Source organism: Hibiscus syriacus, unplaced genomic scaffold, assembly GCF_006381635.1.
Source record: "Hibiscus syriacus cultivar Baekdansim isolate YM2019G1 unplaced genomic scaffold, ASM638163v2 tig00012084_pilon, whole genome shotgun sequence".
Taxonomy (NCBI): Eukaryota; Viridiplantae; Streptophyta; class Magnoliopsida; order Malvales; family Malvaceae; genus Hibiscus; species Hibiscus syriacus.
In genome coordinates, this window is record NW_024062264.1 from 17,493 (window position 1) to 89,581 (window position 72,089).

General features: G+C 33.0%; 3 protein-coding genes and 1 long non-coding RNA gene across 4 annotated transcripts in view; all 4 read right to left on the reverse strand.

Annotated features, from left to right (window-relative positions):
• Positions 1 to 1,591: 1,591 nt before the first annotated feature.
• On the reverse strand, positions 1,592 to 3,938 carry LOC120205033 (uncharacterized protein At4g08330, chloroplastic-like). Its single transcript, XM_039204983.1, has 2 exons — positions 3,622 to 3,938; positions 1,592 to 2,108 (listed from the first exon to the last, which is right to left on the reverse strand). The coding sequence occupies exons 1-2, from the start codon at positions 3,714 to 3,716 to the stop codon at positions 1,712 to 1,714; spliced, it is 492 nt and encodes a 163-aa protein (XP_039060914.1). The 5' UTR covers positions 3,717 to 3,938; the 3' UTR covers positions 1,592 to 1,711.
• A 26,824-nt stretch (positions 3,939 to 30,762) lies between these two features.
• On the reverse strand, positions 30,763 to 33,387 carry LOC120205035 (TLC domain-containing protein 2-like). Its single transcript, XM_039204984.1, has 3 exons — positions 33,033 to 33,387; positions 31,748 to 32,025; positions 30,763 to 31,100 (listed from the first exon to the last, which is right to left on the reverse strand). The coding sequence occupies exons 1-3, from the start codon at positions 33,280 to 33,282 to the stop codon at positions 30,909 to 30,911; spliced, it is 720 nt and encodes a 239-aa protein (XP_039060915.1). The 5' UTR covers positions 33,283 to 33,387; the 3' UTR covers positions 30,763 to 30,908.
• Positions 33,388 to 49,665: 16,278 nt separating this feature from the next.
• Positions 49,666 to 53,614, reverse strand: LOC120205036 (protein disulfide-isomerase-like). Its single transcript, XM_039204985.1, has 11 exons — positions 53,378 to 53,614; positions 52,385 to 52,415; positions 52,001 to 52,288; positions 51,727 to 51,915; positions 51,466 to 51,591; positions 51,190 to 51,327; positions 50,979 to 51,098; positions 50,667 to 50,784; positions 50,402 to 50,514; positions 50,070 to 50,264; positions 49,666 to 49,897 (listed from the first exon to the last, which is right to left on the reverse strand). Exons 1-10 carry the CDS (start codon positions 53,551 to 53,553, stop codon positions 50,076 to 50,078), a joined length of 1,488 nt encoding a protein of 495 aa, XP_039060916.1. The 5' UTR covers positions 53,554 to 53,614; the 3' UTR covers positions 49,666 to 49,897; positions 50,070 to 50,075.
• Positions 53,615 to 71,218: 17,604 nt separating this feature from the next.
• LOC120205032 overlaps positions 71,219 to 72,089 on the reverse strand; it is a 1,232-nt gene continuing 361 nt past the window's right edge. The window contains exons 2-3 of the long non-coding RNA XR_005523996.1: positions 71,992 to 72,086; positions 71,219 to 71,500 (exon numbers count right to left, since the gene is read on the reverse strand). This is a non-coding gene — a long non-coding RNA (uncharacterized LOC120205032). The remainder of the gene's footprint in view (positions 71,501 to 71,991; positions 72,087 to 72,089) is intronic.

Genomic DNA, 72,089 nt, shown 5'->3' on the forward strand with positions numbered 1-72,089 from the left:
TCTCTGCGTGTGTTTTATGGTGTCAGGGATTTAGAACAGCAGCCACAGTGTGAAACTGACAATCACTACACTACGTTGACTGTCGTCCACATCAGGAAAAAAAAATATCATCGACACTGACACGATTTTTTTCCTCATAATTTCTTCATGCCCACAAAAAATCCTAAACATTGTTTCAGTGTTGGCTTGCACCTTGTCTCATTACAATATTAAAGACAACCTTTGCTTCCCACACAGAAATTACAACAAATTACTAACCACAAGTTAATTTAGTAAAGAATTATTAATTTTCTTAAAGGATCAATTATAAAACAAGTATTCGAACTATATTATTTTTTAAGAATAGGTGACTACAATATTTTTTGAATGATCTCGATGTTTAACGTTACAAACGTTACTACTTTAGGTGTCCAAGCCGTAACGCCATTAGTTTTATCCGTTAAGTGACATGTGTCACATTCAGATAATTTTAAATTTTTTTAATTACAAATATTACTATATTTATAAGAAACCCCCTATTTTTCTTAAATTACAAGAAAAAACCAAATTCATAAAAATCCTAACCCTAACTCACCGTCTCCACTCTTTCCACCCACGACCACCGTTGTTGACCTAGTCCCTGCCATCCTCCTAGTCACATGTCGCCGTAGTTACCGTTGATTGGCCGTCGAAATCATGTGGGATTGCGATTTTCTTCCTAGGGTTTGCGGGATACAAAACGTCGATCGATCGCGATTTCAATAGGGGTATCGATTGTTGGGGGTAGGTGAGGTCGGGTGGAGCTTCGTCGACGGAAAAGGACGACGATCGACGTGGGTTTAGAGGTTGAAATGAATGTTTTTTAAAGTTTTGGCTATTTCAATTTTTTGTGTATTTTTTTAAAAAAATATATAATTTTAATTTTAAATAAATTTTTAAAATTATCTAAATGTTGCACGTGTCACTCAGAAGAGAAAATTAACGACGCTTACGGCCCAAGCAACTAAAGTAATAACATTTATAACATTAGGCACTGGAATTATTCAAAAAGTATTATAAGCACCTATTAGTGAAAAACGCTATAATTTAAGCATTTATTTTATAATTAAGACCTTCTTAAATAAGGTAAATAATTTGAATAATAATATTATAAGTGAAAAGTTAAATTATAAGAATCATTCCGCAATAATTTTTTACAATATCCGATCTGAATTAGTTGATTAATAAATAAAAATCCCATGGTTAAAAAGAAGTTGCAACAAATTGATAGTTACAATAGCATAAACTAACTGGGCTGCAGCCCATCTGATATCTTGCCACCGAATCATTTTAAATCCTCAACAAAATAACATAAGAGTGATGTCAAGGTTATATAGAAAAAAATCAAACAAAAAATGAAATAGAAGCCTATCCCTTGCCCATTAATCTGAAAAGTTGAACCAATCATCATCCATATCAACTCAATTTTAAAATGCTAAAATTATTAAAGCTTTGATATTGATAATTGTATATCATATAATAAAATACATGAAAATCTTGGAAAATTTGAACATACTTGTACTGGACAAATACTCTTATTTGATTCTTACCCGAGTCCGAGTAACATGGACAAATGAAAACATAGAATCGAAGGACTCGAAATAACTTTAGACAATAACAATCCGACAAAAAAAAAGCTTCGAATAAGCCTAGTTGATAATGCAATTACAATAACGATGAAGACAGCACTAGATCACATAAAAAATGGAGTACCGAGTTTTTCAGCAGATGAAGGTTGTAGGGCACTGATCCGGATATCGTATTTTCTACAACTAGAACCTTCATTGCTGGTGGTTGAATCCAATCCATCTAATACAATAGGGTGGCCTGAAGTTCTATCTTCATAAGCATTTCCTATATGATTGCCACACTTGCGGCAAAGAAGTTTGGTTCTACGGTGGAACAAGCCCCATGAATGCTTTGAAAAGTAAGGACCCCATCGGAATTCATCAACTTGCGTAAATCTGCTCTCATCTATACTAAAGAATGATATAATCCCTCGCTTTATTGATTTTCCGTACTTTGAGCCTATTGTCGCGGTGTTTCGACTAGAGGAACTTAGGTTTAGCTCATACCCACAAGAACCACAACTGCAATAAAGAATTGTTTTCACCATTTTATCTTCGGTCCAGAAACACGAAAACATCCAAGTATAACACGATGCATATATTCCATGTTCGCAGCTGAGTTTCAATATTGCAACATCAAGAGGTTCACAAGGAAGGTATTGTAATTTGTAATATTCAAAGCATCGCAAAGTCATTGCAATCAAATTACACTCAGCAACCGATAACATCGAATTCTTCAGATGTTTCATTACTGCTTATCTACCAAGTATCAAGCAAGGTAGAGTATCTGAAGAATTCAAAGTTAACATAAATGCAAAATAACAACTCTGCAATCGATAAATCGAATCTTTCAATGTTTCACAGCTACATATCTAACAACTATCAAGCAAGCTAGAGTATCTGAAGAATTTGAAGCTACCATAGATGCAAAATAACAACTCTGCAAACAGTAAAATCGAATCTTTTGATGTTTCATTACTATATATAGCAACTATCAAGAAAGATCGAGTATCAGAAGAATTCGAAGATACCATGAGTGCAACTATACATTCAGTTCTTGAACTTCTTAATATACCTGTAAGATAAACAAATTCTATGGCGTCCTTAGCCATCAACAACCAGAATATTATCCCCCAAAAGGAGAAACACAAAGAAGTTAGCTAATTCTGAACCCCAACATCCCCAATCCGTAAATTTTAACAGTGAGCTAGTGTTCTACTACTGCTGGTACATTCACATTGCCCAACGTTATTCCGACTCTCCATATATGTGTACCTATCTCCAACACATTCAGACTTAGGCATGGGATAATCCTCTAAATACATCAAAATGCCTAGAAAAAAATTGAAGATACCTGAGCCGGACACGAACTTATATTCGATACTCACCAAAATAACATAGGCATTGACCATGGTGAAAGTTAAGCAACCGGTTTTTGCACAGAAATCACATCCACTAAAGCCAATTTCACAATTTATATGCAATATAATGGTGAAAGAAGAATTGCCCATCCAGCTCAGTTGGTAGAGCACGGATCGAGTCACATGAGCAATTCATAATTCTGACTGCCGGAGGTCTTCCAAGCAACCTACTCTCAACCTGACGTTGGGGCAGCTACTTCCTTACATCCTCTCACCCCATTACATATATATACATCATTGTCATACCAAGTGGTCCCACTCCCCTTAACAATCCTTAATTTTCATGAAGATTTCATCTGAATAAAAGGTATTTTAGAAATCAACCTTAGATCTCCAATTAAAACAGTTCACAATTAACTCTTTATTAATCTAAGTCAATCCCTTACTTCGCAATCAGTGGAGACGAAGTTAAAAACATTAACTTTACACGATTTAACACAATGAAATATGGTTAATACATTCAAGTTCCTTCAACAATCAACAAAAAGCAACAAACCCAGAATCAATTCTGTCAAAACAAACAAAACCCAGAAATAAAAAATTCAAAACATCAAATTTAAACAAGAGAACCAATCAAAACTCACACCCAGAAAAAAAATAAAGAAATAACAAACCTGTACGTTACATGTCTTTGAGAGGCAGAAGAAAGAGAGTGACGGTAATTTCCATTGAATTGTTGAACATCCTTAACGAGAATCGATTTCTCCATTGATTTTTCTTCTTCTGGCTGAATTCAAAGCTCCGATTATGACTGTGATGGTGATGAAAAGAGTCTTAAGTTCTAATTGAGGGTTAACTGCTGAGATGACGGTTGAGAAACGAGTCCGCCTGATTCACGTTAAGGCATCGATTTTCAGGGCTTAGTTATAGAATAATTAAAGAAAAAGAAGTTCCAAAGACAGCATCAGTTTGTAGATAAAGAGGCGAAAACAAGGTGGTTTCCTTGTTTTTGATTTTTGGGTTTAGAGTTTAGATTGTCCTTTTTGACGTGGTTTATAGCGCGGAAAAAGAAAGGAAAAATAAAAGGCCTTGGTTGCGAATATTCTAATAAATGTATATATTTAAAGTTAACTTTAAGAGTTGATTTTTTTTAAAATATTTAACATTTTTAATATTATATTTTTAGATACTAATATTATAACGGCCATTAAATAATACATGTCATATTTAACAAAATTTTAAAAAAATTATTTTAAAATTTAAAACTTAAACTTAAATTTATTTTTTAAAAACCTATTTTTTTCTTAAATTAAAAAAATACTCTAAAAACCCTAATTCTAAATTCAATCATATTTCCAATCGTTGCTAGTTATTTTCGATCGCTAGCTTCATCTCTGAATGTTCACCCATCCATCGTCTACTCACTAACCAGCCACCACCATTTCTTTACTCCAAACCCTAAAATACCTAAAACTCTAAATTTCTAATCCTAAATTTATACTCAATTTCACATGACCCGGTGGGACATTAACACTTAGAATAAATTGGGAAGGGGTTTTTGCGTTCACATTGCTTAGTTTTTATGTGGGTGAATCTAACTTTTAACGTTGCTGGGATGGGAGATTTCAATTTTTTCTGTCGTGAATGAATCAGGGATTAGAGATAAGGATGTAAAATTGGGTAATCGTTCAGGTTTTAGTCGGATCCTGTCAGGTCGGGTAAAATCATATACATGTCAAGTCAGGTCAATTTGATGTATTGACTTAGATCAGGTCGGTCCAAGTCAAATCAGATCGGGTCATTTTCAGGTTGAATTGACACCAGGTTCAGTTCGAGTTAAGGTCAGGTTACTTTCAGTTCAGATCGATATCAGTTCAAGTCAAAATAGTTCAGGTCCGAAGCAGTTAAAGATCGGGTTAATTTAAGTTCGGATGGACTTCAGGCGGATCTCGTTCAGATCGGGTCACATCATTGACAAATAAAATTCAGGTCGAATCTTTATCATATACGAATTGAGTTCAAATCGTGTCAATTTTTTTCTTGGATTAATTATTTTCGTCTTTCGTGAACGTTGAATTGCAATTTGTAATTGTATATGATTTAGAGTAAATTACTAAGAATATAAAAACTATGGATCAATTTTATGAAAAATATAAAATTAAAGACTAAATTGAACAAATATGAAATTACAAATAAAAATTTAAATAAATTAAACAACACTCATTGATAAGGGATTAAATCGAAATAATTTTAAAATGTGAGGTTGAAATTAATATAAAAAGGACTAAATTATACCCATTTAAAAAGCTATGGACTAATTACAAAAATATAAATAAGAAAGGGCCAAATTCATATGCAACTATAAATTTAATGACTAAATTGAATAAATATGAAAATGAACTAATTAAAATTTAAATAAAGTAAATAAACTATATGGTATATATAAACTATATATTAATATATTATGTATAAACTATATAATTTATTATAGTTTATGTATTAAGTATGTATACTATATATATAAACTATATAGTTTATATATGTAGTTTATATATAGTATATATAGTTTATTAATATAAATTATACAATTTATATATAAATTATATATAAACTATACAATTATATTTACATATTATATATAATTATAAATTATATATACTATATAAATTATATATTTATTAATATAAACTATATATATATATATTATATGATTTAGGGTTAATTTATGTAATTATATGTACTTTATATACATATATAAACTATATAAACTATATAGTTTATATATAAAATATGTATACAATTATATATATATATATATATAAACTACATAATATAATTGATATTTATATACTATATAAACTATAGTTTATATTATATACTATACTATAGTTGATATTTATATACTATATATTATATATAAATTATATATACAATATATTTTACATATGAACTATATATAAAAACTATATATATAAACTATATAAACTATAGTGTATATATAAACTATATACTATAGTTGATATTTATATAATATATACTATAATTGATATTTATATACTATAATATATAATTTATACTATATAAATTCAAAGTATATATTATATGTAAATACTATATAATTAAATAAATAAATTAATAAATTATTTATATAATATATACTACATATATATACTATATATACTATATAGTTTACATATGAACTATATATAAAAACTATATACTACAGTTGAAATTTATATACTCTATAATATATATAATTTACATATAAACTATATAATTTACATATGAACTGTACATATAGTTTATTAATGAACTATATAAACTATTTATATAGTATATACTATATATATAAACTATATATACTATATAATTTACATATGAGCTATATAAAAACTATATATATATATATATATATATATATATATATATAAACTATATATTATAGTTGAGTTCTATTTTTTTGCATGCTCGAAACATAATCGGTGAAGGAGGCGGAACGACAGCGACGCGATGGCGACTCGACGAGGAAGATGATCGGATCGGCGCGTGTGACCCAAACACCGACGACATGCCGACGAGGTCTCCGGCCGGTTGGGATGCGCCAGTGGGGAGTGTGCAACACCCCAATTTAGGGGTCAAATTATAAGTTTTTGAAACTTATAACTAGTTTTAGAATGTGTAGGAAATTCAGGGACCCAATTTTGAATTTGCCCATTTTTTTTGGATGTTGAAAATTAAAACCCTTCCCCGAGCAATCTAGTTTTTCCCAAAAGTTTACCCCTAGTTTTTCTTCCCTTTGAACCCCCTTTACGACCACATTCTATCGATGTCCGGCTACCCCAGCTCGAGCCACTACCACCTATCGACTCATCATCGAACGATGATCATAACCCGACCTTCAGCCCGTCGAGTAATGCCGACGTTCACCGTGAAACTCACCAAAAAGTCCTGTCAAAAACCATTTGTCGCGAGTGTTTCTTCGCCGATTCCGGCCACGTCCGATATTTTTTCACCTCACCGTCACCTCCACTAGACTCATCGACACCGTGCGCTCAAAACCCAACCAAAATCGTCGCGTTGTTGTTGCTCCGTCATCGTCACTCGCCGGCCACCGTTGGAAAAGTTCGTACGTTTTAAATTCTGCAATCCGTTATGTTTCCTTGAAAAATAACACTTGCACGAGAATCCCGAGGTCCCGATCTAGTAATCTGGAAATTTTCGTCGTCCTCCGACGACCGGAGCCACCGCACGCGCCTCTCCCTACGTGGGCGTCGTTTGCCAGTCTGAGAGGGTGCTGACCGGCTGAACTGGTCTGGACCGACTGGACTGGTCTGGTCTGGTCTAGACCGAGCTGCTTGAGCCGAGCAGCCTGGGTGAGCCATTGACCTAGTCGTTGACCGTTGACCAGGCGTTGATCGATCGTTGACCGTTGACCAGGCGTTGATCGGCCGTTGACTTTTTTTGGGTACACTTAATTTGATGTTTTTCGACATCTTGAGTCCATTTTTGAGGTCCATTTCGCCAAATTCAAACATGGTAAAATGTTTTCATTGATGAACCACCTGATTTGATATATTTTTCATAATTAAGCTCCGCTTCTAATGAAATTTCTGTTGTTGTGTATCTGAGGAATTATTGGATGTTGAACTCAAGTTTGAGGGCGATCGAATGGAGTTTAAATGGTCGATCGATATGACACAAAAACCGAGGTAATACATTACTACCTATTTCATGATTTATGGAACATGTTGATATTGATTTCTGCATGGATGAGAATAATTGGTCACATGTATGTAGTGATCACTTCCTAAACTCGATCTGAATATTATAAAAGTTGGTAACCAGATATGACTTATATGGCTCGCTTAGAAAAGTGGAAGATCAATCGAAATTAATAATAATAATAATAATAAGTTTGGTGATTCAATAATAAATGAATTGACTTCAAGATCCGTAAATTATGATTAATTCGGTTAAAGATTAAATGGTGAAAATATTTGGATAAGAAATTACCAATAATAGTGTTATGGGGTAAAATTACGAAAATACCCTTGTACTGAAAAAGGACCCAAATATTCCCTATTGGTGAAAATAACCTCCAGTGATCAAATGAACAAAGTACTCTGAATACTAAAGGAACTAGAATACTTTCAAGCCTAAGTTATCCGAAGTAATTTCACATACATAGTTGGATGAAATGACTACAATACACTTAAAGTGTAATATGATTCGAAGCACATCCAAGCCCTGGAATAACAAATACCCTCAGCTCTGAAATGAACAAATCAACCTCGTATTCCAATATGATTATATTATATGACCAAGTTAAATGGAATGGAAATACAATATGTATTCGAATTCTGGAAACGACCGAGTTTCTCAGAAAACTCCTAAGAGAAAGAGTTAACTTGAAAACTAATTGAATTAAGTACCCCGATGACCCTGAATTAAGTGATTAACTTAAATAAGTCTGGAAACACTGATGATCTTATAAGTTGTACCCTTTATAAGGGTTTGGAACCACAAATCAAGCATGTTGACATTTCCTATTAGCGTTGTAATGTGGAAATGAAATGAAAACCATTGGAACATATGTATGTCTCCTTAAGATCTATTCAGCAATGATTCTGAAGATGGTCCATTGACAAGAGTTATCTGTATAGGAGAGTAAATATCCTTGAAGTGCAATGAATTGATCAGTTGACAAGCATCAGTGATGGGAGTTGTTCAGCTCGAGTTAACTCGATATTCCGATAAATCGACACAAATTGTAAATGTCCTGAATCTTCATTTCTCCCTTATCATCTCAAATCACTAAGAATTCTCCAAGAACCTAATGCCTAAAATGTCTTTAATTTCCTGAATAATAGAATCACCACTGTTATATCTGAAAACACGAGTAACTCATATGCAAAGGATTTTGAATACCTTTTTGATCTCCTAATGTCTCCGAAAAATGTCTGAATACTATGTTCATGATAAATCACGTTCTGAATAACTGATGATCCTGTCAGCTAATAAATTCTTTCAATGGTGATCCTAAATTTCGACAATCTATCAGTATACTGAAGATCTGTGTTTCTCTGATTATCCAGTATCTCCGAATAATATCTAGAACCTCTAGAGTGTTCCCTGATCACATGGATGTTTTCTCTAATTTCTATTCTGATTTTTGCTCTGATTCATGATATCTCAGTTTATTGATTAAAAATATTTTATTTGGGGTACTCTAGGATCTGGTATGAAGACTCTGGCAGGTTCATTCACTGTTGGTAATTCCTTTTATAGGTTCAACACCGACTGGTAATTCCTTATGTACCTAAGGCGACCCTTGGGTAGGCTCTGAGGCCCCGAGAATTTTTCTTGGGTAGGGTCTCAGCCCCAAGGTGATTCTTTAGGTTTTGAAAACATGTTTTAAATGGTTACTGTTTTAAAAAGATCTGTATATTTTCACTGGTTTTGTGGGAACATACTAGACAATCTATTTTGATCTCTTGAAACCAAACATCCGAAATATTTCCTTCTAAACTGAAAGTTTATTTTCTGTTACTACCTGATATATCACTGGGACCTCAGGTCAGCATAAAAATCTGTATATGTCTGAATCAATAAGGAAACATATGCTTATGTGTTATATGCATGTTCTGTAGCATCAATTGGTAGTACTGTATTACTAGCTTTCTAAAGCTCACTTTGTTACTCACTATTTCAGGTTAAAAGGATTGAACCAGTGCAACTATTGATATCAGTAAGGGAGTTTTGCTTGCGGAGTACGATGTATGTGTTTAAGGGGCATGTAGGTTGTATTTATTTTTATATATGAGTATGGAAATCTGTTTTATTTCTGAATATTGGTAAATTTTACTTTTGTATTTATAAATAATTTTATGTCTTTACGTGTTTTAATATAAATTTTAATTTTTCCGTGATTTTTACGGTGGGTTGCTTCGGTGGCCCTAATGTGACACCCTAGATCGAATCGGGTCACTTGTATCGGTCTGAGGGGGTTATATTTAGTGGTATCAAAGCCTAGGTTGAGTCAAAATTTTCTAGATAGACCGATCGATCAAATGTCAAAAGATGTCTGGTCAGTATATGCCCCTAGACTACAACCATAGTTCTCTAAGTCAGAACTCCAAAGTCGAGCTCTTCTCTGTAACGAGCTAACTTATGTTTCCTATCTGTTAGGGCTCGACCTATGCATAAAGAAATACAATAACATTTGGGCACGTCAAATATGATTGCCCACAATTGAAGATAAAAGGTCAATCAAAGAATAAGCACAAGGCTCATGTGGCTACATGGAGCGATGAAGAAGGTTTCGATGAAGAGGAATAAGAAGTAGCAAACTTGTGCTTGATGGCATTCGGGGAAGATTCTAAGGTAACCTCTAACTCATCTGATTTTGATGATTTATCCTATGATGAGTTATTAGAGGAATATAATGGGTTGGCTTCGGATTATGAGAAATTATTTTTAAAATATAAAAATGATGTTTCAAAATTGAAAAATGAAAATAAACTCATATCCAAAACCAACAACGATCTTGAAAGTAAAATCAAAGATTTGCAAATCAAACTAGAAGAGTTTGAAAAGAAAATTTTGGATTTGCAAAATTCACTTTCAAATGTCAATGATGATCATCAAAAGAAAATTGATGATCTTAAAGCTTCTTTTGATAAAGTTGGAACAAAACGTTTTGAAAATGGAGAAAATTCAAAATCCAACTTTGTTAGAAAAAGTTTTAAAAACTACAATCATAGAGGTCCCCAAAGAACCTCTAAAATTGTTAGAAGTATATGGGTTCCTAAAGAGCTCATTACTACTAAAGATAAGGATATCCTACACAAATGGATACCTAAGGGGACTAGGATTTTGGAAACTAATGAATATGGACCCAAAAGAATTTGGGTACCAAAAATTAGAAATTAATCTATGTTTGTAGGAAAAGGAGCATTGCTACAAGGCACGGGAAACAAATCCAAATTCATGGTACCTTGATAGTGGATGCTCAAGACACATGACCGGAGACAAAAGCCGGTTCATTGAGCTTAACGCCAAAAATGGAGGAGAAGTGACTTTTGGTGATGATTCAAAAGGTCACATTGAAGGTATTGGTACTATTGGTAATACCTCTTCCATACAAATTAAGAATGTTTTATATGTGAATGGATTAAAGCATAATCTATTGAGTATTAGTCAATTTTGTGATAAGGGATTCAATGTCATGTTTGATATTAATGGTTGTAAAGTCATTGACATTGCATCTAATCAGATTATGCTTGTTGGTCATAGAATAGGAAACATATACATGGTGCATTTAGATTCTATTGATATGATTAATTTGTGCCTAGTTGCTAAGGATGATCATGATAGTTGGTTATGGCATAGGAGACTAGGACATGCTAGTATGAGTGTTTTGCAACGGCTAATTCAAGGTGATTTAGTTCGTGGGTTGCCTAAGATTAAATTTGATAATGATAAAATCTGTGATGCTTGTGCTAAAGGAAAACAAAAGCAAATTTCTTTTAAATCCATTAATAATGTATCAACTAGTAGAGTATTACAATTGATCCATATAGATCTTGTTGGGCCAACTAGGACTACTAGCTTGGGTGGAAAACAATATGCATTTGTCTTGGTAGATGACTATTCTAGATATACTTGGGTTCTATTCTTAAGTACTAAAGATGAAGCATTAGAAAAATTCATCACGTTTTTCAAAAGTAATCCAAAACGAAAAAGGTTACTCTATGACTAGTGTTAGGAGTGATCATGGCATTGAATTTGAAAATATTGGATTTACTAGAGCTTTGGTATGAAAGATTGTCAAATTTTTTAATTGAAAAAGGTTTTTCAAAAGGGAAGGTTGACACTACATTGTTTGTAAAGCATAAAGGTAAAGATTTATTAGTAGTTCAAATTTATGTTGATGATATAATATTTGGTTCTACTAATGATGTTCTTTGCCAAGAATTTTCTAAGCTAATGCAAAGTGAGTTTGAGATGAGCATGATGGGGGAGCTCTCATTTTTCTCGGGACTCCAAATCAAGCAAAGAAAAGAAGACATCTTCATCAATCAAGCTAAGTACATTAAAGATATGCTCAAGAAGTTTGGACTGGAAAATGGCAAACCTCATGACACTCCAATGAGCTCTTCAACAAAACTTGACTTAGATGAATGAGGTAAATATGTAGATGTTAAATTATATAGGTCAATGATTGGATGTCTACTTTATCTAACTACAAGTAGACTGGACATTATGTTTAGTGTTTGCTTATGTTCTAGATTTCAATCATGCCCTAAGGAATCACATTTACTAGCTGTTAAGAGAATCTTTAGATACCTTAAGGACACTCCTAGTTTAGGACTTTGGTATCCTAGAGACTCTAGCTTTAGCTTGCATGCTTTTTCTGATGCGGATTATGGAGGATGCAAATTAGATAGGAAAAGCACCTCTGATACTTTCCAATTACTTGGAAATATGTTGATTTCTTGGTTTTCAAATAAACAAAATTGTGTTGCATTATCTACCACTGAAGCCGAATACATTTCAGCTAGTAGTTGTTGTGCACAAGTTTTATGGATGAAATAACAACTTTTTGATTATGGAATTAAAGTAGGTACCATTCCTATCAAGTGTGACAATACTAGTGCTATTTGTCTCACTAAAAATCCCATCCAAAACTCTAGAACTAAGCACATTGAAATAACACATCACTTCATTAGAGACCATGTCACTAAGGAAGATGTAGTTCTAGAATTTGTTGATACTTTGCACCAATTAGCGGATATTTTTACAAAACCTTTAGATAAGGAAATATTTTGGACACTTAGGAGAGAATTAGGTTTAACTGACCTATCTTCACTTAGTGTTTAAAATAATTTTAGCAATTTTAAGAATAAATGAAAAATGATTATAATGATAATTTTTGATTGCATTCATTGCTATTAGTTAGGGGGAGTTTATGTTATTTGGTGAAAATTAATTTTATGTTCAATTGTTGTTTAAAGATAAATTTGATTGATTGGACATGATTAATTTTCAATATTTGAGTTGCCAATACCACTAGAGCTAATTAATTTAGCATTTTGAGTGTTTTAAAACAGATTTTTGACATTTCTATGGTTAGTGCATCGATACACTTAACAGTGCATCGATGCATCCCTTTGAATGTGCATCGATTCATCATGTTGATGCACCGATACACACCTTGAATGTGCATCGATGCACATGGTCATGCTCGATGCATCCGTCGGGTTTTGGGTTAAAATGCTTCATTTTCTCAAACCCTAAAACTAAAACTCTCCAAGCCATTTGTCCATCTCTCTCTAAAAATCTCCATTCTTGCTCAAAATCAACGATTTTTCGTCAGAATCTTCAAGTTTTTCAACTTTCAAACCTACTTCAATCATTAAATCGTGCAAAACAACTCCTCATCCCTCTCAATCTAAATTTTCAAGGTATTTTTCTAAAAACCTCTATTTTACAAACTTTTGATTTTAGAACTAGTTTTGATTAGTTCTAGAATGTAAATTATATCGGGCATTGATTGTTTGTTGGTTCTAAACTAGATTTTACTATCAATTTCGTCAAAAACAAACAATTTTTCAAAAAAAAATTAATTTCGAAATTTTTTTAAAAAAATTATGATTTCGAAAATCAGTAAGATTTTTGATTTAATTGTTTTGTTTTCATGAAAACTATATTATGATTATCAAAATAGTTTTCAAAACATGCCCATTAGGATATGGTTTAGAGAACCTTGAATTATTAAGGACTCATTTGAGTTTTGGGATTGATTATGCATACATGTGTTTCAAATTGCAGGTGACATTCCTTATTCCAATTTCCTTTAATCATGTCAAATCATAAACGACCTAGGTCATCTTCGAGTCGATCAAACCAAAATCGTCCTCCCGTTCCTCAACCTCCTAATCCCATTCCTCCTCAACCTTCATCTCTATTAGGGTCTTGTTTTAACATGCCTGAGCGTTGTAGAGACGAATTATACTCTAGGTACAAAAACTCTTTCCAAACTTATAGAATCCGTGAAGAGCGTATTCTTTCGCTTCAAGTTATGGTTGACATCGATTTCGAATACCTTCCGATTCTTAAAGCTTGGAAGTTTGATAAATTGTTTAAACTTAAACCCATCGTCTATCAATAATTGGTCCGCATTTTCTATTCCAATGCGGTATGTATTCAAAATGAAACTCAATGTGGAACTATAGCCATTAGATTCTATCTTTTAGGCCAATATATTAATATTGACCCCGAGACTATAACTTTCCGTTTTGGGTTAGATGATAATGGCGTATATAATGAAAGTGAAAATATGGAATATCCCTATGTTCCAAACTCAAGTGTTAGTACTCTATGATCTCATCACGATCGTTTTCTCCATTTGATGATCTCTTGGTGGTTTAGGCCATCTGGAGGTAGGTACTCCACACTTCGTGCTAGGGATTTATGGTGGATGTATTGTCTTAAAAATAAAATCAAAATCAATCTACCCCACATTATCTTCAGTCAACTAGTTGATGTCATAAACATTGTTCCTTCAAAACATGTCGAAACATTAGTTTATGGATGTCTTCTTAGTAACCTCTTTATCAAACTTGGTCTAGACGTTTCTCTTGACAATCCTATCCCACTTCAAAATCAAAACAATCTCACATCCTTGAAGAAAGAGGATTGGAAGCAAGACGAGGTTACCGGTCAATGGGTTTTTAGACCCAAAAAGCAAACTCCGGGAGCTAGTTCCTCACGAGCTGCTCCTAGCTCCTCTCGTGCTCCTTCTCCTCCAGCTCCGGCTGATGACGATGATCCTGAATTTCAACAACTTATGAAAGACATCGATGATCACGTACCTGATGACGAGCCTGCACCGGAACCAGCTCCACAAGAAGAACAAATGCCTCCGTATTTTCGTTCGTTTTTGGAGACATTTGATTTACGGTATGCGTCCATGGATTCGCGCTTCACATTCATTGAGTCCCAACTCTCTACCTTGGGAGCTCTACAACAAGATATGAATGATCATTTGGTTGCACTCTCACTTGAGATGAGAGCACGTTACCCTCCTCCTCCTCCCGATCCTTCAATAGATGAATAGACTTATCTTTCTTTGATTGTTTTTGGGATAAACTTGAATTGTTAAAACATTTTGGATTATCTTTCTTTGATTTTTGGATGACTGTTTGATATTTTATATATATTTTGGTTTGTTACAACATATGCATCATTTATTTTTTAGTTGAAATATGACCAATTTACCATTTCACATTTTTATTATGAATATTGGTTATGAAACTAATGGCTAACTCTCTTTTGATTGTGATCTTAGCAGCTTAAGATATATATATATATATATTATTTAATCAATTGGCTATGTTTTTCACTAACATGTTTAAAACATTTTAAAGCTTTTTGATTTAACAAAAAGGGGGAGAGATGTTAAGTGTTGAAATGTTTTTAAAGGGGAGAAGTGTTTTTGTAAGGGGAAGTAATTTTTCAAATTTTTAGAAAATCTTAAAATAACACAAATGTTTTGTTATATCAAAAAGGGGGAGATTGTTGAAAACATTTTGTGTTTCGATATAACAAATTAAATTTAAATGAATTTTAAGATTTTACAAATGATTTTCTAAGTATATTCGATTTAATTAATTGAATATCAAATTATTACTCCAAGTCTTTTAAAGATCAATTTCAAACCTTACTAAATATTATTTTTGAAACAATTTTCACAAAGTATTTTGAACCAAAATCAAGCCTAAAATCAATTTGTCAGAGTGATGCACCGATGCACCAATCCATGCATCGATGCACCATGAATTAAATTGAACATCGAATGCATTTCATGCATCGATGCACATACCATGCACCGATGCACTGAGGATTTTATGAAAACATCAAATGCATTTGATGCATCGATGCACCAGCCATGCATCGATGCACTCTGGCTATTTTGAAACATCGAATGTACTTGATACATCGATGCACTCTTAGTGCACCGATGCACTAAGGGACCATCGGTCAAAATATTTGAATTTTACACTGATGCATCGATGCACCATGGGTATGCATCGATGCACTGACTCTTCCAACTATTTTAATTAATTGTTTTCACACTTAAATAGTTATATTGACTCCATTAAGCATCCCCAACATTCAGAATCATTTGAAGTTGTATTTAAACAAGCTTAGAAGGCATTGATCAATAACAAGAAACATCAAGCAACTAGAATCAAGAGAGAATCAAAGAGAAAGCATCAAACCTCAAGTTTGAGCATTTCAAGTCTATTTTTCATTCAATATTCATTTTGCTTTCAAGAACACTTATTGTGCTCAATTGTATTCATTCTTGAGTGTTCTTTTCTTTGTTATAGAATTGTGCAAACAATCTACCTTGTGAGGATTTCCTTGTAAGTTTGCAAATTTGTATTGTTCTCTTTGAGAGAGAGTGTTCTCAAGAATTTAGGGTATAATTCTTGAGGGTTTGTAAGGTTACTCTTTGTCCTCAAAAGAAAGACAAATTAGTGAATTTGTGGAAAATCCTTAGTGTGGATAGCTAAGGTAGTGGACGTAGACTTTGGTTAAGAAAGTCGAACCACTCTAAATCGGTGTGCAAATTTCTTTCAATTTTCTACAAAAGCTTCCACCAAACTTTTAATTGCCAATTCACCCCCCTCTTGGCCGTATTCGTCAATCGATTCAACACCCTTTTTGTTATATAAAAATAATTCAACTTTAAAGTTCTAAAATAACATTTGGAGAGTGAGTGATAAACTTGACATTAAAAACATTTGAAAAATCAAAGCTCCCCTTTAAAAAGTGCATTCCAAACAAAAATTTGACTTTAAAAAGCTTGACACTTAAAAAAAATTGAATTTCAACAAATAATAGAAAACATATTAGTAGCACATGAAATTCAATGTATCCAAGTCTAAAATATTTTATGCAATACCAAATGTTGAATTTAAGTGCATGTGCAAAAAGCAATCCAAAAATGTTATGCATTTGAAAACTAGATATCAATTGTTAGAGAGATATCATTTGCAATAAATCACTTGCATAAACATTTTAAATTAAGATCAAAAATTTAAAATTTGTAAAATCAAAGCATTTGAAAAGTTAATATCAATTGTTAGAGAGATATCATTTGCATTGAAAATCAATTTTTGACCAAAATTCATTATGATTAACTAAAAATTATGAAAAATCATTAAAACTTTAAAATGATCATCATAAAGCATTTTTCAACATGCATTAGATTAAAAACAATGCATAATCATTTAAAATCAAAACTCATGCATGCATAAACTGAATGAGCAACCAAATAACCAAAGTATAAGCATTAAGCTTTGACGTTACCCATTCTTTTTTTTGAGTGTGACTAGAGCATCTTGATTTCTTCATTTTCATCACCATTGCTCCCACACACCTACAAGAGACATTTAAGTATATTTTGGTATCCAAATTGCTTTGGATCCTTGAACGTTAGTTTCAATGCCCCTTGTTCCCTTAGGAACCCATACTTCTCTAATTTTAAAAGATTTTCTTTTCTTTATTGATGTAAGGTACTCCTACCTTTTAATTGATTGTGGATCTAGGAAGGAAGCAAAACAACCTGCATAAGTGAATGGCTCAAATAGATGGTTTGGTGGTAGATGTAAAGGTTAAAGGTGGGTTATTTATGTTATGAGAAATGGTAGCGGAAGTATGTTGTTATGGCTATGGGTTGGGTGATGAAAAAATAGAAAGTTGGTGAGGATAGTATCTTAGAAATGACCAAGGAAGAACCAGTGTTATAGAGAACAAAGACCCATCCTTACAAATCCTTTCTAATGGGCGGTAACAAGGACTTGGACCCACTATCTATAGAGATATAGGAACCACAAGTATTAAGGGAAGAAGAGGTTGACACCACAAGTAAATAAATTACTTGATAAGTCGATAAAAGTCACAAGGACTTAAGAAAATAGAATAATCTCACTTTAATTGATAAGAAAGGTGTTTGTACAAATGAAATAGGACTAGCCTATTTATAGTTTTTGAAGAGACTTGGCCAAATAGGTACATGGTGGTTCGGCCAGCCCTTGTGTCCCTCTATAATGACATAATTAATTAATAAATAACATGAAAAATATAAGTGTTGGTTCAGTTGGAATGGATGGGCATGTCTCATGGCCGAATATCACTTGAAGCCCTTCAAGTTGGCACCAATTTAGATTAGAAATGATGCTTGGTCGAATGGTGAGGTTGACATTCATCATGGCACCTAAATGGAGTCACACGCATAGCACATATCATAGCTAATCACAAGGCATGCACATGGCTCTCTAGGATACTTGTGGTGCAACCTTATGCATAGGATGAAGACCAAACATGGGCAGCAGCCTTGGATGTGAGTTGAGTTACCTTCAAGCTTGCATGTGCCTAGCTAGCTAGCAACGTTAAGGCTTGTGGTGAATGATATCCTTAGACGTGACCTCCCAATCTTCATAGCAGCACACTCAAATACGTTCAGCTACATTTGATGTCACTTTTAGCAACTTATCTTCAAATAGTCCAACTAGCTGAGATTAGCTAGCCTTGAGCTCCTCCAGCTAAGTTGAGCTTTCCATAGTGTTCCACAAGATGCCATGATGTTTGTGAGCTGATTGTGAGCTGCGTATGGCTTCCAAATACTCCACCAAGCTGTCTCAATGTGTGCCATGCTCCAATGTACCTACATATGCAAAGAAAATAAGGTAATTCAATGGCATTGAGCTTGTATGAGCTAATTACCTTGTTGTCATGCATGATCATGATCTTGTAAGCTATGAATGCATGACATGAACTAAGTATATCATCTTATAATATATATAAGCTAATGTATAAGGTATAAGAGCTAAAATGAATTCACATGAGCTAACAAATGAATGATAAGCATGCTGCCATTTCATAAATGTAATGAATCATGCTTACTATGAATGCAAGACTATTCTAACATGCTTAACATACTTAGATAACAATATGCATCAATTGTAAAGATGTGTGCATGCTAAGTTATCCTTTAGTTACATAATTAATAACCTTAACATGATATGTATTATTATAGAATAGATGATCAAACTAATATAAGGTAAGTATAACTTAGAAATGTTCAAGAATACTCTCTTTGTATGTGAAAACGTGCTTGCATCATCCCCCTTCTTTAGGGAGATTTTTCCTCAAATCAAAGCCCTTGAAGAGTTTAGCATTCTGTTCTTGCATAGCTTTATGTCCCTTTGATAAAAGAAAGCATCCGTTGAACGATTGTGTTCTTCCAATAGGTACCTTTTCACAAGATCTACTTTTAGGCCTTTCTTTGGAATATAAATTACCAACATGTACCTTTTGGGAAGTATCTTCTTCTAAGGATATCCCTTTTGGAAGTGACATTTCATTTGGTTTGCCCTGAAAAGTGAAGAGATATGAGGTTTCAAATGAAGGGGCACTTACCTTTTAAAGATATGAATCAAAACCCTTAGCGAAGAGTTGTGACTTTGAATCCCATCCATCACCATTATTCGTAGGAGTCCCTCCATTTTCTAGCAATGAACCATCATGTTTCTTCATGAAAAAGTTTGGTTTCATGTTTCGTCCATCCTCATTTTTCATTGGTAGTTTGTCTTTTCGTCAGGCGAGGATACTTTTTCGCATATGCAATTGATCTTGTTGGACTTATTTAGGCGTCAAAGGAACCAAAATTACCTTACGACCTTTATGCTTAAAGGAATATTGGTTGTGATAACAATCATGAATGGCCCTTTTGTCATACTGCCATGGCCTCTCAAGTAGAATGTGGCTAGCATGCATAGGGACAATGTCACAAAGTACCTCAGCCTTGTACCTACCAACTAAAAAAGGAATTAGAACTTGTATAGTAACGTTTAACTCACCTCCTCCATTGAGCCATTGAAGCTTATATGGAGTGGGATTCTTTGATGTTGTTAAACCGAGTTTTTCAACCATAATAGTGATGGCTACGTTTGTGCAACTCCCTCCATCAATAATCATTGTGCTAACTTTTTCCTTGACATGGCATCTTGTATGAAAAATGTTTTTTCTTTGTAAATCCTCTTTAGATGATTGTGATTGAAGGCACCTCTTTAAAACAAGCATTTCTCCATGATCTACATTCTCTTTTGGTTCTTCTTCTTGGATTGTTTCAGGTTCCTCATCATAGATAGGTTCTTCAAAATCAGAGACAACATCTCCATTGTCGAGTACTATCATAGTATTTTGGTTGGGACATTGGCTGGCAACATGTCATTTTCCAAAACACTTAAAATATTTGATGTCTCTGGACCCCTAAAAAGTGTTTGTTTGCTTTTCTTTACCCTTGTTGGATTCACCCACTTGCATAGTTTTGGTTACCTCAACATGATCCTTCACTTGGACTGGAGTTGACTTTCAGAAAGTATTAGGCTCTTACTTCCATTTGGTGGCTGAATTTGGGCTACTCCGGTTGAAGACCTTCCTTTTAATTTGTCGTTCGATTTTCATGGCCATACGTACCATCTCTTCAATCTCTACATAATGATGTAGTTCAACAAGGTTAGTGATTTCAGGATTTAAGCCAGATAAAAACCTTGAAATGGAGGAATGTTTTGACATTAAAAAATATGCTCGATCTTGATTACCCAGTCTAGATAGGCTTCAGGATCAGTTCGTCCTTGAAATGGAGGAATGTTTACCTTGATGTTGCTGAAGTTATCATTTTGATTTCTATGGACATATCTTCTTGCTTCTGGGTTACTTCAGCCTCCTCCTCAAATTCTTCTACCATTCTAGGGCAAATTATCCTTCGGTTTCCCAAAGATGATTCAAATTGATCCATTCGATCATACAAAGGTTCCAACTCTAGTTTCAACAATCTTACCATCTCATGCATAATTGCTTGAGTTTGCAAGTTAGGGGCTTCTCTTTCAGGGATTCGTCTTGGACTCCGAGACATGATTAGTAAAAATAAGAAAAGAAAATGTGTAAAAGACCTTACCAGATAATACTCTCACAAAGCCTCACAAGTTTACTCCAAGAAAACTTGAATGTCACTCAATTCACTCGTGTTTGTACTCTAGGACTTCAAGGCTTTTACTAGTCCTCTTCTGATCTCACACGCTCAAGCCTTTTTCCTCTCAATTCTCTTTATCTCAAGTTATAAATAACTTTACTCAAAACCGTACCAAGTAAAGTTTACTTATTGTGTGTCGGCTGCAAAAGGGTTAGTAGGAATGGAAAGCAAAATATAATGAAAATGTGGCTTAGAAATAGAAAGAAGAGAATAAAGGGGTTACTTACACAAAGTCACTTTACAACCTTTATCACCACAATCAATTTTAAAGGCTTATTTGAATGGCATGGTGATGAGAATTATTGTTGTGTGCTTTAAACTTTTCTTTCTTTTCTTTTTCTTCTTTTTGTTTTCTTCTTTTGAGTGCTTGTAATTCCTTTGCTGATTTTTTATTTCTTTGTTTGCACTTCACTTGCACTTCTTTTTGTATTTTTGTTTTTGTTGTTTTTACACGTTGCTTCTTCCACTAAAGCTCTGAATACCGCTTGAGGTAAGGTACTCCTACCTTTTAATTGATTGTGGATCTAGGAAGGAAGCAAAATAACATGTATAAGTGAATGGCTCAAATAGATGGTTTGGTGGTAGATGTAAAGGTGAAATGTGGGTTATTTATATTATCAGAAATGGTAGCAGAAGTATGTTGTTCTGGCTATGGGTTGGGTGATGAAACAATGGAAACTTGGTGAGGATATTATCTTAGAAATGACCAAGGAAGAACTAGTGCTATAGAGAACAAAGACCCAGCCTTACAAATCCTTTCTAAGGGGTGGTAACAAGGACTTGGACCCACTATCTATAGAGATATATAGGAACCACAAGTATCAAGGGAAGAAGGGGTTGACTCCACAAGTAAATAAATTACTTGATAAGTCGATAAAAGTCACAAGGACTTAAACAAAGAGAATAATCTCACTTTAATTGATAAGAAAGGTGTATGTACAAATGAAATAGGACTAGTCTATTTATAGTTTTTGAAGGGACTTGGTCGAATGGGTACATGGTGGTTCGGACATCCCTTGTGTCCCTCTATAATGACATAATTAATTAATAAATAACATGAAAAATATAGGTGTTGGTTCAGTTGGAATGGAGGGGCCTGTCTCATGGCCGAATAACACTTGAAGCCCTTCAAGTTGGCGCCAATTTGGATGAGAAATGATGCTTGGCCAAATAGTGAGGTTGACATTCATCTTGGCGCCTAAATGGAGTGACACACATAGCACATGGCATGGCTGATCACAAGGCGTGCACATGGCTCTCTAGGATGCTCGTGGTGCAACCTTATGCATTGGATGAAGACCAAGCATGGGCAACAGCCTTGGGCGTGAGTTGAGTTACCTTCAAGCTTACATGTGCCTAGCTAGCTAGCAACGTAAAGGCTGGTGGTGAATGATATCCTTAGTCGTGACCTCCCAATCCTAATAGCAGCACACTCAACTACGTTTAGCTACATTTGATGTCACTTTTAGCAACTTATCTTCAAATAGTCCAACTAGCTGAGATTAGCTAGCCTTGAGCTCCTCCAGCTGAGTTAAGCTTTCTATAGTGTTCCATGAGCTACTATGATGTTTGTGAGCTGCATATGGCTTCCAAATACTCCACCAAGTTGTCCCAATGTGTGCCATGCTCCAATGTACCTACATGTGCAAAGAAAACAAGGTAATTCAATGACATTGAACTTGTATGAGCTAATTACCTTGCTACCGTGCATGATCATGATCTTGTTAGCTATGAATGCATGACATGAGCTAAGTATATCATCATATAATATCTATAAGCTAATGTATAAGGTCTAAGAGCTAAAATAATTGCACATGAGCCAACGAATGAATGATAAGCATGCTATCATTTCATACTTCATCACTCCAAGCTGCCACAAATGCTTTTTTCTTGGATGATCCCTTCTTCTTTAGGAGGGGACATTCATACTTGATATGCCCTGTTATTTGACAATTGAAGCACACCGGGGAACACTTCTTCTTGCTCAATTCATGCTTAACTTCCTTGGAAGTCATGAATCTCTTGTATATTTTGAAGAGCATGGCCATCTCTTCTTCTTCATCATCGCCTTCATCCACCTCTTCATTTGAATATTCATAGCTCTCATTGGTGGACTTGAAGGCAATGCCTACCTCATTCTTATTTTCTTCTTTCTTCTTGTCATTCTTTTCTTCATCATGTTTCTTTTCCTTCACCATCAACTCATGAGTGAGAAGAGAACCAATCAACTCATCGAGAGTGAGAGACTTTAGATTCTTAGTCTCAATGATTGTCGTCTTCTTCGATTGCCAAGACTTTGGAATAGAGTAGATCATCTTTCTCACAAGCTTTTCATTGGGGATTACTTCTCCAAATCCCTTTAGACCGTTAACAATCACTAAAAATCTATTCGTCATAACTTTGATGTTTTCATCGGGTTTCATCTTGAAATTCTCATAGCTATGGTTGAGAAGACTTATCTTGGTTTCCCTCACTTCATCGGTTCCTTCATGAGTGACTTGGAGCTTATCCCATTTCTCGTTGGCATTGGAACAAGATAAGACTCTTCCATATTCATCCAGGCATAATGCATAAAAGAGGATGTGCATAACCTTAGCATTGAGCTGGAACATTTTCTTATCTCAATCACTCCAATCGTCCATCTCACCGGGTGGAGTGGAGTAACCCTTCATGATTGAGTTCCAAGCTCCTAGATCGTTGGCTTAAATGAAGAACATCATCATATTCTTCCAATAGGCATAATTTTCTCTATTGAAGTAGAGTGGCTTGTTGACCGGTTGTGAATCTTCAATGTAATAGGCATCGAAGGTTGAATCCATCTCTTTGGTGGTTGCATTGGGAATCGATAGAGCTTCTTCGAGGATCGTCTCAAGGTTATTAAACCTTCTAATGAGTCAAACTTTGATACCAATTGTTAGGATTTGCGGAAGCTCGAATTGAGTCCCGAAAAAGTTGCAAAGAGTTGAACTAGCAATAATTTGATTAGGGAGTAAGGAGAGTAAAAGATAGAGAAATTTGGCAAAAGGATTTATAGTGGTTCGACTTATCAACCAAGTCTACTTCCACTACCTAAGCTCCCCACTTAGGATTTTCTAACAAATTCACTAATTTATTCTTTCTTTTTAAAGGATCAAGAGATAACCTTTACACTCCCTATCTTTTCACTTGGCTAAGATAAAATCAAACCCCTTTTACAAAATAAAAGATAGTATAAACAAGAAAACCCTTAAAAGGTAGGTGTTTATAATTTTAAGCTCACTAAAACACAATATTTACAAGAGAATAGAAAAATAAGAATGGAAAATTATTCTCTTGTGTTTGATTGCTTGGATAGGTGTTCTAACCCTTCTTCAAGTGTCTTGATCTTGTATTTATATGTTAAAATGAAGTTGTGGTCGTTTCTAGTCGCTGGGGATGATTTCTAGCCCTTTGGGATGAAATATCTGCAAAATAAAACTGCCAGTACAGAGGGTATCGGTACTCCTAAAGGGAGTACCGGTACTACCTTTGTTATTTTTAAATCAAATAGTCGTTACTAGCCGTTGGGACCTGATGGTATCGATACTATGTTTATGGTATCAATACTACTATACAAAGTAGTATCGGTACCCCTTTGGGTATCGATACCATTTTTGTATTATGAAATTTGAGCATTGCTGGTAGTATCGATATTACCTAGTGAGTATCGATACTTCCCTTACCTTTGGTATCGGTACCATATGAATAGTGTCAGTATTGTTCATGAGGTATCGATACTGTAAGAAAAATATCAGTACTTCTTGTCCATAAAAACATTTTGTGCTCAATTACACTTTTAAGGACTTCGAATTATTTTTGAAAACTTTGAATAAATTCAATTCAAGTCCAAAAACATTTTACCTCAAATTGTTATATCAAAATATAATTCAACAAAAAACTCGATAAAGAAATTTATGGCAGCAAAGTTAGGCTTTTAGCCTTATAAAACTTCTTTTATAAGATCTGAGAGCTTAAAAACACTTTGTTTTTGTTCATTTTATTATATTCAACTGTAATAAATCAAATTTTATTCAAATTTTATATCAATTGTTATTTACATTATCAATATCAATTAAATTCATTTTTTATATTATGTTTTATATATGTTATAATTGTTAGATAAATTTTCTTTACATAAATTAAAATATATAAATTACATTTAAAATAATTTTATTAATCATGTTCAATGCCAATAAATTATTCTAACTTGTAATCTTTATAATTAATTTAATTAATAATGCTCAAAACATAAATTACTTGATAAAATAAAATTAATGATTATATTGAAGATTTATAACATAAGAATCATAATATAAGAATCATAATAAATATAATAAATATATTTATTAATTTAATTATTATAATTAATATTTTATTATAACATTTAAAAATTAATCATATTAATTAGTATGATTTATCATGAACTTAAAATCTCAAAATTTTATTAAAATCTTATAATTTCATCAATGATAATATATAAGTCAGGTAAATGTCAAGTCAGGTAAATATTAGATCAGGTCAATAACAAGTCGGATCATTTACAGGTCAGGTTGAAAACGGGTCGGGTAATACCAGTTATTTACCAGATCAATCTCGGGTTCGGATTCATATCAGTCGGGTTTGAGTATCATATTTTCGGTTCAATTCGGGTTCAGTTCGTTCTCATGTCGAGTGCATGTAAGGTTCAGATCCACTATTTCTAGGTCCAACTTGGGTTCAGGTCAACACCAGTTCCGGCTCGAGTCGGTTTCAGATCGCCACAGCGTAGGTCAAAAACAGTTTTGACTCAGTCGATTTCAATCAGTTTTACAGGTCGGATCAGCTTTTTACACCCCTAATTAGAGATTATTACATGAATGGTCGGGGAGGGTGTGATCGCTATGTGGACATCGAAGGGTTTATGCTGCATTTGGCCTTTGGTCGATGACACCAACAGCGACGACGGTGATAGTAGTGAGGATTATAGTAGGAGAAGATTAGGTTTAAGGGGATTGAAATTAGGGTTTCTCATAATTTTTTTATAATTTCAAAAAATATTGGTTTTTTTAAATAATAATTTTAAGTTTTTTTAAAATATAATTTAATAAGTCTGACATGTGTCACTTAACGGTCGAATTTAGTGTTTGTTATAGTTATGACACCTAAAAGTGTAACATAAAAATATTATGCACATATTTTTAACGAAAAATTATTTAAACACCTAAAGTTAACTTTGAGTATAATTTGGGCACCTAAATTATTATTTTTGACAAAAATATCACAAATATTTTTTTCTTTCTATTTTTATTAAAAGATCCCTTGGACATATTATTTATTCCATTGATTTGTCTAATTATGGTACGATAAGATTCAAAATCATATAAAAATAGATTATATACTAATTCAAATTATGAATTGTAGAGATTTAATATATTTCTTAATATATTTTTGTGGATAAATCTTGTTTATTCATCCAAAAAGAACCTCAAAATCAAATAAACAATACAACCAAAAATAACTGTACAAAAAAACATCAAACAAAACAACACCAAAAGACTAAAAGGCCCATTAAGCAGCTAATAAAGAATTAAGACTAGAAATCTTTTTATTTCCAACCAGTCTCATACGAGTATCTTCTTTGATTTGGGAAAAAATAACAGCAACCTGACGAGCCCTCTTTTCATGTTGCCAATTAGAGAAAATAACCTCAGTGACCAAAAATCTCAGATAATATACGATTTTGATCAACTTTTTTTGGATTTACGAAAATGACCAACAAAATCGTAATGCGATCTTTAATTCGCATTGCGATCTCCACTATCGCAAATTCGCGTTGCGATAGTTTAAAAAAAAGATTTTGTTTAAGATAGTATCCGCGCGGACGTGTCGAAGACACGTATGACCACGACCACGACCCGACCCGACCCGACCCGACCCGAGACGAGACGAGACGAGATGGACGGCGGCGGCGGCGGCGCGCGAGAGTCCCCCTTGTTCTCTATCACTCAACAAGAAAGTGGGAAAGCCAAGCCTTAAATACCATTCACAATAGTGTTTCCAATACTATGTGGGATTTGAGCATTACCAACACTTGTTCCCAATACTATGTGGAATTGAGCCTTAAATAGTGATATTATTTTTTAATGTTTTGCTTAAAATTGCAATAATCACGATTGATTGTATATTGACTTTTAATTATGACATATTTAATCGTATAATACTAATGCAATTGGTTGTTGATTCAGTTGTTTTAAGGTGCATGATTGTTAATTGTTTCCTGAATAATCACATTGTATTGGAAACAAGTGTTGGTAATGCTCAATCCCACATAGTATTGGAAACACTATTGAGAATGGTATTTAAGGCTTGGCTTTCCCGCTTCCTTGTTGAGTGATAGAGAACAAAGGGGACTCTCGCGCGCCGCCGTCTCGTCTCGTCTCGTCTCGTGTCGGGGTCGTGGTCGTGGTCGTGGTCGTCCGCGCGGATATTATCTTTTTAGAGAAAATTCTTAAGAAACAAAATCTTTTTTTTTAAACTATCACAACGAATTTGGAAAATCGCAACGACAACTGTAGACTATCGCAATGCGAACTGGAAAATCGCAACGCGGATTTCAACTATCGCAACGCGAACTGGAAAATCGTTACGATTTTTAACTATCGCAACGCGATTTTCAATTATCGCAACGCGAAATGCAACACGAATTTGCGATAGTGGAGATCACAATACGAATTAGAGATCGCATTGCGATTTTGTTGGTCATTTTCGCAAATCAAAAAAATATTGATCAAAATCGTATAATATCTGAGATTTTTAATCACTGAGATTATTTTCTCTGCCTATTATTCCTTTCTTGCAAAATGTAGTAATTAAAAGAACAATAGTATCATGCAACGATTTTCACTTGCCAAACTTTTGCAGCCAATTAATCAATTCCAACCAACAATTGTGAAGACCCCATGCCCGCAAGCATGCAAGACCAACTGCCAAACTTGATGTATATAACCCTACTCGATAAATGAGTGATCACGTGTCTCTAAAGCATCATCACATAACAAACATCAAGGATCCACCTGGCAGCCCTATCATATCATTCTACTTTTTGTTAGCGGTCTACCTAATACCGCCAACCAAGAAATAAATGAGTGTCGAGGGATGGTCGGTCCTTCCCAAACAACTCTGAACCAAGACACCCTATCATGTTTGTGCCTAAAAATCTCCCAAGCCTGTCTCGCTTTATACTTCTCCTGCAAATTACCAACAAGAGCCAAATCATCTCTAAGCTTTATTAGTTTTTTCCAAGCCCAACTATGACTAGCCTTAGCTTGAAATTGTCAAATAGAGCAACCATTCAACATATATTTCTCCACCCATGCTACCCAAAGCGAACTAGATTGAGATAAGATTAGCCACAAATACTTCATCATACATGTTTTATTCCAAACTAAAATGTTCTTTAGCCCCAACCCTCCTTCACGCTTAAGATAACGAATCATCTCTCAACTTACTCCAACTCCTCGGGTAGAATCATCATTCCCTTTTCAAAGAAATGCAGTGCAAACTTTTATAACCTGTTTTATAACCTTTGAAGGTAACAAAAACATCCTACTCTAAAAGTTTTGTATGATAAAGAGAACTACCTGAATAAGTTGTAACTTATCAGCAAACAATAGGTATTTTGCAGACCAATTTCTAATTCTTTTCACAATTTTTTTTACCAAACCCCCCACAGTCAGCAAATGATAGATTCTTAGTTACAAGGGGCACACCCAAATATCTCACAGGTAATGAGCCAATTCGAAACCCCGACAACCCTATTAACATTTAAACATCATTATCCTCCACTCCGGAACAGAATAACTCACTTTTTGAAGTGTTCGTCTATAGCCCAGACATCTTGCGAAATACTTCCAAAATCTCCTGAACTGTAAAAGCAGAAGATATATTACCTTTGGTAAACTATCCAACCAATCCTCCATTAACCCCTGAAAAATATCCAATCAATCCTCCATCTAACCCCACCGAGAACTTAAACCTAGTTATACAAGCACTAATCCACCCCTAAACTGTTCCAGGATATCCAACACACTTAAAACCTGAAGATTAAAACTCTAACTGATAGAATCAAAGGCTTTCCTTAAATCAATCTTCAAAGCACACCTAGGTGACAAACATTTCCTCCCATAACCATACATAATTTCTTGAGCTAGCAGAACATTTTCCACAATATCTCTACCAGTCAAAAAAAATACTCTGATTAGGAAGAATAATAAATAGCAACTACTGCTTCAATCTATTTGCCATAATCTTAGTAATGCATTATACACAGTGTTACAACAAGAAATAGACCTAAAATCAATAGCATGATTCGGAGCAGGGACTTTTAGGCACCAAAGTAATGATAGTCGAATTAAACGAGTCAGGAAGATAACTATGCAAAAAGAAATATTGCACTGCTTTCAAGAAATCCTCACCAACAAATCTTCATGACATCTGGAAAAACTTTGCAAGGTACCTATTTGGTCCAGGGTCTACCTTTCTTAAACGATAAAATTTAGGCCTAGCTTTCTTAATCTAGTTTGTTTCGTTCAAAACGATAAAATTTTAATCTTGAACATGGCTCTTTTAAATTTTTTTGTTCTATTTACTATACTGAAATTGAACAATTTATTATCTTATCTTACTAGACGAACTAATAATATTTTAATAAAAATATTAATCTAAAAATAAATTATATAATGATAAATTTTGGCTAAACTATGTATGTAGTCATCAAACTATTACTTTGGTTTCATTTTGGTCATTCAACTATTTTTTTTCTTTAAAATCACCACTAAGTTATGTTTTGATTTCATTTTGGTCACCTACAGTTAAAAATTAACAAAACTACTTACGTGACATTTTTTAATGAGGAAATGGTATTATCTTATAGTGGCATGTCAATATCATCGTTAATTTTTTAACAGTGGGTAACCAAAATGAAACTAAATTGTAATATTAGTGATGATTTTATAAAAGAATAGTTGAGTGACCAAATTAGAATCCAAGTGATAGTTTAGTGACTAAATACTTAATTCACCCAAAAAAATTAATTCATGTAAATCATTTCTTTATTTGTTTTTACACGTGTCATCGTTGTAATGTTAACAAGGTAGTAATAGATATACTATCTTCGATTGATGTCGTAAAGGCTTGGACCATGGTCGGCAATAAAATTAAATAAAGTTTCAAAGATGACGATCAATACCGAGAACGGATAATTTCTATTATTATATTCAGTTTTTAAATCTGAATTTTTATTAATTAAGATAAATACAAGATAATATATATTCAAATTTTTAATTTTAATATTAAATTTACAGTATCGATCAATTCAAAACCTCCTCACAAAAGAATTAAAAATATAATTATCATATAATAATGTTATTTTTATAATTATAAGAATTATAATTTTTTATATATGTTTAATTAAAGTATAATTGTATATACTTTAATGAGACCCATTAAATAAAAATTAATATTCAAAATAAAAATATTAATTGAATATCTACAATATCCGAATCGATATATCTACTGTGGTCCCCAATTATATTTGCATTAAACATGGCTTGTGTATAATTATTAAACCAAAAACATAAATTTACAGTGATTGTACATCCTGAACAGAAAATGAATTTCCTGTATGAAATTAATAATTTTCTTTTATCGCTTTAAGATTCAGCCAAGTCTTTCTGTTACTCGTGGCGTTTCGGATCATACCTATGAGGTTTTCTCTTTCATGAAAGCATTGAAGAGGTCGATGCCCAGAAATGCGTTAAGCAAATTCATTCCGGCCATCCCGAGCATAGCAAGAGGTCATTCGATACCCTTTTCGAACATGGAAGCATCTTTGATTAGCTTTCCTGTTATCAGAATGTGTGATACAAGTCTCGCGAAAACGAACATGATCCAGTTAAGAATCCATTCTACCTTCACGACTGTGCTCTCGGCATCACGAACGCCGGCCATCCGCCTCACTTTCCTCACATGCAGAAATACGGAATGCAGCTGCGACATCGGAACAAAAATTTAACCTCTCAGCAATCTACAACAGCATCAACAAGCTTGCAATTAATAAAACCTAAAACGTTTCCAAATCTCCGAGCTCAATCTTACAATGAAGTAATAGTGCATTTACATTTTTTTGGGGTGAAAATACGATTTTGGTCGTCATTTTCATGCATCATAAACATCGGTATAAAAATGAAGCACACCTCATACCTCATGAGCAACCTATGTTACCTGGGACATACGTGGAAAGCCAAATTTAAGCTGTCCTAACAAGATATATCTAACAATAAGACGCAGGTCTCACCGACGAATGTCAGTCTATCGATCATGCACCGAATTTTGACCGTTTTCGTAATCCAATTACATAGCGTGCTTAGGTTAAAATTTAATTACTTAATCGCAAATAGCAAGACTCAGATTAAGGTGTGAATGCCAGACACGGACATGTAATTGATATATAAGTATAGTTGGATATTACTAGTTTTTCCGTGTGTTTGGAGGATCTTTGGAGCTCATATGCTCATATTCATGTGTCGGACATGAGTTTCGGATTTGGATACTCCAAGAAAAATGAAGAATCCAAGCAACACAGAATTAAGTCATAATACTTGCAACTTTTTAACAGAAAAGGAATTGAAACATACCTCGCAAATGAGAGTGAGAATAAGGTAGTTTATTCTTATATGTCGATACAATGCAAGGGTGAAGCAAATGAGTAGTAGTAGATGATGCATTAAAATAGAAGGGATAAAGCCACTATATAGTCGGTATTGCAGCATATCTCGCTGATCGTATGCAAAGTAACCACACGAGAAGCACAGAGCCTGGTATGCCCATGGCCAAGTACCCTCGACAAGTTGCTTATGCTCAAACATCCTCTTGAAACCAGTTACGGACCATTGATTAACCAGAATGAAAATCACTGCAGAACATCGGAACTTAAGGAAGTCGAGAGAAAAAAAAAAGTAACATAATCAACAAACAAAACTGCTCGGAAACAAAAGGATTACCACAATGTACAAGCATTCGATAGAATCTTTTACCAACACACAATGAGTGCTTTCAACCCACTTAATAGTGAACTACGATAATTGGGAAGTATGAACTGATTCAAAAATCAACCATGTGAAAGAAGATTATGTTAAGGACTTCATTTTTGTTGGAGTACTCGTGTCTGACACATTGATACGGAGATACGACCTCTAAGCATCGTCCAAACACATGATATAGAGATACTACCATACCCACATATCTATACTCAATACACTCGACACTCACACCCAAGCCCAATTAAGATAGGGATAGCTTACTCATCAAAGATGTTATGAAACCTGCTCCTTACTCGGCATATAAACATAATGCACGAGTAGTACTAAATTACGGTCGCAATGCAGCGTAACGGCCGAATTGTAACGTTCTTCAAGGTCATTGTGACAACACAACAGCATCCGCATTTTAGAAACATAATTATTTTTAGGAAACAGATCAGATTGTAACGTCTGCAATAGTGCACCATGACCGCAACCTCAATTTAGTACTATATGCATGACTATTCATCAGGTAACAACTATTTTTGGTTATGAGCAAGGACCAACCAATACCATACCCTTAACACTGATCTAACTAATTCAACAGTTTCAGGCCTAATCTTGAAGTGATGTTCTTGGCAATACATTCCTATGCAAAATTAAACAAATTGCTTCAAATTAGCTAAGCAAACTCAAACAGTACAGTTGTTTGGACCTTCTAAAAAAGCATTAAAAGCTAAAAACAATTAACCCTAAAATCTCTGCCAACAAATGAAGGTAGGATCAGCTACCCAAAACATAAAAACACACAATTCAAAGAATGAAGGAAACCAATACCCAAACTAGAAACATCCAATCAAAAGTCAAAAGTGAAAGAAAACAAAAGGGAAATGATGGGAACCTGAAGTGGAAGTTATTGCAGAGTGAAGGAGAGAAACGGAGGTGTTAACAAAGAGAGGGTCACGGGAGACACAGAATCTAATGATCCAATTCGCTAATTGGTAAAAACAAACTCCTGCAACTATGTAAATGAGCTCTGTCCGCTTGTTGAAGACGATTTCGAAGAAAACAGAGATTGCCCAGAGAAGCAGAGTTGCGGAAAAGAAGGCAGCTGCTTTGGTGCTGCTCGAACTTTGATTCGTTCTAGGCATTGCTTTGGCTGTTTATGAAGAAAGAAGAGCTGCTTAGCAGTGAAGAGGAAAGGGAAGAGAAAGAGTTTGCGTCTTTGAAGGAGGAGATTAGATTGCTTCACTAACGAGCAAACTTTACTCCGCCTGCCCGCTCCTCTAAATTCCAATTTCATTTTATCCAAGGAGAGAGCATAGGCACATTGATATCGGATGTAAGTAATACACTTAATCATTACAACCTACTGGTAAAAAAATCACAAATTATACGAATTCAAATTAATTATTTTTTTAATTAAATTGATTTTGACTTCAGCTCAAATAGTTTAAATTATTAAAAAAAAGTTGAATACAAATATTTTAATATTTAATTTGAATAATTTTAACTTTAATTGAATTTTTTATTTGTTATATGTTATTAACACTAAACTATTGCTTTGTTTTTTTTATATATAACCAAAATCCAGAACTTACTTTTGCTATCTTAAATAATTTTTTTAACATTTTATTATTATTTTTTAAAAATAAGTTTTTGATATGTCGTTCATAAACTGTCATTTATCGTTGGATTTAATTAAAAGTTGAACAGTCGACACTAAATATTATTCTTAAGTGTAATTTTTTAAAATACTTTTATATAAAATAATTTATTTCATATGTATGTGAGTATGATAAAACTTAATAATGTATAATATTATAAGAGATAGGATTCTATTACATAATATAACATTCTTTTAGTTTTATATAGATTTAAGACAGTTGGATGAGTAAAAATAAATAGTTGAGATTAACTAAACTCATTTATTTACCAATGTATTGATCCCATAAAAAATATGTGTTGATCTCATTGACACTAAGTGAGGAGCATCCCATGAATGTTTTGTATGATTAAAATCATCAAGAGAGCTACAAAAAAATTTATTAAATAAAAATAAATATTTTATTTGTAATACCCAAAATTTTGCTAGTGACCAAAATCAATAAATTGAAAGTTTAGTGGCCAAAGTATAAACTCGGGAAAGGTTTAGGGTCCAAAGTGTAGTTTTAAAAAGTTATGTAATATGGTCCCGTAAATGGATAGTTTACCCCCAAGAATGATGTTTATGTGGGTTTCAGATTTTTCGTACAGATTTTGTATTAAAAACTATAAAATGATAAAGTTTGGGAAAAATTTGGATAATTAGATCGAATCATATTTTTGAGATATTTTGTAGGATGATAAGACAAGATTAAAAATATCATGGATCATTGAATTTTAGTTGATTTTCCATGTTAAATCTAAGTCGTTGGATGAAAAATGGCAAGATTGTAATTTTTGGAAAATTGCAAGGACAAGATTAGAAGATGAGAAATTAGTTGCTCATGTTTGACTATGATGATGTAAGGGATGATGAAAGCATGCTAATTTAGTAATTTATGAAATTCAAAGGGTAAAATGGTAAGGATGATGAAATTTTAAGAGTAAATTAGTAATTAGGCATTAAATGAATTAAAAATTCATTTATTAAGTAAAGAAAGATGAAGAATTTTCAAGAGAATTGCTTTTCCAAGCTTGGCTATGAATGTCCAAGGTAAGAAATTTTCTTTTTGATTTTTCAAGCCAATTTATTAGGAATTTGGATGAAAACATGAAATACAAAATTGATTTCCATGAAATTTTCTATCATTTGGTACATTTGGTTCATGTTTTTCATGCTTAAAACCTTAAGTTCTTGAATTGAATGGATGAAGGGGATGTTTGGTTTTTATGTTTTAAGGATGGATTATGATGTAGCTGATGTTGGAGAATCATTTCAATGCTTGTATGATGATTGAAATCACTTGGAAATGCTTATGTTGAATTCAGTCACTTAGGGTTTATGTTAAAATTGGGAGTTTGAATTGAAATTGATATGGAATTGGTTGGAATTACATGGAATTAATTATAGGAGCTTGAACTCATACTTGAATCAAAGTGAGAATCATGTTAAAAATACCATATATCATTCTATCAAGAGAAGAAATTAAGGAAAAATGTAAAATTTCCCTAAGGTTAGAAATGATGAATGAATGATTATGTAAACTTTATAAAGTTGTTTTGACCAATTTGAAAGCTTATAAAGTTAAGGGACCAAATCATATAAAGAAGAAAATATGAGTTTGAAATGGAAATTGGTATGAAGTTGATGAGTAATGTTTAAATATACTATTAGATTGTTTGGTTGTGTTTTTAGATGCTTGGATTTGAAGTTAAATAGCAATGGACCATTTTGAAGTTAAATGGCAAGGGACCACAATTAGAAGTTAAATGGCAAGGGACCACAATTAGAAATATGACTTGTAAATGATGTACATGTAGATCGTGTTCAAAATCGAGATCAAAGCAAGCTTAAAGCAAAGAAAAAGTTGAGGAGTGAAGCTTGAATCACTAAGTAAGATTTATTAGTGAGACATTACCAAGTGAGTGCATTTCTACCTTATTTATATATGATATGAAGAAGACTTGCGATGAGTCAACCTCGAATGTTTTGAAAGAATGTTTTGAGTCGTATTATGATATATTGTCATAATGCTTTGTTAAATGATTTTTAAATGATTTGGATTGTGATGAGCCAACCTTGAAAGTTTGACAATAAAAAATGATTTGACTTATATTATGATATTTTCTTAATATTTTATTGAAAAGATTTGAATGATTTCGGGTATGAACTGTCCAATGCATTTTTATATGATATTTTGATATATTCATATTTGTGAAACTTTGATATGTGAATAGTATATGAATTTAAGTATAAAGCCCATTGTATGTGCATTGAGAGTTATTGGTACAATTGGCATGCCATGAGGTGGAGTGTTTATTGATTGATCATATATTGGTACATTCGTTTACATCAAAGTGGCATGATGCATTTATGACACGTATGTGATATTGGTGCCTGTATGTATATGATGTTGGTGTGATGTATTCCTGAATATAGGTATAGTGATGTTGTGTTCTACGGTACATGTACACCCATATGGCACCTATGGTGCAAATGAGTTATATGGCACTAAAAGTGCAATTTATTTATAAGGCAATTAAACTGTACTAGTACACTCGTATGTGACTCACATACCATGCATTCTCATTCATTATACTTTAGGCTGTGAATTGGAATGAAAAGGAAATGTACAAGTTTGATAGATTTGATTGAAAGCAAAGCTTTCATCGAGAGAATGTCTTATGTGTGAACTGCTGACTTACATGTGAATATTTATATGAAAATAACTTTCATCAATCAGATTGATTTTATTAAATGTTTTTATATAATGTTTTCATTTTATGATACTTGTTCTATAGTTTATTAAATATATGATTTATTTTTATTGTTACTATTATTATTAGTTTTATAATGCCTCACTAAGTATATACTATAGCTTAGGTAAAGGAAATCGAGTGGAGTAAGGAGCTTAGTTTGACATCACTTATCAATGTATGTACTGGAATCGGTAATGACATCCTACTGTTGTTTTGATTACTAGTTGGCATGTATTTTTATATTATGGGATGCTCTGATATGTCCATGATTTTAAATGATAAGTGAAAGTTGTAGATGAGGTTTGCAGTAAATAAAATATGATATCAATATGTTTGAAACTAGTTTTAAAATGAATTTTCTTTTAGGCAGTTTCACTCTTTGTATGAAATAATATTGAATTGCCTTGTTGTTACCTGAAAATGGACTTGATTTGGATGTTGAAATAATATATTTTCATTTTTACGAGATTAAGTAGTTTTGATTTTTATTGTTTAATTTAATGATTTTTATAGAAACAAAATTTTACTGATTTTCAAATAAGGAAAGTTTTAAAAGTATCATGTAACACTTTGGACTTATATTTGGTAACATATACGGGAAATGGGTGTTATATTTATTGGTATTAAAGCTGCAGGTTTAGCCGATTCTAGGCCTAAACATAGTATGTTTTGAATTGAAAAGTTTGTACATACCACTAGGATGTCAATATTACTGATATGGTATTTATATGATTTGATTGATGTCACTTCTTACTAATATAAGTTGAGATGAATTCGTGTTTGTATTAGATGTTGGAAGTAGAAGGATCATCTCAAATGATCAATTTTGAGCTTTAGAACGAAGCTAAGAGGAATGATAAGGAAGTTAAAAATATTAACAAGAATATCGAGATTTTAATTGACCCTAACCGATCATAAAAAACTTTAGTATTTTGTCCTAGAAAGGTAAGTGTTGTAAAAGATTTTCCTCCATTTTGTGGAAGGAATACTGTGCCATATGAGGAAGAAGAAGTTAAGATGTGGTAATAGTTACTTATGAGAAAAACGAGGATAGTATTCTAGAGAAGTTTGTCTTTGTCTCAAGAAGACGAAGATGACCAGAGATTTTTGAATATGAAGATAATCCAAAAATCATTGCAGGTATGTGTTATCTTTATGATAAACCTTTATTTGTATTGATTGATCTTGGTTCTATTAACTCATATATAGGGACTAGGTTAATTTGAGAGAAATGAATCTTGTAAGAATCGATCTTAAGTTATATAGTGGTGACTAATCCTTTAGAATAGAGTAAGAAGGTGAATTTTATTTTTAGAAAATATTCATTAAAGATTTAAGCAGTTGAGTTTTTAACTAATCTGATGGAATTATCTTTGAAGAATTTAAGATAATCTTCGGTATGGATTGGTTATTTCCTTACCATGTCATAGTGAACTGTTGCCTAAAGTGATTGATCTTGAAGGACTCGAAAGGTTTCGAGATCATATTGATTAATAAAGGGGTAAATCTATTATTTAATGTGATTTTAACAGTCCTTGCTAAGAAGTTATTACTACAAGATTGTCAAGCATTCTTATCTAATATGATAAATTCTTAAACCTTGAAGATTAAGTGGGAAGATATCCCGGCTATCTGTGAGAAACCAAATGTAATTTCGGAAGAATTACTAAGTTTACCTCTAGGTCGAGAGGTAGAATTTAAAATTGAACTGCTACCGGGTATTGTATCTATATTCATAGCCCCATATAAAATTGCTCCTGAACTTAGAGAGTTAAAGGCAAAATTACAAAAATTGTTAGATCAAAGTTTTATAAGACCAAATGTTCATTTTAGGGAGCATTAGTATTGTTTGTGAAAAAGAAAGACGGGTTTATACGATTATGCATAGATTTTCGTCAACTAAATAAGGTGTCAGTGAAGAATAAGTATCATCTCCTAAGGATTGATGATATTTTTAGTTTATTCTAAGACAAAAGAAGAACATGAAGATGATGCACAACTTTGCATCGTTCTTCAGACTCTTTTAGAGAAAAAGCTATATGCTAAGCTATTAAAGTGTAGATTTTGATTTTTTGAACTGGTTTTTCTTAACTATGTAGTTTCAGTAGATGAGATTACAGTGGACCATAAGAAAGTACAAGCTATTGTTGAATGGAAAACTCCAAAGAATGTCTTTGAAATACGGAGTGTATCATTTGTTGGACTAATAAGTGCCAAGAAAGGCTTTGAGACCCTTAAAAGATAAAAATAGAAGCTTATGTGCTAGTACAACCAAAATAGGGAAATGACTATGTGGTCTATAGCGATGCATCTCATAATGGTTTGAGATGTGTATTAATGTAAGAAGAAAAAATTATAGATTATGCTTAGAGGAAACTTAAGGGACATGAAGAGAATTATCCTATTCATGATTTAAAATTAGTAGCAGTCATATTTGTTTTGAAATTATAGTGTCGTTATCTATATGGTGAAAGAAATTACATCTATACTAATCATAAAAATGTGAAGTATCTATTAATTCAAAAGGAGTTGAACTTCAGATAAAGAAGATGGATTGAGCTTCTTAAAGCTTATGATGTGATCATTGATTTTCATCTAGGAAAAGATAATGTAGTAGTTGATGCTTAAGTCGAAAGACATTTTCTATTTTACGAGCTTTGGATGTACGACATCCATTAAAAGAGAATGAAATGCTAATTGTGAAATTGAGAATAAAGCCTATCTTATTGGAGTGAATAAAGGATCTTCAAAGAGAATATGAAAAGTGAAAGTCAAGTATCAAACAAAAGGGAAAAAGTGAAATTAAAGACTTTGAAGTTAAGTCTAATGGATGCTTGTACTATCGAGGAAATGTTTGTATTACAAATAACGAGGAATTCTTGTCCGAGGCACATTATAGTCCTTTGATGATGCATCTTGGAGAAAACAAAATGTATCATGACTTGAAGAACCAATATAGATGGCCAGGCGTGAAAAAGGTTATAGCTGAGTTTGTTTCTAAATGTTTAATAAGAAACAAGTGAAACCAGAACATTAAGTGTCATTTGGATTGTTGCAACATATTTCCTTTCCTCAATGAAAATGGGAAAGAGTTACAATAGACTTCGTAATGGGTCTACATTTAACACCAAAAAAAGAGAGGATTCAATCTGGATAACTATGGATAGATTAACTAAGTCAACACATTTCATTCAAGTTCTAGTTGACTACTCTACGGATAAATATATTGAATCATACATTAAGGAAATTGTTTGACTAAATGAAGTACATGTCTCAATTGTGTCTGATAGAGATGCAAAGTTCAATTTAAGATTCTAAAAGATATGTTGAGGTGGTGCATAATTGAATTTAAAGGATCATGGGAAATGTACTTGTCTTTAGAAGAGTTTGCTTCTATAATAGTTATCAGTCAAGTATCAAGATGGCTCATTATGAAGCCTTATATGGAGAAAAATGTTGAACGCCTCTAAACTGGTTCAAACTCAAGGATCAAGTTATAGTTGGCCCTGATTTGAATAAAGAAGTAGAAGACAAGGTGAAGATTATACAAGATAATCTTAAGATTGGAATCGAGTGGAAAAAAGCATATTCAGACTTAAAGAGGAAAGAAATTGAGTCTTAGGTCGGTGATAAAGAATTTCTCAAAGTATTACATTGGAAAAAGATTTTACGATTTGGGCGAAAAGATAAGCTAAGTATGAGATTCATTGGTCCACAAGATTGTGAAAAGAGTGGGTTTATTGTCTTATCAGCTAGTGTTACCTCCGGAAATGAATAAGATTCATAATGTGTTTCATGTATTGATGCTACGAGGGTTTCGTTCGAATCCTTCCCGTGTTATCTCTCCAGAAGAAATTGAGATTCAACAAATATAACTTACGAGAAGGAAACAGTAAAAATACTTGAACATGGAGCTAAAGAAAAGAACTAAGGAATAAAAAATATCGCTCGTTAAAGTTCTTTGGAAATTATAAGGTCAAGAAAGCAACATAGGAAAGAGAAGAAGGGATAAAAAATAGTATTCTCAACTTTTTGTATCAAGTACGTGTTGAAAATTCGAGGATGAATTTTCTTAAGGGGGAGAATTTTAATAACCCAAAATTTTGCTAGTGACCAAAATGAATAAATTGAAAGTTTAGTGGTTAAAGTATAAACTTGGGAAAAGTTTAGGGACCAAAAGTGTAGTTTTAAAAAGTTATGTAATCTGGTCTTGTAATTGAATAGTTTACCCCTAAGAATAAATTTTTCGTGGGTTTCATATTTTTCGTACAAACTTTGTATTAAAAACTATAAACCGATATAGTTTGGGAAAAATTCAAATAATCGAATCGAATCAGATTATTGAGATATTTTGGAGGATGATAAGACAAGGTTAATAATATCATATCCATGTCTTAATTTGGAAGGATTTAAAATGGATCATTGGATTTTAGTTGGTTTTCCATGTTAAATCTAAGTCGATGGATGAAAATGGCAATATTGTAATTTTTGGGAAATTGCAAGGAAAAAATTAGAAGATGAGCATTTAGTTGTTCATGTTTGACTATGATGATGTAAGGGATGATGACAACATGGTAATATAGTAATTATCATGAAATTCAAAGGGTAAAACGGTAAGGTTGGTGAAATTTTTAGGGTGAATTAGTAACTAGGCATTAAGTAAAGAAAGATGAAGAATTTTTCAAGAGAATTGCTTCATCTTTTAAGCTTGGTCATGAACTCCATGTCCAAGCTAAGAAATTTTCTTTTTGATTTTTCAAGCCAATTTATAAGGAATTTGGACGAAAGCATGAAATACAAAATTGATTTCCATGAAATTCTATATCATTCGGTACCTTTGGTTCATGTTTTTCATACTTAAAACCTTAAGTTATTGAATTGTATGAATGAAGGGGATGTTTGGTTTTTATGTTTTAAGGATGGATTATGATGTAGTTGGCGTTGGAGAATAATTTCCTTGCTTGTATGATGATTGAAATCACTTGGAAATGTTTATGTTGAATTTGACCAGTTAGGGTTTATGTTGAAATTAGAGTTTGAATTGAAATTGACATGGAATTGGTTGGAATTACGTGGAATTTATGATAGGAGCTTAAATTCATGCTTGAATCAAAGTGAAAATCATGTTAAAAATACCCTATATCATTTGACCAAGTGAAGAAATTGGGGAAAATATGTAAAAATTTCCCTAAGATTAGAAATGATGAATGAATGATTATGTAATCTTTAGAAAGATGTTTGGACCAAATTGGAAGCTTATAAATGTCAAGGGACCAAATAATATAAAGAAGGAAATGTAAGTTTGAAATGGAAATTGGTATGAAGTGGATGAGTAATGTTTAAATATATTATTAGAATGTTTGATTGTGTTTTTAGATGCTTGGATTTGAAGTTAAATGGAAAGGGACCATTTTGAATAAATTGTAAATGTTGAGGTAAATTCTGAAAGAATTCATTTTAATGTTTAGATTATGGAATTTGAAATGATTATGTAAGTTATTGGATTGTTATGAGTATTATGAGGATTGAAGTTATATATTGAAGTGTTAAGGTCGATTTAGATTATATAAAATGGATTTAGCACCGATTAAGTATCGAAAGAATTTTTAGAAAATTTAATACTAATGTGCGCCTATGTTCATGTTAGTAAGATACTAACATGTACTTTGAAAATGTATATAGTTTGTAAATGATGTACATGTAGATCGTGTTCAAAATTGAGATCAAAGCAAGCTTAAAGCTAAATAAAAAGTCGAGGAGTGAAACTTGAACGCTAAGTAAGATTTACTAGTGAGGAATTACCAGATGAGTGCATTTCTACCAATTTACTATAATTGGAAACCCTAGGGTTTCGGGTCTTGGGCTTGCTTGTTGGGTTGTAATAATTTGGGCCCGATTTTGGGCCTATAACCAAAAACATGTAATACTAATAAATAATAATAATAATAAATATTAATAATAATAACCCAGACAAAACAAGTATCTACAGTTGCCCCTCTTTGCTCATGCTTGTGTTAACAAGAATAGGGCAAAGATAAAAAGACATGTTTTTGTCTGGTTCCATCTCCATGTTGCCTCAAGTGAAAGTGACAGATAACCCGAAGGATTTAATTATCATGCTCAAAAGACTTGTTGATGGTCCGAAGGACTTATTTTGGAAATAGTTTACTAGGTAAGAAACTTTGGAAATTGTTTTCTTACTTTTCAAAAATTTCATTTTATAAAAAAATTAAATGAAAAGCTTTGAAAATTGCTTTTCTCATTTTTCAAAAACATCATATGAAAGCATCTTGCCCAAAGGTCTTATTGATGGCCCAAAGGACTTATCATCTCGCTCGAAAGACTGATAGATGACCTGAAGCATTTAATCATCATTCTCAAAAGACTTACTGATGGCCCGGATGACTTACAAATTTAGGGAATAGTCTACTGGGTAAGAAACTTTGGAAATCGCTTTCTTATTTTTCTAAATTCTATTTTCTGAAAATATTAAATGAGAAAATTTGAAAATTACTTTTCTCATTTTTCAAAAATCATGTGAAAACATTCTACCCGAATGTCTTATAGATGGCTCAAATGACTTATTCTCTAGCTCGAAAGATTGACAGATGATCCGAAGGATTTAATCACCATGCTCGAAATACTTACTAACGGCCCGAAGGACTTATCATCTTGCTCGAGAGACTAACAGATGACCCGAAGATTTAATCATCAAGCTCGAAAGACTTATTGATGGCCTGAAGGGCTTACTAAGTAATAAACTTTGGAAATCGTTTTCTTCTTTTCCAAGATTTCATTTTCAGAAAAGATTTAAATGAAAAACTTTGGAAATCACTTTATCATTTTTTAAAACAACTTAATGGTTGGGTAATATGCCCCACTTCAAAGTAATTCTTCTTCTATGGATTGGACCCCTTTGTTCTTTATGTTCTACCTCTCTAAACATGATTTCCTATATTTGAGGTTTGAATTCTAGCTTTCACTTGTTGGGATTTTGACATCATAAATCTTCTCTCCTCACTGGAATATCTGTAAAAACCATGTGTTTATGTGTGAAATGTGAATACAATTAAATGTGTTAATGTAATGCATTTTCTTTTATGCAAATGATGTTCTCATGAATGCATAAAAGTTTATTCAATTTTCCTTTGACTCCAAAGTGGAGAACTCGATCTTCTTCTACTTGATCACTTATCTTCATTGTTTACTAAAATATCAGTATAGCAATTTATAATTTCAAGCTTACACTTCTGAAGAGCCATATGATCGTCTTATGTCTTTGCGTCTTCTTTTCCTCTCATCTGCATTAGTCTCAGAAAAAATGTTTCAATTTTTCATATTCTTGATGTGGTCAGGAATATGACATTGATTCCCCTTTCTATCCCTGACTTAATTGCACTATCAGAGTTGTTTTTCCAGGACTCTACAGTTAATTGATGCTCAACTGATTTGCTCTGCAAGGTGAGCTCTTCTTAAATTCATGGTTTGCCCCTAACACTCCAAGTTGTGAGGCTCATTCTCAATGTCTTTTCGGTCTAAGGCTTGTTATCTCAACATGATCTAGGCTTTTGCTCATGCTCTAATGTAGGTATTTTCATGACTCATCCCTATTTTGGGTGCCAAAATTGCATCCTTGACTGGTCTCACTTTTGCATTTTTAAAGGCTTGATTGTTCCTTTGAAAACCATCATGCATGACTTCTATATTTCTATTCAGTTTATCATTTTCAATCTTCAAATGACGCACTTGAGCTTCGTACTTTAGCAAATATTCTTCCTCCTAGATGTCCCCACTGATACCCTTACCTTTGAACACTTTTGGCTCCATCTTAACCAGACAATTAGTTACCAAACTAGGTCGATCTTTCATCTCGAACTCCAATATTCAATGATCCAAAAGATGTCAGACTCAATGCTTGAAAGCAGTGTAATTCTCAATGGAATGTCCTTGAGCTCTGACATGATATTCACAACGAACATTGATGTCATACCAACTTGGATATGGAGGTTACCAAGGTTTCACATAGTGTAGGGCCACCTCTCGGGCTTCTAAAAGCCTATCATACAACCCCTTATATGATATAGGGATAGAATCAAAATGAGAGCCACCTCTCGGCTTGGATTGAATTAGAGTCTTCATGTTTATTTCACTTGACGTTGGGAGTAGACTCTCAAATACCAAAAAGTTATGATTGCATTACTTCTTTTCATCTTTCTGAACTTCTACTATTGTCACCATTTCCTTGGTGTCTCCAGACAACTTGTTGATACGAATGGTGGTTGTGTGTGATTTTTTAGATTAGCTAGGATCAACTTGTTTTAAAGTAGTCCCTTGTGTATTTGACACCCCAAAATTATTTTCATCGAGCTCTTTCTTCCCTCTTGTAGAAGTATTTTTTTCCTTTGGCCAAAGAAGCTATTCTATCCATCATCTTAGACATTTTCTATCTCATATCTCTTATCTCCTTTTACTCTTCATCGGACATACGATCTTTGGGTGCATAGCTCTCCACTATTTCTAAAGTTTCCTCAAGATTCTATTCCCTAGCCGTGTTATAGTCTACTTAATCATGAAACCCTTTGTCCATCATGAAAACCTTTTACTCTGATAACCACTCATAAATCAACACCTTCTGACTATGTCATGGTAATGTGATGCAAGCAAAAAGAAAAGAAATATAAAAACAAGTTAGTATAAATAAGATAACAAAATGACGAGAATGCAAAACAAAATAAGTTAATAAGTTAATGCAAAACAAGAATGTAAATACAAATGCAAATGCACAAGGTGTTGATTCCAAAAGAGACTACCATAGAACAACCTACATCATACCATAAGTTTTTCTTACACTAGACCGACGAGCTTCATTTTCTTCATTTACTTGATCTAGGCCTTTCTCACGATTTGATATTGTCTTTATATGCGTTGTTGGACTTCTCGAAGTGTTGATTCGCCTATCTTCGTTTTAATTCACCTACTGTGATTGTTGGATTTCTAGACCTCAATTTTCGTGGGATTCTCCAAGAAGAGAGCGACCTTGATATCTGATGAATGATCTTCTCATTATTGACTCAACTGGCATCTGACTATTTGGTTTCATCTCGATCTTTGTTAATTTAATAAGAGTCTTCAATTTACCTCAAGCTCTTCTCTTGTCGACCAACTTTGTTTGTAAGTCATCGCTCTTCAAACGGATTTGACTACCTAGTTATGGAACTCTTATGTCGATATGAAAACCTTCTACTTTGGTCAATCACTTTCAAATTAACACCTTGTTTGGTTATGATGTGAAAATGCAAATGCAATCAAAAGATAGAAAAATAAGATAAAACAAAAGAAATTGTTAGTACCACTCGACCAAAAAAGAAGAAAAATATTCACGAAAAGAAAAGGTCCTACCCAACATGGTATCTACCCTGACATGCTTTTATAACAGTTCTACCTCGACATGTTTTCTACCCCCATGCTTTATTCAACATATAAATCCTAACCATATTTTCTAGTTCACAGGCTTCCTACGGAAATATAAAACCTAACCTCATACTCTTATAGTTCTCATGCTTTTGCAAAATATTGAGTTCCTCTTTGTGAATTTTGAAGAACCGTGAACAAATTTTCGATACAAAACGGGCAAATTTTCGATACTACTAAAAGGGTCCCCGAATTGCCCTTTACTAGTGCCCCTTGGGCCTACCAGACCATCGATCCTCACCCATTATAGGCTTAAACGGGTCGATTTCAATTTGAGAATATGCATTTCCCTATGTTTGTGCGAGGAAACTTAATGTTTAGCTTGTAAACACAAGGCATATGTACCCCAGAGGTTACTTGCTAAAGCCCATGCAGAGAAAAATAATTTTTCTCACGTAAGTGTAGCATTCACTCATACCTAACGGAATAGAGCACAGTTAGAATGCTCTAAATATTCATGGTTTTAGCATGTGTGAGGGGAAACTCACAATCCTTTGCCTCGATCCAAAAACAATCAAACGAAAAAAAGATCAGAAATCTAAAACACAAAAATTGCATATTAGTACAACTAATAAATAAATAAAAGATGTAAGATGTGATGCGATGCAAATAAAAACATAAGGATCAAAATTTAAATATCATTCATATTTATCATTTTCACCTAAAAAGATGACATAAATAAATTTTGGAAAATATTGGGTTTTTTAAATAAATAAATAAATTTTGGAGTCGCTATTGACCTTTGGGTGAGGTAGGTTGAAAACCTAAAAAATATCCTTTAAAATAATTTTAAGAAAAATAATTTTAAAAGATAAAAAGTGATATGTGTTTAACCAGAAACTCGTTTTGAAAAGGGGTCGAGAGTCAATTACACATGGGGAAGGATTAGCATCCCCACCACACCCAAAATTGGTACCTAAGCGATTATACGTCATCTAAATATTGAAATTAAATTTTAATATACATTTAAATTATGATCCTATTAGAAAAGATTTCGAAAAGGGAATTATTTCGTACGAACAATCCTCAAAAATACACTCCTTGTTAGTTAAGGCGAGTTCTTATGGATTCTCTATTAAAAAGATCATTACCATCAAATTATATATATATATATATATATATATATATATATATAGAGTGAATGAAATAAAATAATGAAATCATTGGAGTAAAAAAATGTTATTTTGCGTGGTTAATTCTTGAAAACACATTCCTTGTTAGTTAATGCGTGTGTACATAAATTTCCCATACAAGATACTATTCATTTAAGCTTTCTAGGGAGAACGCACATATTTAATATATAAAATCATTCGAATATAAAAAATACAAAATAAAAATAAAAATGTACGGTTGGAAGTTGTAATTGGAAACCCTAGGGTTTTAGGTCTTGGGCTTGCTTGTTGGGTTGTAATAGTTTATCTACAATGATATTCGTTCTATAGTTTATTAAATATATTATTTATTATTATTCTTACTATTATTATTAGTCTTATAATACATCACTAAGTATATACTTAGCGTGTGATGATTTTCACGTATAGGGAAAGGAGGTCGAGTGGAGTAAGGAGTTTAGTTTGGCATCACTTATCAAGGTATGTACTGGAATCAATAATGACATCCTAATGTTGTTTTAATACTAGTTGGCATGTATTTTTATATGATGGGATGCTCTGATGTGTCTACGATTTTAAATGATAAGTGAAAGTTGTATATGAGCTTTTCAGTAAATAAAATATTATATGAATATGTTTGAAACTAGTTTTAAAATGAATTTGTTTTAGGTAGTTTTTAGACAATTTCACTCTTTGTATGAAATAGTATTGAACTGCTATGTTGCTGCCTAAAAAAGAACTTGATTTGAATGTTAAAATAACATATTTTGATTTTACGCGATTAAGTAGTTTTGATTTTTATTGTTTAATTTTAAAAAGAAACAAAATTTTGCTGATTTTTGAATAATGAAAGTTTTAAAAGTATCATGTAGCACTTTGGACTCGTATTCGATAACGTATACGGGAAATGGTTGTTACAATATTATTATTATTAATTTTAAGGATTAATAATAGTTTTTTACCGTTTTTAACGTTACACTTTTAGGTGTCTAAGTCGTAACGCCCATTAAATTTGGCCATTATATGACAGGTATCACGCATATAAAATTTCAAAATTTATTTTATTTAAAAAACTTAATATTATAATTAAAAAAACCAAAACCCCCCCTAAATTTTACATCTTCCGCCGCCGATAGGACACTGTCACTCCATGACTGTCATCGTTGACACCATCAGAATCATCTCGTCTTCACGACCAAAAGCCTATTCCCCACCCACTGTGAAATTGCGTCGATCGACCACCGTCAGTCTGTGACTGTCATCGTTGACACCATCTGAATCGTCTTGCCATTGCGACCAAAATCCAATCCCCCACCCACAATGAAATTACGCCTGATCGTCATGAAAAATGCAGCGAAGTGTCGTCAGGTTTTTAGATTTTTTGTTGTTGTTTTTGGACGGATTTGACAGCTACAACCGTTAGTACATTCTACAGTTGCAACCGTTGAGTTCCTCGTTCTGCTCCGAATAAAACCCGATTGATGGTGATCCTTCGTCGTCGGAGGTGGGGAATGAGAGGGAGAGGGACGGGATGGTTTGATTTTTTAATTTTTTTAATTTTTTTTAATAAATACTATTTTATTATTAAAAATTTAAAAAATATAACGGTAGGCACCCAAAAGTGTAACGAAGAAAACGTTAGACACTTATTTTTAGCAAAAATTACTTTAGGCACCAAATTATATTTTGAGATATAATTTAGGCACTAAAAAAATATATAAAGCTTAAATTTGAAGACAATTTTACTCAAATGTCAGTCAATAGCCCTACCCCAATTTCCTCCTCTTCTTCGATGAAACACATCTTTTTCATCATCATCGCATTTAGTCCTTTTCAAGCTTGAAATCTATCAATCAACTCATCATTGGTCTTTCATACTACTAATATTCATATCAACAACTACTATGTTTTTTTATCTTAATTATTTTACGTCCAAGGTTCATTAGCTCGCTATTTGAATCCCGTATAAAACTCGAGATCTCGGGCAAAATAATGATTTCAATGAATCGTTAAGTGTCTCCCGAGTTGGGAACCATGGAAACAATGATGTCTTGATGATTTTCTTTTGAATAAAAAACATGTCTTGACGATGAATCATGATTTAGTTACACATGCTCAAGATTGTTTCTGCATTTACAGATGAAATGTAACAGAACTGTATATCCATGTGAAAAACATCATGCAGATTTCTAGAACTAAGTTGTTCCAAGTCATCCTCGTTTTCTTGTCTAATGTTAATGTCATAACAGAAGGCCCTTGCGGTGTTCTAAATTTTTTGTGGTTTTGATGTCATTCTTTTCGAGTTAATATTTTATTTGTAACCGAAGAACTAAATCTTTTATAACTACGTCCATATTAGTTGGGGTATTACAAGGAGCTGGACTGAGGAATTGAATAATGATTTTAAAAATATATTTTTTAGGAAACATGATTTTCGGATTAAAGTGAACAAATAGTAATAGATGTGACTTTAATCCATTGGCATTTTTTAAATAATAATTTATAACTAATATATTATTATAAAAGAGAAAAGAAAAAGCAGAAGAGAAAATAATCAAAATATCCTCTCTAGATTTTGATCGGATGTTTCTGTAGCGGATTTAACTGTTACAAAACTATAAAAACATCGTCTAAAAGTTTTAAAAATGATAAAATTCCAACCTGCATTATTCATAGATATTTTTGGTTCTCAATGTAAAAGCTAACGAGGTAACGGAAGGAGGGAGATCAGTTATCGCACTAGAACTTACAATGCACCATTCCTCTCTGTTTTAAAGTCCTGCAAGCAAAATTAAAAAAAAAAATTAAAAGGTAATACAATTTTGAAATAGCTAAGACCTTTAAGTGGTTGGTCATGTTCGTTATATCAACTCCAGGCAAAAACAATTATGTATTTAACGGAAAAGACAAACAGCAGTGATTAAAAATTTATAAACGGTAGGAAAACTTACCCCTCTTCAGAGCTCATCTTTTACTGATTCTTGATGAACAGTCTTGTCCCTGTTCTTTTCGATAAAGTCGATGATGTCTTCCTTGGTCCTATCACCGTCGAATGCAGTTATGTTTCCATCGGCCGATCTGAAGTAAAAGGTTGGGAAACCTTTAACATCAAAGTTGGGATTCTCAATATCGTTTGCAGTTGCATCCTACAAAGAAAAATTGGATCAAAAAATCAATTACTTCAGCAATGTTAGAAGGTAATTTAAACAAAATGTCAAACACAATAGTGCAGGTTCCAACAATGAGGAATGTTGTAGAAGCGGAAACGAGTATAGAAACTTACAAGTTTTGCAATCAAAACTTTAGCATCGTTTTCATAGTGTACAGCTACTTCATCCAAGATTGGTGCCAATTTCTGACAATGTCCACACCAGGGAGCATAAAACTCGAGCAAAACTGTAGAAATGAAAAACTCAATGCCATTGTCAAAACAATACATGACGATTCAGCTAAAATAAATTTACATTTGCAGATAGTAAACACGAGTGTAACAAGGGTGTCTTCAAGCAAGGGGGAGAGAATCATCAAGCAGAGTAACAAACACGAACCATTTTTTCCTGATTTGAAAACCATGTCTTCAAGGGTATCAGCAACCACCACTTTCACAGGTTCATTATTCTCCACGGGAATAGGTTCAGATTTTACATATGGTGGAACTTTACCTTCCTGCAAAATAGTACATTAGTCAAATAAAAACAGAACACCCAACACATAACTCTTGGCCAGATATCAAATCACTAAAACCATGTCCTGAAGAAAGCATCTTCTTCCTCAGACTTTGCAATTCTACCACATTTATCTTGGTAAGAAAGGACAAGTTCTATCATCAATTACCAAAGGTTACATAAATGTGAAGTCACCTTGTAATTCTTTAACCATGGTTCAATGTGATCAGCCTCCACGTTTTCCTTCAAAAACTTCTTCTCATCTTTATTCATAATGATGATAAGAGGTACTTGGCTTTCTTTAACTCCAAAATACTATTTCCCAGTCAACAAAAAAATTAAACTAAAATAAGAATTTGACTTAATTAGAAAATCAAGAAACTGTCATATTAGAGTAAATGCTAACCTGGAAGGCAGATTGACTGGCCTCAAGATCTCCCAAAAGGAAGCTAATGCCCTGTCCTTTGTATTGCTCAGCAACTTCTCTGTATTTAGATTGTAAGGATTCAATACCTTCACCGCTCAAGTTTGCGAACAACATAGCCTACCATATTCAAAAATCCTATTAGAAGATGAACTGAAAGGATGTATGGAACAAAGTATTATACTTTATTACATTCAAAACAAAAATGATAATTAAAATGAAAAGCAAGAAAATGAAAATTCTGATTGTGTAATTTACCTTGTCATGAGGATTGTTGTAGAATTTGATAACAAAGGGGTGGTTGCTTGGATCACTGTTAAAGACAGTCACAAGAGGAATGCTAGATTCTTCAACAAACTTCTCTAAAGCTTCCACGTTAAAATCCTGCAAGCAAATAGCTTCTGAATAAATAGCTAATAGCTAAAATAGCAAATGGTACAAAGGCATCTAACATCAACACAACACAACTTAACTCCAATTTCGAAGATGGTGTAGAATATAGTAAGATTTTCAGATTACCTTCAAGTCAACAAAGAGTTCATCAAATGGCTTGAAAAGTCTGACCACAGGGCCAGTAACAGATGATTCACCATGTGGAAGGTGTTTAGCATCAGAAGTATGACCAAATTCATAGTCAGAACGCAATTTTTCAGCAAAAGACGTATAGTTCTCAAACTCTTCACCAGAGAATTTTGGGAAGACCCCAACCTAGAGAAATTTAGAGACAAATCAGATAAATTTCACCATAAAACCCAAAGAAAATGGAATGGCAAAGAATTAACAAAGAACCTACAATTACAATCTTCTTGTCACCAATAAAGTTACTCGCATCTTCTGCAGATTTGATTTCAGTAGAAGCAGGACCAGTTTGTTTCTTCAAATACTCCACAATACCATCGGCTTCACGTGGACCTTTGTATTCTTGAACATTCTTTCCTCCATTTCTCAAAATTTTAAGAGTCGGGAATCCCCTGACTTCATATTCATTTGCTAAACCTTTGTTTGCTTCCTCATTGGCATCAACGTTAGCCAGGGTGATCGGAGGATCATGTTTACTCAATATAGATGCAGCTTTTTCATACTGTACAACAAACAAAAAATTTCTTGTCATTACACAACTAAGAGTATGAATTATCAATCAAAATCAGCACTTCATGGAAAATCTAATTTCAATTACCTCTGGAGCGAGATTCTTACAGTGGCCACACCTAAAAACAGATGTCAAAGGAGACTATTTAGTGCGGGGGAAGGTAAGCAAAGACTAAAAACGCATATATTGAGGAAAGATTCACAACAGTATTTTCATTTTAAGAAAACAAACGAATTGTAAATCATAAACAGAGAAATGAAGTTATATCTCTCAAGATTGAAGCATGTCACAGCTAAATCAAATAATCAATGTACAAAACATAGATAAAAAATGTTTTATGAATGAAAAATAAATAAATAATAACAATCCAAAAGGATCCAGAAAAGCATCCTGGAATTACAAAATTTGTCTATTAAAAATTATCATATAGCATAAATAAAAAAACATGAGCAGAATGTACTTATAAAAAATTCAAAATTCAACTACATACCAGATCCAAACCATGTCAAATAACAAAAAAAAAACAAAAGAAAGCATGAGCAACTCAGTTATCTATAACAAGTGTACTTAAGGAAAAATAACAAGTCAGACCAACATAGATCTATATTGTCATATCAACATAAATAATTTAAAATCAGTATAAGAATAGAGTTAACAAGACTTTCTCGCTGCTGCAAAAGGAAAATGATTATGCTTTGGCTCTCCATAGGGAATCTATTCCGATACCTTTCACATAAACAAATGACAGATTGCAACCTACGAATTCATTTTTTTCATAAAAAATGCTACTTTCAATCAAACAATCCTAACATTGATTGCAGATCTTAATCTTAACCACTTGAATCAAAATCTTTCCCAGGAAAAATAAAATTCGACGTAAAGGGCACTAAAATCTTCAACAACAAAAAAGAATTACCGTTTATATAGATAGCATTGACTTATTAACAATTTATTAGCTTGGATTTCTCGGATCTGAAATCGACTACAAAACTCATTGCATGAACTTCAAAAATAAGCAGAAACGTCTTTAAAAACATGCAAATCGAAATCAAAAGGGAAATGAAACATAGAAAAGTTTACCAAGGAGCATAAAACTCGACGACGATGAAATCGTGCTTACTAACAGTGTCAGTGAAGTTGGAATGATCCAAAGTCAAAACAAACTCTTTCGATTCGCCGCTCTCTTCAGCTAAGATCGCCGTTAGAGAGCATGCGATGACGGCCAAAGCAACCCAGAAAGAAACAATTTTCGCCATTATCGGAGCTTTCTCTCTGTTTTTCCTCACTTATTTTGCCTTTCTCTTCTTTTACTTCTATGAAATTTATAGGGTTCTGAAGTAGTAACAGCTGAGGAGTTTACAGAGTGAAGGTGGACAAAAACGAGAGCTCGTATAGATCACGCTCTCGAGTAGACTATGACAACCTACTCGCCTCGTATGCCGTTGATCTCAACGTGGAAGATAAATTTGGGAAACAAATAAGGAAAGTATATCTAAGTTTTAAATTTATCGAGATTTTTTCTGTGGGATGATGCTAATCCGTAAGACCGAACCAATCGGACATGCACGTAGTTTTTGTGTATTTTAATTAGCTTTGTCATTATATTATCCCGTGAGTTTTGGATCTTATAAAATTATTTTATTAAATAATGGTTCTATTAATAATCAGGTAATTTATTGAGATAAAACATTATATTTTTTAAATAAAGTTAATCGTTTAAACTCTGACGTTATCGAATGAAACAAGTTGGACTAGGAGGATTGTCTTTGTTTTTACAATACTCAATCTAAATTAATCGATTAATAGATCGGATACGAGTAATTAATTAAAAAACCGGGACTCTAATATAAATGGCACCATTTTATGTTTCCATTCTCTGTGAAGTATATATTTGTTATTTTTAGTATTGCGTGTGTGTATATAGTTTAAATTTAAATGATTTTGATTAGATTCAAGGTGAGTTTAGTAATATTATCTAAAAATACTTTTAATTAAAAAATTTATTTTGATAATAAAATTAATGTCAAATAAATAAAAATTGAAATGAAAAATATTGTGAAAACGGTAATTTCAAACCAACCACAAACATTGAGATTTCTAATTTTTTTCATTTCTAACATTGTGTTTAGAAATAAATTTATATTTTTACTCTTATCAATGCATCGGCTCCACTCATTTTCCATATAAAATAATTTTGAAATTCAATTTCCTTTATTAATTATGTATTATATTTTATTTCAATAATTTAATATTAATATCCTTAGAAAGTAATTTATTATTTAATAATTTATTTTAATTATGTAAAAGTAAATAAAATTTATGATTTATATATTAAAATATTAATAGTGAGTTATTATAAAATATATTTTTATTATAATTATATCTTTTATTTATATTTTTATGTCTTTATTATAGTTTAAATTGATATGTTTTATATATAATGATATTTTTTAAAATTTTTTTATAATATTTTTTTATTTTTGAATGATTAAAAGGATAAGTAAATCATTTAAATTATTTTATTTTAAATTTTAAATGAGTGATTGTGGTTAAATTGGAATAATTAAAATATTATTTTGAAATTCAATTGTTAAAAAATATTGATAATATATTTTTTCTTAATAAAATATTTTATATATAAAAATATTATTAATGAGTTATCTTAAAATATTTTTTTATATTTTTATTATAGTGTAAGTACATATATTTATATATCATAGTATTAATAAGTGTAAATATAGTTTAAATTCTATATTTTTAATTTACAATATAATGTCTAAAATGGATATTTTATCTTTTCAAAATCACTATTTTAACAATATTACAAACAATTAAATTTTAAACTATACTTTCGAAACTCATTTTTTAAAGTTCTTTTCTACATCACTTTTAAAAATCATTTTTCAAAAAAATGTCAAATTGACCCTTAATTTGATAAGAATGATTTAAAAAAAACTAAATGTTAGTATATATAAAATTAGAGTTAAACATTTTCAAATTAAAAAAAAACTTCAAATTTCAATATAATAATGAAAATAACCATATATATAATAACTTTCACAGGATGATTTTCTTTTTGTTCATTTTACTTACCTTATTTCTTCCTAAAGCATAGATTATGATACAATTATGAATGTGACAAATTTTATTAAGGAATGTTTGGCAAAAATGAAATAATTTTTTATTTATCAATTATTGATTTTTTTTAAGTCAAAACAAACCTATTAGTAGAAACCACCAAAGGCTTGCCAACACAAGTTGGGAACTATATTAATACTTGACTTTGGAATTAACCCGGACAAACAAGTTTCGCACACTCCATTAATATTTTTTTTATAACTATCGGTATATAATTTATTAATCGACTAATTTGGATTAGGTACTGTAGAGGCAAAGATGACCCTCCCAACCCAGTTTACTCCATTCGTTAGCGTCAAATTCGAACATCTAATCTTACTTAGAAAATCTAATGTCTTATCTTACTAAATTGACTGCTTGTTGGTAGGGGTGAGCAAAAGAACGGGGAACCCTGTTTCGGAACCGAAACTAGTCCCAGCGGTTCCAGTTCCATATAGCAAAATAAGGACCCTGTTGACATCAGTTCCAGTTCCCAAAATTTTGGAACCGGAACCGGTTGGGTACCCGACTAAAAGCGGTTCCAATACTGAGTACCCTGAAACCGGAACCGGAATCGTATAACATTATATTGTCCAAAATATTAGAGCCCAAATAAACTGAGTCCATACTAAAAAAATATTTTGAACGTAAAAAGTTAAAAACATAGAGCCAAAAATTAGAAACCCTAACTCACACTCCTAACAGCTACAGTCACTCTTTGTTTCTGCTTCTCCCTGTCACACATCTTCATTGATGAAGCACTCAATCATTACACCAATCTCTTGGATTTCATTCAACAAAGTCAAGTATATTATTTTTCCTTCATTATTTCTTTCTTTTTTTTCTTCTTAAATCTTATCATATAATTTATATTAGAATTAGAGATTTTGTTTTTTTTAGGGTTTGCTTGTTGATAATTTTTCCTGAAAATCATGTATTTTTTCGTTTGGACTTTTTGCAACTTTATGTGTTTTGTGACCTATACTTTTGAATTTGGATTAAACTTGTTGTAATTGATTTCTAACTTTGTGTTTTCGTAATATGTACTTTAGGTTAGTGTTTTATTACTATTTAAGTATGAAATGGTGGATAAATTTTGCATAGAAAATAGTTCTACTTGTGATAAGTAGTAGCATTTTAGTTAAACAAATTAACAGGTTATAAAAGGGCTAATTTTAACGTAGAAGCGGCATACCATCTCACTTAATGTGTAACAATTAACAGGTTAAATGAGAAAGTTATCAAAATAACAAAGTATCCGGAACCAGTACCAGTACCTACAAGTTCCGATTATGGATCCCAATTTTTAAGAACCGATTGAACAAGTTCCGATTCTTATTTTTTAAGAACCGGTGCAACATGTTCCGATTCCGGTTCCCAAAAAAATAAGAACCGGTGTTGCTCACCCCTACTTGATGTGCACACTATATTAATAACTGAAAGCCATAGAACAATATTAAAATTATTATATTAGCTTATTTATTTGGTCAATAGTTTGAATTTTTGTCGAAAAGACTTGAAGGTTTCATTTCAAATTCTAGATGGGTGTATAACTGGGGAAATTAATGAAATAAAAATATATATGAACAAATATATTTATTCATTAATTCGTCTCAATAGATTTTATTATTTAAATAATAATTAAGTATTTTAGTTTATATAGTATTTCAATATTTTATTATTTAATTTGATTCATACTATATAAAGTTGGCTTAATCTAATGGACTATTATTTAAGATTTAATTGCTACGATTAAAAATGACAAGGTTAAACGGATAATACAAACATTAAAAAAAATCTATCAAGATCTATATATGTATGTATGAATGGAGGACAATAGTGTTGAAAAATAACAAATCAAGATTAATTTCAAAAAATCAAATATGATTAATAAAAGTAAAAGTGTAACATCCTTAGACCGATGCGGGTGACACGATCCGATCCGAGGTGTCACATTAGGGCCACTGGAGCGACCCACAGTAAAAATCCAGAAAAATATAATTTTTTTTTTGTTAAAACGTGTAAAATCATAAAACAATTTACAAATAAAATACAAGTTCACTAAATCATTCATTTATTACAAACAAAATTAAAATCATATAAGTTTCAAACTCAGTATATAAAAAAATTAAAAGTGACCTACATGCCCCCTAACTACACATTGTACCGTACTCTGCAAGCAAAACTGAAGGAACTCCCAATACTGAAGTTGTTAGCAGCACTGGATCGATTCTTTTAACTTGAAATTGTGAGTAAAGAGTGAGTTTTAGGAAGCTCAATAATACAAACTATCAGATGATGCTAAAGGACAAGCATATAAATAATAAAGTATAAATCTTCCTTAGTTATTCAAGCATCTACAGGTATTAGTAATGAGCGGAGGTTCCACTGATATTTCTTTAGGTAATTAGACAAGAAGCTTACAGTTCAGAGGAACAGATTTAGGAGATTGAAATAGAATGTCTAGTGTTCCCACAAAACCAGAATAAATGAAATCATTGATTAAAAACATTAGTATTTTATTTCAATAAAACAAATTTTTAAAATCACTATAATACCCTCCACCCGAACACTTCATATGCAGTCTCCCAGAACTACATCCATAAGGACTTACCCTAAGCACACACCAAAGGAGCCACCCTAAGGAAGTACCTTGAGGCCTATGGGCTTACCCAAGGGTCTCCTTATGTCTGTAAGGATTTATTAGCTTGATCAGTGTTGAACCTCTATACTCTAGACTTCTACCCATATAGTATCCAATATAATTCAAATTGATCAATAAATTTAATATCAAAATCATGATCAAGTAGAATGTTGTAAAAATGACAATGTAGTTATTTAAATCACATAAATGCCATTCACCCATACACCAAAATATAGTCCATATACTAATGGAGTGCCTTGGGGCCTTAGAGCCTACCCAAGGAATACCTTAGGGCCTCAAAGCCTACCCAAAGGTCACATTAGGTCCGTAAGGATTTACCAACATGATCAGAGCTAAATCTCTATACTCCAGCCTACCCAGATAGTGTCCCAATAAAATAGTTCAAGTAGTAACAAGTAGTTTCATGATCTATACTTCAGGCATATTTCATTTTTCCATTAAAAAATAACCAATAAATCATTATATTAATCAGTAAAAACAATCGTAAATCAACAAGGTATCAATTTATAATTTCAATACAAATAAAACGGGCAGGTAGCATATAGGGAACACACCAGAAGATTCAATTATTTTTCGGAGGCAATTGATCGTTATTAGGAATGATTATAACTTCTGTAGATTGGATGGAATTCAGAACGTTCATTAGCAGATCTAATCAACATTCAAAAATTGATGTTTCAAAAAAATCATTTAAGATTTGAGTGTATTAAAAAGGTACTCAGGAACTTTTGCATCAGAATTATTGAAGATCAAGACATAACACGAGTGTTTCCATTATTCAGGAAAATAGGGGTATTTCATACATTTTATATTCAGGTGGATTCTTAGTAACTTAATCCAACAAGGGTAAAACAACAGTTTGCATTATTTTGAGTTTATATCGAATTATCATGATTTCAAGTCAAATCGTACTAACCAATCTCCACCCTATAAAACTTGTCAATAATTTGGACTGATATACTTCACGAATAATCACTTCTTGATATTGATTACACTGATTGAACTGGTCACTTTCAAAATCACCACTTAATGTAGCTTGAGGAGACGATCAAATATTCAATGATATTATATATTTCTGTGATGTATCAGTATCAAGAATACCCAGCATACTTGAGTTATGCTCCATAACCTTTAGGGATGATACAACATTTAAGTTATTGGTGTTTCTAGAATACTCAACATACATTTAAGTTAGGATATTTAGGTCACTTTAACACTTGAGGTTACTGTAACATTCCAAAAACTGGGCTAGTGACTAAAGTGTAAGATTTTAAAACTTTATGGTTAATTTTGATAAATTGAAAAGTTTAGGGATTTAATTAGAAATTATTGGTGTAGGTTGATTAGCAAGAATTAAAAATATGGAAGGGCATAATGGTCATTAGATAAGGAAATGAATTAAAAATTTAGTATTGGTGTTTTAAATACACGTGGAACAAAGGCAGAAAGAGAAAGGAATCCAAAAATTTCTCTCTTTCTTTCTTCATCCTTACTTCCTACTCTGCACCATGACTCGATAGCTAAGGTAATAAATCTTTCAGTTGGTTATTTCTTGTAATTTATGATTGGTTTTGGTTGTTGGAGTGTTAGGAAAGCTTGAGAAAGCTTAAAGAGAAGTAGAAACTAAATGATGAATAAATTATGGCTAATTAAGTAAAGGGGGTTTTTTGAGAGAATTGATGAGAAAGAGTTATTAAATGGATTTTGAATTCATAGTTGACTTGTCATCAGTCAAAATAAGAGGTTCAAGAGGTTAGAAAGAATTAATAACAAAGTTAAATAATTTGGATGATTTTTAGTTTCAAGTGTTTATGTGGGATTTTGGATGTTTAAGTGCGTTAAAGTGAGATAAGTTAGTTTTAATAAGTGTATTGGAGTTTAGAGTCCTTAAAGAAGTTAATAGTGGGGGTTTTAGCTGAGTTTTGGTCATTTTTCAAATTGATCGAGTAATTCTGGGCAAGGGGTATCGGTACTAGATGAACAATACCAATACTCCAAAGAAAAATGGGTGAAATATGGGTTCGAGTTTCGATAATAAAAGAATAGTATCGATACCATAAGGTAAAATTTGAGGAATCCTTAAAAGAGTATCGATACCGAAGGAGTAACATCGATACCAAGGGTATCAATACTAATGGACAAGTGACGGTACCATTTTTAGAAATCGAATTCCACAATGTCGATTGGGTATCGATACTGAAGTATATTATGGATACCATAGTGAGGAAGTATCGGTATTACATGAACATGCATTATTTATATTTCATGTTATATGATATGATCTACGTGATTATATGAAAATGAGATATAAGCTATGTGACATGATCTATGTGATTATTTGTCTATGTGATATAAGCTATGTGAAATATGTAAATGGTAAAGCCCAAAAGTATGTGATATTAAAGCTAAAGGTATAATTGGCATGCCAAGAGTCAAGGATTCTACGCGGTCATTCGGGATAATTATACGTAGTCCTTCGGGACATTTTTACGCGGTCCTTCAGGATATATCTATGTGGTCCTTCGGGACATTTCTATGTGGCACTTTGGTGCATATTCTATGCGGCACTTCGGTGCAATTTATACAAGCTTTGGTGACAGCATTAATGCACAACCTCAATGCACTCACATACCTTAAGTTGTCAATGATGTACCATGGGCTATTAAAAGAAATGATATAAAAGAACAGTGTTTGATGATGATGATGATGATATATGATATATATATATATATATATATATGATTTTGTTCTATGATGTGTTCTATGGTTTCTTTATATGATTTTATGAAATGCTTAGAATATGATTAAGTGTTTTAATGTTTTATTATACACTTTATATGCCTCACTAAGTTAACGACTTAGTGTGTGAGTGTTTTACATATAGGTACAAAGAAGCAGGAAGATCAAAGTTAGAATCAGTCAATACATCATATCTTTGCAAGAAGATCAGATCAGAAACGATTTACATAGTATGTGATTTTGTTATACTAAATGTATTGGCATGTAATTAGATATTTAAATCGTATATGCTCTGATCTGATTTTTTAAAAATACTTGATTGTATTTATGTAAATTATTAATTTTTATTTTCAATTTGAGTTTGAATTTTGTTAATAATTTTATTTAAGGGTTCTACCAGTTTAATATAAACAATAGTTTTAGATTTCAAACAAATCTTTTTAAAAGTAAATATTTTTAAAAGTCAATGTGACACCTCAGATTCGTATCCAGGTCAGATACGGGTTGGGGGTGTTACATTTAATGGTATCAGAGTTATGTTTTAGCCGATTCTAGGCATAAACCGAAGTCAAATGTGTTTTAAAAAGTATACATGCCAACAAAAAAGTGAAAAATTTCTAATCTGATAAGTAATGAGTATGGTGTCTTGCTAATAGAGTTAAATGGTTATGTTTTATTAGATGTATGATCACGAAAGCTCCCGAAGTGAAGCGACAGATGAAAGACATGAAGGTAGTAGCAATTCACCTGCCCTAACCAGGCAAGGTGAAGGACAGACACCACAAGGAGTGTCTGTACAAGATCAGGGAGCGTTTTTTAGGACGTTGGATGTTATCCTGACGCGTTTCCAACCGCCTACTCCCTCAACTCCTAGAATGAATATAGCGAAAGAGTTTAAAGGATTAGGAGCTCTTAAATTCGAGGGTGAAGCTGAGGAATGTCCTGTTTTTTGCGGACCTTTGGTTAAATGATATTAAGATCATGTTGGAGGGTTTCTACTATTCTGAAGTGGAGAAGTTAGATGGAGTGGTCTCTTTGTTACGAGGGCAAGCTCGGGTATGGTGGGCTAATGTCGCCATGAGAATGTCAAATGACCAAGTGACATGGTCTTTGTTCCTAGAAGAGTTCAAGTACAAGTATATCAAGGGATCAATTTATTAAGCAAATGAAACAAGAATTTATGAGCTTGAAGCAGGGGAATCACACTATGTATGAATACGAGTGTGAGTTCAATAAGTTGAGTAAATTTGTTGCCGAGCTGGTTCCGGCTGAAAAAAGGTGATTGTGATTGGTTTGTTGAGGGCTTGGGCCCCAAATTAAAAGAATTTTGATAGTTTTAAATCTGTCCTCGTTCCAAGAAGTGGTCAATCATGCTAAAGCTTTAGAGATAGCTCAAAATGAGAGGTTTGAAGAACAAAAAAGCTCAGATATCCAAGAGAGTTGGTGCTTCATCGAGCTTAGCATCATCAAAGAAAGGCATAGATTCTGATTTTTGATCTCAGACGAGATCTGAGTCAGATGTATCCTCTACCACATGATCAAATCTGATGAGAGTTAGACAGACTCAATCAGTAGGGCCTGTAGTTGGAAGATTAAATCAAGGTCAATCGAGACAGTGTCAGTATTGTGGGAAGAATCATACCAGAGTATGTCAGGTAGTCTCCGAAGCCTACTTTAGATGTAGGGACACCGGACATTTTATCCAGGATTAACCAATGATGATCGGAGAGTCTGCACAATCTGAGTGATCTATTTGGGTATCTCAGAGAGGTAGAGGAATGAATCAGTCCGAGTCATCCACTCAACATGAGATGCGTTCAACTATTTAGGTTTACAACATAAAGACTAATGAAAATCACGATGATCCTGAGATCATTTCATGTACTTTTCAATTATGTGATAAATTTTTTTAGTTTTGATTGATCCAGGATCAACCTATTAATATATTAGTAGTAAATTGGTGAGAGAATTGAAAATCTAATTAGAAGCAATAAGTAACGATGTAATAGTGACTAACCAACTAGGCATAGTGCCCGGGTGAATCAGTTGTTTCGAGGGTGTCCCATAAGGATTCAGGGAATTGAATTCTATGTTAATCTGATAGAATTACCCTTTGACGAATTTGAAGTAATTCTGAGAATGGACTGGTTGTATCATTATCATGCCAATGTTGATTGTAGATTGAAGGGACTATCTTTGATAAGTCTCAAGGGATTATAAGTGATTATGACCAGTGAAAGATTTAATATGTTAGCTAATGTTATATCGATGATGTCAGCTAAGAAGTTATTATTATAATGATGTCAAGCTTTCATTGTTAATGCGATTGATACTCAAGTCAAGAAGAGAGAACTAGAGGATATTCTGACAGTCCAAAAGTTTCCAGATGTTTTTCCGGCTGAGTTGCCAGAATTACCTCTAGACATGGAGGTTGAGTTTCAAATTGAGGTAATGCCTGGAACAACACCAATTGCAATGGCTTCTTATTGAATGGCTCCAAAGGAGTTGAGCGAACTAAAGACTGAATTGTAGGAATTATTGGATAAATGATTTATCAGGTCTAGTGTGTCACCTTGAGGAGCTCCAGTGTTATTTGTAAAGAAAAAAGATGGATATATGCGTATCTGTATTGATTATAGACAGCTCAACAAGGTGAAAATCAAGAAAAAGTATCTTCTCCCCAGAATTGACGATTTGTTTGATCAATTAAAGGGAGATTCGATATTCTCCAAGATTCGATATTCTCCAAGATCGATTTACGTTCTGGATATCATCAATTGAAGATTCAAGAAATAGACATTCCAAAAACTACTTTTAGAATGAGATACGGTCATTATGAATTCATCGTTATGACGTTTGGATTGACTAATACACTTGATGCGTTTATGGATATAATGAATAGAGTGTTTTAACCCTATCTTGATCAGTTTGTGATTGTCTTCATTGACGATATTCTGGTGTATTCAAAGTCTAATGAAGAACATGACACACATCTTAGAGTCGTTCTATAAACTCTACGAGATAAGAAGCTATATGCTAAACTGTCTAAGTGTGAGTTTTGGTTAACTGAAGTGGCATTTCTTGGCCATGAGGTATCTATAGATGGAATTCGGGTAGATCCTCAGAAGATAAAAGTCATAATATACTGGGAAATTCCAAAGAATGTATCAGAAGTTTGGAGTTTCCTAAGTCTTGCAGGTTATTATCGAATATTCATTAAAAACTTTTCAATGATAGCTTTTCCTTTGACTAAGTTTTTGAGAAAAAATGTATCTTTTGCTTGGACTCCTAAATGCCAATAAAGTTTTGAAGCGTTAAAGAGAATTTTATCAGAAGCTCCAGTATTGGTCCAACCCAAATATGGCAAGAACTATGTGGTTTACAGTGACGCATCCCATAATAGCTTGGAATGTGTACTGATGCAAGAAGGTAAAGTAGTGGTATATAAATCGAGACAATTGAAATCGCGCAAGAAGAACTATCAGACGCATGATTTAGAATTGGTTGCAGTAGTGTTTGCTTTGAAAATATAGTGTCACTACTTATATGGTGATCGTTGCTACCTCTACACGAATCACAAGAGTTTGAAATATCTGATGACTCGGAAAGAGCTTAACTTGAGACAACAAAAATGGATGGAGCTTCTCAAAGATTATGATGTGGTAATTAATTTTCATCCCGGGAAAACAAATGTGGTAGCTGATGCTTTGAATCAGAAAATGTTCTTTGTCTTAAGAGCTTTAGATGCAAGGTTGTCATTAAATGGAGATGGTGCATATGTGCAGAATTAAAGCTTAAGCCAACATTGCTGGATCGAATCAAAGACTTACAAAGTAAAGATGATAAGTGTTTGAAAATGATGGAGCAAGTGGAAAATAAAGGGAGTAAGAATTTTGAAGTTAATTTTGATGGTAATTTGTATTATTGTGAGAGGGCTTGTTATTCTGGATAATGAGGAATTGAATAATGACTTGTTGACAGAAGCTCATTGTAGTCCGTTTACTATGCACCCAAGTGGAAATAAGATGTATATGGATCTTAAGAGTCGCTATTGGTGGCCAGGAATGAAAAGAAAGATCATGAAATTTGTGTCCAAGTGTTTGACGTGTCAGCAAGTCAAAGCTGAGCATCAAGTTCCTTCAGGATTATTGCAACTAATCTCTATTCCTCAGTGGAAATGGGAGAATATGACGATCGATTTTGTAATAGGGTTACCTTTTACTCCGAATAAAAGATATTCAATTTGGGTGATAGTTGACCAATTGACTAAGTTAGCACATTTCATTCCAGTCCGAGTTTATTTTTTTATGGACAAGTATGTTGAGTTATATATCAAAGAAATTGTTTGATTGCATGGTGTACCTATTTCGATAGCTTCTGACCGAGATCCACGATTCACATCATGATTTTGGAAGACTTTACATGGAGCGTTAACTCGATTGAGCTTTACTACAACATTTCACCCTCAGACATATGGACAGTCCAAGCAGACTATACAAATCCTGGAATATATGTTAAAGGCATGCGTTATCGAGTTCAAAGGATCTTGGGATAAATTTTTAAGGCTTGCAGAATTTGCTTATAACAATAGTTATCAGTCAAGCATTAAGATGGCTCCCTATGAGGCTTTATACGGGAGGAAGTGTCGTATACCATTAAATTGGTACGAACTCAAGGATTGGGATGTTCTTGGTCCTGACTTGATCAAGAAAGTAAAGGAGAAAAATCAAGTGATTCAGCATAATCTCAAAGTGTCATCCGAGAGACAGAAGTCATATGCCGATCTAAAAAGAAAAGAGATTGAATTCGAATTTAGAGATAAAGTATTTCTGAAAGTATCTCCTTGGAAGAAGGTGTTACGTTTTGGACGAAAAGGAAAACTTAGCCCCAAATTTATTGGTCTGTATGAGATTGTTAAGAGACTGGGACCAGTATCATATTAGTTGGCTTTGCCACTGGAATTGGAGAAGATTCATGATGTTTTCCATGTTTCTATGCTTAGAAGATATCGATCTGATCCTGACTTATGAGGAAGAACCGATGTAGATTTTGTCATATGAGGTTAAATAGTTAAGGAATAAGATGGTTCCATTAGTTAAAGTTTTGTGGAGGAATCACAAAGCAGAGGAAACAACATGGGAACGTGAAGAGGATATGCATAGACAATTTCCCCATCTTTTTATGCAGTGAAAATTCGAGGATGAATTTTCTTAAGAGGGAGATTTGTAACATTCTAAAAGTCGAGCTAGTGAGTAAAGTGTAAGATTTTAAAACTTTGTGGTCAATTTTGATAAATTAGAAAGTTTAAGGATTTAATTAGAAATTATTGGTGTAGGTTGATTAGTAATAATTAAAAGATGAAAGGGTATAATGGTCATTAGACAAAGAAATGAATTTAAAATTCAATATGGCCTTTTAAATACACGTGGGACAATGGAAGAAATAGTAAAAGGAATCCAGAAATTTCTCTATTTCTTTCTTCATCCTTGCTTTCTACTCTCCACCGTGACTCCATAGCTAAGGTAAGAAATCTTTTAGCTGGTTATTTCTTGTAATTTATGATTGGTTTTGGTTATTGGAGTGTTAGGGAAGCTTGAGAAAGCTTAAAGAGAAGTAGAAACTAAATGATGAATAAATTATAGGTGATTAAGTAAAAGGCGTTTTTGAGTGAATTGATGAGAAAGAGTTATTAAATAGATTTTGAGGTCATATTTAACTTGTCATCAGTCATAATAAGAGGTTTAAGAGGTTAAAAAGGATTAATAACAAAGTTGAATAATTAGGATGATTTTAGTTTCAAGTGCTTATGTGGGATTTTGGATGTTTAAGTCTGTTAAAGTGAGATAAGTTAGTTTTAATAAGTGTATTAGAGTTTAGAGTCCTTAAAAGAGTTAATAATGAGGGTTTTAGTTGAGTTTTGGTCAATTTTCAAATTTATCGAGTAAATTCTGGGCAAGGGGTATCGGTACTAGATGAACATTACTGATAATCCAAAGCAAAATGGGTGAAATCTAGGTTTGGGTATCGATACTGGAAGAACAGTATCGATACCATAAGGTAAAATTTGAGGAATCCTTAAAAGAGTATCGATACTAATGGACAAGTATCGATACCATTTTTAGAAGTTGAATTCCAGAATGTCGATTGGGTGTCGATACCTTAGTGAGGAAGTATCGGTACTAGGCTTAGGGTACTGATACTATTCAGAATGAAATTGTGAATTAAGTGTTTTTTATTTTGACTTAAGTTATTGATGATCGATTAATAGTGATTCGAATTCTGATATTTATTTCGATAGTATATTTGTGTAGATATCGAACGAAAGCAAGTTCTAGGTGAATCGACAATATAAGATTGACCATGAGAGAGATAAGATTTTTTCTTTGACTAAGTGAGGCTAAGGTGAGTGCATACTACTATATATATTGTCTTATGGAAAGAAGACTTATGATGAGTCTATTTTTGATAATTGATTAAAAACAATGTTTGAAAGTTTATGAAATGATATGATTGTATGTTTATATGATTATGAGCATAGTTTTAATTATGATACTAAGTGAACATGCATTATTTTTATTCCATGCTATATGATATGATCTATGTGATTATATGAAAATGAGATATAAACTATGTGACATGATCTATGTGATTATTTGTCTATGTGATATAAGCTATGTGAAATATATAAACAGTAAAGCCTAAAAGTATGTGATATGAGAGCTAAAGGTATAATTGGCATGCTAAGAGTCAAGGGTTCTATGTGGTCCTTCGGGAAAATTCTATGTGGTTCCTTCGGGACATTTCTACGCTGTCATTCGAGACATATCTATGTGGTCCTTCGGGACATTTCTACGCGGTCCTTCGGGACATATCTATGTGGTCTTTCGGGACATTTCTATGTGGAACTTCGTTGCATATTCTACGCGGCACTTCGGTGCATATTCTACACGGCACTTCGGTGCAATTTATACGAGCTGTGGTGACATCATTAGTGCACAACCTCAATGCACTCACATACCTTAAGTTCTCAATGATGTACCATGGGTTATTAAAAGAAATGGTATAAAATAACAGTGTTTGATGATGAGATATATATATATATATATATATACATACATATATGCTTTTGTTCTATGATGTGTTATATGGTTTCTTTATATGATTTTATGAAATGATTAGAATATGATTAAGTGCTTTATGTTTTATTATGCACTTTATATGCCCCACTAAGTCAACGACTTTGTGAGTGTTTCACAAGTATGTACAAAGAAGCAAGAAGATCAAAGTTAGAATTGGTTAATACACCATATCTTTGCAAGAATATCAGATCAGAAACGATTTACACAATATGTGATTTTGTTGTACTAAATGTATTGGCATGTAATTAGATGTTTAAATCGTATATGCTCTGATTTTACTTTGTAAAAATACTTAAATGTATTTATGTAAATTATTAAGTTTTATTTTCAATTTGCGTTTGAATTTCGTTAATAATTTTATTTAAGGGTTCCTTTAGTTTAATATAAACAATAGTTTTAGATTTCCAACAAAACTTTTTAAAAGTAAATGTTTTGAAAAGTCAATATGACACCTCGGATTCGTATCCGGGTCGGATACAGGTTAGGGGTGTTACAATTACTTTGATCATCTTAGAGTTCAAGGTATTATAATCCTTTTAGTGTTAAGGGGTATTTCAGTCATTTGAATATCGGAGGTTATTTTAGTTATTTTACAGCTTGATGACATTTCGGTAATTCCTTTCAATCCAAACATATGCATTTTTTTTGGTAATTTGGTTAAGTATGTCATTTCTGGGTTATTTTTCACATTCAGGGGCAATCTTGGTCTTCTTACAGTACAAGGGCATTTTTTTAATTTTACTCCATAGAGCTATTTTTGTAATTTCTTAATCTAGTATTCCCGACATTTAACCTGTAAAGAAATTAATTAGAATTTTGGATCCTAAGGTCAATTTATTTACTATCTAATCACTGAACTTAGAATTATTTACGATCGATCAACCAATTTCTTCTGCGAGCCGTCTAAGTCTTATACAGTGTTCCGCCTTTATTCCATATTCAGTTTGAGCCCAATGATAATTAAATACACATAATTGACCAATCATTTCCATTCATGCATTTATCAATTATCAATTAGTTTCGAAAAGCATACAAAAGATAGTAGAGTATTACCTCGATTTAGGAGCCATAACGGATAACCAATTAAATTCCTTTTGATCGCCCTCGAACTTTAATTTCACATCCCATAACGTCTTGGATACATGGCAAAACCAATTACATTAGAAACAAAAGTTAAACGTGAAAATTCGTATTGAATCGGGAGATAAAATGTCAAAAATAGCTTACCGAGTTTGTATTTGGAAAAACGGACTTTGGATTCAGACTCAGAACGCCAAAGAACATAAAATATGATTTTTTTCATAAATTTTGACTTTTTGGTCAAAGTCAACGGTTAACAGTCAAAGAGAACGGGTAGATCAATCAGGTCAAAGTCAACGGTTCGGGTCAAGGTCAATGGGTCAGACCAGTTCGGGTTGACTCAGGCCGATTTAGGTTGACTCAATTCGGTTCGAGCTGATTCAGGCCGATTCGTGTTGACTCAATTCGATTTGAGTTGACTCGAATCGGTTCTAGGATGTTTTAAGGTCGGGAAGGAGCGCCACACGCTTGCGACGATGCATGGCAGCGACGACGGGGTCGGGTTGGTCAGTCAAGCACTCCGGGAGCATCCAAACACCATATCAACCAAGATTTAAACAAAAAATAAACCAAAACCAAGCAAAACCGAGAGAAAATTAACTGAAATATAAACCCGAGCTTACCCACGCCGACGACGAGGAAAACGACGACGACGACTAGACCCACCATTTGGGTTTTGAGCGGACGACGATGGGGAGTCTAACTGAGGTGGCGGTGCGGCTAACCGATGGTTGGAATGGCCAGATACTGCGAGAAATCGAGGGGAGAAAAATAGGTTTTCGGTGAAGCTTTCAAACGTCTCTCCCCAACGAACGACAGCGGCTGGTGAAGAGTGGCTGGCAGGGGATGGTTCACGGTTGCCTGGAGCGCCTGATAGGGATAGTCATGACGAACATCGATCAACGACAACGACGACCCGAGGCGAGGAGAACCGAACAGTTTTCTTCCAAATTGCAACAAACGGTGGCCGAATCGGTGAATTGAGGGTTAGGTTGGATCTCTGATTGAAGTTGAAGCTAATGACGACGAAGATGCACTTCACCGTCGGCCAGATGTTGTTCATCGGAGCTTTGACAATAACAGGGGGTTTTGGATGGACGAACTTGTGAAGCTTGTAAACATTGGGGATGATTTCTACGGGAAAAATAAATGGGTTTTTTCTTTTTGGGTCTTAAGAAATATTTTAAGACTAAAAGCTTCAAAATTAAACATTGAATAGTGCCCTAGTCTAAATGGCTAAGGCATGGCAACCTTTCTCTTTCAATAGTACATGGGTTCAAAGCTTCTAAACCAAATTACTGTAAATTCTAGCTGGTTTGAGAAAAAGAGTTTGTGCCCTCCAGTATAGTTTATTTTTTAGTTTTTCTATATATATATATTGAATGTAAAGGAGGAAATAAATAAATTATTCCAAAGCAGTAAAATCACGAACGCTCTGCTCGCCTTTCACCAGCTTCGCAGCAACCTCAGGCGGAGTTAAATAGAAAACATGCAGACAAAAAGGAAGCGACCAAGCCATATGCGCCAAAGCATCAGCAACACTGTTAATACCACGAGGAGTGAAGGAGAACTTCAAATTCCACCTGCCATCAATAAGGTTCAAGAGATGTGGAACCATCGAAAAACCACCATTAGAAGCCATACCATTATCAATCGCATATAAAGCATCTTTACTATCTGTCTCGACAATGATTTGACGTAAATCCAACCTCCAAGCTAAAGAGAGACCTTCATAGATAACCCACAACTCAGCATCAAGAAGAACACCATATATATATTTTTATCATTAGTGACAATATTGATTTTATTGATTTTAAATTGTTTTTCTCATCTTTCTTATAATTTAAGTTATACTTTCTGTTTACTTAGTCTTCACGTTTTTTGTCTATTATTATAGCATATTTTTTTCTTAGACCGCTTAGGTCATTCTAGCTTAAGTTATTTTTAAAACTTCAAGTTTAAGGCTCATTTAATATTTTATAAAATTCATTACTCGAAACCGGGAATCCGGTAATGGTTCACTTGAATGGAGCTCAATTCTTAACACTCGATATTCAAGTTAGTTAGATCCAAATTTTAAGTTTATATCACGTTCTTACATTAATCAATTGATTTTGAAATTCTATTTTGTTGTTTACAAGTAAAGTAGGACCCATAAGTAAGACGTATAATGCACATCTCTCATTACATTACATCATCCATTATCAATTCAAAATTATAGCTACGGGTTTGCTAATATACGTAAATTGTGCACTTTATTACCTGGATACTTGGCTTGGTTAGTCTCTCTTGGGATGTATGGAAATCGTACCTTAAAAGTCTACTACACATGTTTTTGATGAGCACAAACAAATGAAAATAAACAGAGTTTTCAAGTCTGGAAATGAAGAATCTTGCGCACCACTTGGCTTCGCTCAATCCATCCTTCCCTTCAAGATTCTTTCCTTCACTTCTGTAGGTGTCCTGCAAATTTATATATCAAATACATTACGATGGCACCAATTATCTCTACAGCAATTATTCATGGATTTCAGTTATCCAGACGTACCAATATATCAACATTCAAGAGAACTAAGTATTTATTTAATCTTTGCGTATTGGATATTGGTTAGACTTGCCCAAAGGCAGAGCTACCCACTCAAAGCCAGAAGGGTCGCCTGGAGCATTTGGACAAATTAGGTGGAAATGGACAGGCTTATACATGCTTTGATTAACCATTTACATATATGGACGAATTTGGGCAAATTTGATGTCCATATTTCGGATCAAGCTAATATTTGTGGTGTTGATACCATTTATAGGCCTGACCAAGCCCACAGGCACTTTCAGTATGGGTTGCAAACAAGTAAAATTGATAACAGTGTTAACAAGATCCTTTTGGGCAAACCCTATAACAAATATGACCCTAGGAAAAGAATTACCAACAAAAATGTAAGGAAGTCTGTAATACTTACACAACATATACATGTCCTCCCCAACCACTAAGACAATCACGATCTACTGATGAAAGGAGAGCTTGTGACACTGTTTCAAATAATTCCTCAGGTTCCTG

Excerpts from the sequence above, each read along its gene's own strand:
- LOC120205036 (XM_039204985.1), bottom strand. The coding sequence starts at position 53,553 with ATGGCGAAAATTGTTTCTTTCTGGGTTGCTTTGGCCGTCATCGCATGC. Across the intron at positions 51,592-51,726 it reads AACTCTTTGTTGACTTGAAG|GATTTTAACGTGGAAGCTTT; the intron begins GTAATCTGAAAA and ends ATTTGCTTGCAG. Across the intron at positions 51,328-51,465 it reads ACAACAATCCTCATGACAAG|GCTATGTTGTTCGCAAACTT; the intron begins GTAAATTACACA and ends TGAATATGGTAG.
- LOC120205035 (XM_039204984.1), bottom strand. The coding sequence starts at position 33,282 with ATGCCTAGAACGAATCAAAGTTCGAGCAGCACCAAAGCAGCTGCCTTC. Across the intron at positions 32,026-33,032 it reads TGCAATAACTTCCACTTCAG|TGATTTTCATTCTGGTTAAT; the intron begins GTTCCCATCATT and ends GATGTTCTGCAG. Across the intron at positions 31,101-31,747 it reads TTCTCACTCTCATTTGCGAG|CTGCATTCCGTATTTCTGCA; the intron begins GTATGTTTCAAT and ends CCGATGTCGCAG.
- LOC120205033 (XM_039204983.1), bottom strand. The coding sequence starts at position 3,716 with ATGGAGAAATCGATTCTCGTTAAGGATGTTCAACAATTCAATGGAAAT. Across the intron at positions 2,109-3,621 it reads CAAAGACATGTAACGTACAG|TTGTGGTTCTTGTGGGTATG; the intron begins GTTTGTTATTTC and ends TCTTTATTGCAG.